This window comes from Aulonocara stuartgranti (genome assembly GCF_965226115.1).
Source record: "Aulonocara stuartgranti genome assembly, chromosome: 20".
Classification (NCBI taxonomy): Eukaryota; Metazoa; Chordata; class Actinopteri; order Cichliformes; family Cichlidae; genus Aulonocara; species Aulonocara stuartgranti.
The window spans coordinates 15,042,797-15,114,885 of NC_138956.1; the positions used below are offsets into that span (position 1 = coordinate 15,042,797).

Sequence of the window (72,089 nt, forward strand, 5' to 3'; positions counted from 1 at the left end):
AGAGTTCTGTATAAAATTAATTATTCAAAGTAAGCTCAGGTATGCCGTTCAGCAGGTTAGTTACAGCGCCGGGAGTAGCTTGGGAGAACAAAATGACACAGAAACTGCTTCAGGTTGCTCTTCCAAAATCAACTCAAAGGTTTATTCAGTATACAACAGTTTATATAGAGGAAAAAAAAGGTTCGTGTGTCAGCAGATTCTCAGTTCAAACCGGTACAGACCAAATAAGGAAACGTCTTCCTGACTTCTGAGCAAAGAAGTATCCTTTGTGTAGTTTATCAGTTCAGCTACAATTTATGATCATTCCAGCAAAATACACTCCTAGACATAGAATACAGAGTTCTTTCATTAGTGAATTCTGAAACAAACCACCTGGCCTTTAACAAGCTCTTTTCTAAAAGATAAGGAAGGGAGGATGGGAGTAAGGAAGTGATCTCTGTGGTGTTTTCGACCTTGAGGTACCATCCTGTGATTCTTACACATTAATTCTTGGGTCACAGAGAAAGAGAAAAACAACTAGTAAATGGGCCTTATTGAGTAACAGTTTTCCTATATAATATCACTATAAAACATTATCCTGTAAATGCTACCATGGTATCAAAATATCACAACACTAACATAAGACAAAGACTTTCACAATAAAACAGGAAACATGAATCAAGACTCAGAGACATGGACTCAACACAGAGACAGAAAATGAAACACGGAACTGAACTATACATGAAACCACCATTCCTAAAACATGGATAATAGAAACATGAAACTCTAATAATGATAATAATAATAATAAACATCACAACAAGAGAATGAGAAACAATCCAAAACACCAAGATAACTGAAACACAAAGTACCAGAGAAATAAAGAATAATCCATGATGCAAAAGTGAACCAAAACATAATAAACTCAAAATACTGGGTCCAACGGACCCAGAACCGTGACAGTACTCAAAGGGCTGGCTCCCGACAGCCCCAAACAAAAAAAGCACAAAGCACCAGGCCAGGGCGGGCGGAGGGGGTCCAGGACGGAGGGACAGAGACCAAACAAAAAAACAAGGAGCTCTAGAGTCCACGACGAGTTCAGGGGGCCGACCGTGCACACAGCAACGGTGGCGACGGACGAACAGTTCCGGAGGCCGACCGTGCACACGGCAACGGTGGCGACGGGCGAACAGGTCCGGAGGCCGACCGTGCACACGGCAACGGCGGCGACGGGCGAACAGGTCCGGAGGCCGACCACTTGGAAGGCAGTGGTCCGGAGGGCGGCCGCGATGCCAGCGGCGGCGACCAACCCTTTCCGGAGGCCGTCCTCGATAACTGAAACACAAAGTACCAGAGAAACAAAGAATAATCCATGATGCAAAAGTGAACCAAAACATAATAAACTCAAAATACTGGGTCCAACGGACCCAGAACCGTGACATTCACGGTCATACTTCACATGAAGACCAAGATAGTTCCAAAGGCCAGATCTGAATGAGTGTGGGGGAGGTTCAATTTGCCATGTTGCAACGAGCTGAGCTTCTGTCTCACTAGCTTGCCCTGCTGTCAGTGAATCTGCGTTTGACTACTCCGCCTAGGCTGCACTGTCGAGCGCAGATCCACTGAGCGCTCAACACAGACAGAATCGTCAGAAGAAAAGTTGATAAAATTAATTAAAAATTTTGTATTGTTCGATACATATGTGTACCGAACCAAAAGCACTGTATCGAACGGTTCAATATCGATACGAGTATCGTTCCACCCCTAGTGCTGAACCTGGCACCACTGATGTTTCTAGAGGTCTGATGCTGTGAATTTTTCAGCTGGAGCCTGAAGGGGTGCTACCTTTTGAGTCAGGAGAACAGCTGGAGTCAAGATAAAGGGGTCCCTCGGGTCTGATGAAACCGGGACAAGGGGTCTAGAGTTTATGATAGCAGCCACCTCTGCCATGAAGGTGACGAGAACCTCATGAGTGAGTTTAGTGGTCTTAAGCTGAAAAAACATAGAGTCCAATATTCTCCGTGCTAAACCTTTCATTCTCTCCCATGATCCGCCGAAATGGGAGGCATGAGGTGGGTTAAAAGTCCATTTACATCCATGTTCTTTTAAGAAGGTGTGCACAACTGTGTTGTCCAAGTTTGAAGGGATTTTCAGTTCTTTACATGCACTTACAAAATTGGTGCCTCGATCAGAGCGAACAGTTTTCACTGGTCCCCTCACGGCCAGGAATCGTCGGAATGCATTAATGAAGCTAGATGTATCAAGTGACTCTACCACTTCAATGTGAACTGCTCTAATACTCAAACAAGTGAATATGACAGCCCACCTTTTTTTCTGATTGACGCTTCCTCTTGTGCGTCGTGAAGACACAAACCATGGACCAAACACATCTAAGCCCACATTCGTGAACGGGGGATCTGTTGTGAGACGGTCTGGAGGGAGGTTTGACATTTTTTGTGTGCTCAAAGGGGCACGAAGTCTTGCAGGTAACGCAATGATGGATGATTGTGCTCACTTTTCTTTTACTGCCCACTATCCACCATCCTGCGGAGCGAACGGCTCCTTCTGTGAAAACTAATGCTGCGTCTGCTCGTGGTAGTGCGTTATGAGAAGAGCTGCAACATGGTGGTGGCCAGGAACTATGAGAGGGTTTTTCTCACCTTGGCTAATGTTTGAGTCTCTGATGCGACCACCTACTCTAAGGAGTCCTTCTTTATCCAGACAGGGGTCTAAGGTTTTGAGAGGACTGGTTTTGGGTAGTTTTTCATGTTTTTGCACACACTTGATTTCTTCAGCGTACACGCCTTGCTGTACTGCTCGAATGATAAGGTTCTGAGCTTGGTTTAACTCATCCACAGTAAGTCCTGTTTCACAGTAATGCCAGCCATTACAGTGATTGGCTTTGCTTGGTGGGGATTTGAAGTTGTGGATGACATGTATTAGTCTAGAAAGAGCACGTGCGAGGGATGTCCAGGTGGAAAACTTTGTGAATCTGCCCAGTTCTTTAGTTGAGGCTGTTGTTTTGAGTGCAGTTACCTGAGGTCTTACATCTGAGTCCATGCTGGGCTCTAGAAGGTCATAGGAGTCATTTAGAGAACTCTGAATCTGATGCAAAAGGTCAGGGCCAGTGAGCCAGTTACTAAGCGGCAGCTGGTATGCAGGTACTAGTGATGGGATTTCCGGCTCTTTTTAGAGAACCGGCTCTTTCGGCTCCGAACTGGCTCTTCAGGTTGTTTTGTTGCGTTAATTAATTTATTATTACCAATAATATAAAATTATGCACAAAAGGAATTACTAATGTAAAAAAAAGTGGTTTTATTTATATATGTTTATTAGGGGTGCAACAATATTCGTATCGATATTGAACCGTTCGATACAGTGCTTTCGGTTCGGTACGCATATGTATCAAACAATACAAAATTTGTAATTTATTTTATCAACTTTCCTTCTGACGATGCTGTCTGTGTTGAGCGCTCAGTGAATCTGCGTTCGCAGAAGGAAGAGCGCAGGGCAAGCTAGCGAGACAGAAGTTAAGCTCTCCTTGCAACATGGACCTCCCCCACCCTCATTCAGATCTGGCGTTTGGAATTATTTTGGTTTTCATGTGACGTATGACCCTGAAGGTAAGCGAGTCATGGACTAAAGTAAAACAGTATGTTGGATGTGCCATGCAATGCTCAATTACATGGGTGGGAACTAGTGTGTTAGCGCAGTTAGCTCGTTAACGTGTTGGCCGTCTAGCCCCATGCACGGGGCGATCGGCGGTAGCTCGTTAACGGAGATTTGCCGTGTTGTGGCTTTAAGGTCATTTCAACGAGATTAACCTGAAAGCACTAGTGGGAACACAGCGAATATGACTGCACATTTACGCCGACATCATCCTAGTGCAAAGACAAGTGGAAGCAGAAAAAAAACAAGCAAGCATGCTACTAACTTTAGCCGAGTCATTTAGACAGCTGTTAGCACATGATTCTCCTTATATGTTTAATATGCTGCTGAGAATATAGCCCAGAAGAAGCGGATAGTATAGCTTTTATTTTGGAAAGAGACATTTCTCTGTAATAAACTCTCTTTTCCAAAGATGAGTGATTCCTCAATCAGATACAGGGCTCGCAATATCGCTAGCCCGACGTTTTTCAGTCGGGCTACCAAAATCTATCTCTGCCCTGCCCGTCGGGCTATTGTAGGAAGGAAAAATATATGTCAATGCTTTTGCATTCTTTCAGAAATGTAGCTGGGTAATTATGTCATTGGCATCGGTGAGCCACTGTCAATATGTGACATATTGAAATCGCGTTTGAATTTGCGCTTGTTTTTTTGCTTTCACTTTGCAATCGCGCGAACTGTGTATAGAGAGCGACAGCACTGATCTGTGAGTGATGATAATTTGTGCACCAATTCCTGTGACATCGTCTTATTAATTGTTAGCTTACTATGCAAACATGACAAGTGAAATCTCCCGCAGCAAGCTTAAACATGTGAGAGGTTGATCGCGCAGAGAATCGCTGAGCTTATGTGAGTGCGTGTGTAAAAGCAGCAGGATATATATTTGACTACGATGACCTGGATGACTGAGAACCTTCACAGACAGATATATATTTTAGTTCTGCTGAGCCAAATAAGACAGGTCAGGGTGAAGAAGTGACAGCCAAAGAAAAGCTTACCACAGTTATGACAAATCAGACTATAAGGCAAAAAGAAAGTGCAGCTTTATGGTTTCAAATCAAATCAAATCAAATCACTTTTATTGTCACATCACATGTGCAGGTACATTGGTACAGCACATGTGGGTGAAATTCTTGTGTGCGAGCTTCACAAGCAACAGAGTTGTGCAAAATACAATAATGTAAACAAGCAAAATACAAGAATGGCTACATCTGAAACTAATAAATATATGTACAATATATAATAGTATATGCATTTCTGGATGTGTATACTAAATATTTTTCTACGTGTGTGTGTGTGTGTGTGTGTGTGTACACATATTTTACAAATTAAATAGAGTAAACAATAAATAAAATATATAAAATAAAATATACAGAGTGAGACATGTGCAAAACAGTGGCGTTACTGTACAGTATGGAGTGCATAATGTTAAAGTTCCAGTAGTGAAGGTGAGGTGTCTATGACGTGTTCAGCAGTCTGATGGCCTGATGGAAAAAGCTGTCTCTCAGTCTGCTGGTACGGGACCGGATGCTGCAGAACCTCCTTCCTGATGGAAGCAGTCTGAACAGTTTATGGCTGGGGTGACTGGAGTCCTTGATGATCCTCCCCGCTTTCCTCAGGCACCGCTTCCTGTAGATGTCTTGGAGGGAGGGAAGCTCACCTCCAATTATCCGTTCAGAGCACCGCACTACTCGCTGGAGAGCTTTGCAGTTGTAGGCGGTGCTGTTGCCATACCAGGTGGTGATGCATCCAGTGAGGATGCTCTCAATGGCACAGTGATAGAAGGTCCTGAGGATGCGGGGGCTCATGCCGAATCTTTTCAGTCTCCTGAGAAAGAAGAGGCGTTGCTGCGCCTTCTTCACTGTTTTGTTTGTGTGTACTGACCACGTAAGATCCTCAGCCAGATGTACACCAAGGAACCGGAAGCTGCTCACTCTCTCCACAGCAGCGCCGTTGATGGTGATGGGGGTGTGTACTTCTCTGCACCTCCGGAAGTCCACTATCAACTCCTTTGTCTTTGCGACGTTGAGGGTGAGATGGTTGTCTTGACACCAGTGGGTCAGGGCGCTGACCTCCTCCCTGTAAGCTGTCTCATCACTGTTGGTGATAAGACCCACCACTGTAGTGTCGTCCGCAAACTTCACAATGATGTTGGAGTTGTTAGTGGCCGTGCAGTCGTAGGTGTAGAGTGAGTACAGGAGAGGGCTCAGTACACACCCCTGTGGAGCACCAGTGTTCAGTGTGACGGGGGATGAGGTGATGCTGCCCAGTCTGACCACTTGGCGTCTGTCAGACAGGAAGCTAAGGATCCAGCTGCAGAGGGAGCTGCTCAGTCCTAGATCCTGCAGTTTCCTGTCCAGCTTCGAGGGAACGATGGTATTGAATGCTGAGCTGTAATCTACAAACAGCATTCTCACATACGTGTCTCTCTTCTCCAGGTGTGACAGGGCAGTATGTAGTGTCAGGGCTATGGCATCATCAGTGGACCTGTTGTGGCGGTATGCGAACTGTAGAGGGTCCAGTGAGTCGGGTAGTGCAGAGCAGATGAAGTCCCTGACCAGCTTCTCGAAGCATTTGCTTACGATGGGGGTCAGGGCTACAGGTCGCCAGTCGTTCAATGAGGAGATGGTGGAGGATTTGGGTACAGGGACGATGGTGGCCATTTTGAAGCAGGCTGGGACTACAGACAGAGAGAGGGAAAGGTTGAAGATGTGCGTGAACACTCCAGCCAGCTGAGCCGCGCATGACTTGAGGACGCGGCCGGGAATCCCGTCCGGACCAGTAGCTTTGCGTGCGTTCACCTTCCTGAAGCACCTCCGCACATCCTCCTCAGACACAGTGTGCGCACTGACGTCATCCGCGGTGCGCACACTGTCCGGTCTCATGGTGTTCGCTGTGTCGAATCTAGCGTAGAATACGTTTAGATCCTCACACAGAGAGGCCGTGGTCTGCGGTGTGCTGGTTTTCCCTCTAAAGTCTGTGATCGTGTTTAGTCCCTGCCACATACTCCGAGGGTTGTCAAACTGTTGTTCCACCCTGTCCCTGTACTCACGTTTGGCTGCTTTGATCGTCTTCCGGAGTTGGTAATGTGCGTGTTTGTAGTCCGATGTGTTCGCGGAGGCAAAGGCGGTGCTCCGTGCCGCGCGAACATCTCCGTTAATCCAGGGTTTTTGATTTGGGAAGGATTTAACTGTTCTGGATGGGACGACATCTTCCACGCATTTCCTGATAAAGCCGCAGACTGAGTCTGTGTATTCATCAATGTCCCTAGCAGCCACGTGAAACATTTCCCAGTCCGCGTGATCAAAACAGTCCCGCAGCGCAGACTCCGATTGGTCCGTCCAACAGTGCACCGCCCTCCGGGTTGGAGCTTCCTGTTTCAGCTTCTGCCTGTAGGCGGGCAGGAGCAGGATGGAGCGGTGATCTGATTGGCCAAATGGGGCGTGGGGGAGGGCTTTGTACGCATCCCGGAAAGAGGTGTAGCAGTGGTCGAGTAGCCGATCTCCACGAGTGTTAAAATGGATGTGTTAGTGGAGTTTGGGTGAGACTTTCTTCAGGTTTCCCTTATTAAAGTCTCCGGCTGTGATAAACGCTGCCTCTGGGTGTGCGGTTTCCTCGCTGCTGATCGCGCTGTACAGTTCCCTGAGTGCTCGGTCAGTGTCGGCTTGTGGGGGAATGTAAACAGCCGTAATAATCACTGCTGTAAATTCCCTCGGTAGCCAGAATGGCCGGCACTTAATCATCAGGTACTCCAGGTCCGGTGAGCAGAAGGATTTTACCGGGTGCACGTTCGCATAATCACACCAGCTGTTGTTGATCATGAAACATACACCACCGCCTCTGCTTTTCCCAGTAAGATCCTGTGACCTGTCCGCGCGATGCACGGAGAACCCCGATAGTTGTATTGCGGAGTCCGGTACCTTGTCCGATAGCCAGGTTTCTGTGAGGCAGATCACGCAGCAGTCCCGCATCTCTTCCGTGCCCGAAGCTCGCACAGCTTGTTCTCCAGAGACTGCACATTAGCCAGTAATAAACTGGGTAACGGTGGTCTGTTAGTGCGCCGTCTCAGTCGAACCAGAACGCCAGATCTTCTCCCTCTGCGTCGGCGTTTGCGGCCTCCAGGGCCAGAGAACAAAGGCGTCTCAGGTGAGATGAATGGGGGGTCTGCAAACGGAGCGTCCGTGTTGCAAAATTTGAACTCCGGAAAGTTATAAGAAAGACCGTCTTTTATGTCCAGTAAGGTTTGTCGGTCGTACACAAGGAGACATGTGCTACTCGCGAAAAAATGAAGGAAAAGTAAAATTAAACACAGAAAAAAGCTGTTGCTTGGGGGAGCTCGCGACAAGGCTGCCATACTCGGCGCCATCTTTGGCGTTTCATGGCCAAAATAATTTCTGTGGCTGCAATATGACGAGCTAAATAACCAGGGCTGCACATAAGTGGTCCGCAGGTGCGCATTCGCTGTCAAAATAAAAAACACGCACAAGGGTTAGGGTTAAATTTAAAAACTGTACTTTTGAGTTAAAATATATATTTATAATTTTAATAAATGACAAATTAAAAAGGCATGAACATTTTTTTTGTATCGAAAAAATATCGAACCGTGACACCAAAGTATCGAACCGAACCGTGAATTTTGTGTATCGTTGCACCCCTAATGTTTATATATAAATATATAGGGTGGCCCCTAGAGACAAAACACGTACAAACTCCAAAACACATTTCTAGCGTTAACTGAACTTCAAAACAGAGCTACCTACATCACTTAAATTACACAATTGAAAGCATATGTGTATTATTTGTGTATTTATACACAAGCACTCATATATATTCAAAAATTTTTAAAAAAAAGTTCATTTACCTGTTACTACCACACACCAAATCCGGTCGTTGGTACTTGCTGGCTAGGTAACAAACGCTTAACACTGCGCCTAGCATCCTGGAGCACTTCTGTTGCGTTTTGTACGTGTTTTGGAGTTTTTACGTGCTTCAGGGTTCATACGTGTTTTGAAGTTTGTACGTGCTGCTTTGTCTCTAGGGGCCACCGTAAATACAGTTTTATTTATTCACTCCACATAAAATGTAATAAATAAATCATATAATACTGTCATGCACCGCGGCGCGCGTACACAAAAGGATCAGGACCATGGGAGGCTGCAATAGAAAGGGGAGATGATTACTAGGGAGCCGGGAAGCGGGGAAAACACATCAGGACTGAGTTAGAGTAGGGGGCTTACGATAGAACGGGACCGTGGGAGCTCGGGAGGGAAGTGTGGCAGTCCGTGAGCAGGAAGTCTGAAGGGGATAGCGAATGGGCCAGATGATGCACCGAGTGATCCAGTTGAGCCGGAGGACAGGCAGGTGGCAGACGCCGAGTCGAAACCTGGACACAAGTAGGCGGATTAAACACAGTTCCAACCAGAAGTGAATGCACGCTTTCGTGGAAGTCTAGTTACCACTGTGAGGTGACTAACGGACTGGCGTGGAGCATCCGTCAGCGCCGGGTTAAGTAGATCTTCATGTAATCACCGCGATGGAGAGCAGGTGTGCCGGTGATGGCCCAGCCCGGGGGTGTGGCTACCCGAGCATCACGCATTCCACAGACACAGGACCACGGACCATGACAAATACAAAAACCAACTAGTCACATTTCAACTTTTAACTATTTAAATTTTCAGCTTTTTCCTTTTAAACAAATTTAAAATGAAGCAACACAAAACACTGCAAGCCACTACACAATTAAATATAAATTAAAATATGAAAACAAAAAGAACATGCATATTCTCTGTCATATAGATCTGCATGAATAAACCTGAATCCTTTATCATCCGCAACTGAAAATAGTTGTGGATTATTACTATACCTTTCTAATGTGATGTTGTTGTCCCTGGCTCTCTTTCTCTCTCTCTCCGTCCTGCTCTGTTCCTGTGCTAATGCAAGTGTAACTACCGACTCTCCCCCCTCTGCCCAGCGCAAAGCACAAGGCTTGCATGCGGAGTGAAGCGGAAAAAAAGAGCGAGAGAGAGGGTGAGAGAAAGAAAAAAAAAAAACCCCACGGCTCACAATAAGGAGCCGGCTCACGTCGTTCACGTCAAAGCTCCGGCTCTAAGAGCCATTTTGTTCGCGACCGACACATCACTAGCAGGAACAGAACGAGTGGTGTGATCTGCAGGGTTCTGACTGCTAGCTACATAGTGCCACTGGCATGGCTGAGAAGATCTGCGGATCCTAGTCACACGATTACTGACATAGACATAAAATCTTCTAGACTCGTTGTAGATGTAACCTAGGACTACTTTACTGTCTGTGTAGAAGGTAGTGTGAGCTAGTTTATAGTCAAGTTCATCTGAGATAAGATCTGCGAGCTCAACCGCTAAAACGGCAGCACTAAGCTCTAATCTTGGAATAGTCTGATCTGGGCGTTGTGCTAGCTAGCCTTACCCATTACGAAGCCTACTTGACTGTGTCCTTCTGCATCTGCCACTTTTAAGTAGGCCACTGCAGCTATGGCTTTGGTAGATGCGTCTGAAAAAACACAACTCTTTTTTCACGGCTGTTGAAGGGGAAATGTCTGTGTATGCTCTGGGAATGGTCATGTTAGGCAGGTCTTTGAGTGAGTCTTTCCACTGTGTCCAGGACTCTTCCATTTCGGGAGGCAGTGGAGCATCCCAGTCCCCATTTTCAGCTGTAAGTTCACGTAGAATTGATTTTCCCTGTATGGTGACTGGTGCTACAAAGCCCAGCGGATCATAGAGGCTGTTTATTGTTGATAGAACACCTTGTCTAATAAAGGGCTTTGACTCAGACCTAGGCTACGCTGCATGGGCACTGAATCAGCTTCAAAGTCTAGGTTTTTTAGATTTTTGGCATGATCTTGAGTCGGGAATGCCTCTAGTACTTCCTTTCTGTTTGCTGCTACTTTATGCAGTCTTAAATTTGAGTTTGCAAGTGCATCTCGGGTTCTTTGGAGTAGAGATATGGCCTTTTTAAGGTAGAGATTTTAGTCCGTCATCAACGTAGAAGTCGCGCATGACAAACTGCTTCACATCTGCATCGCAGTCTGGTTCGACGCGTAGGCCAGACTGGTGCAGGCCATATATGGCCACTGCTGGCGATGGGCTGTTTCCAAAGACGTGGACCGTCATTCTATACTCCACAATTTCTTTGGAAATGTCATTGTCGCGGAATCACAAGAAGCGTAAGTAATTCCTGTCTTGCTCTCGCACGTTGAAACAGTAGAACATCTGTTCGATGTCTGCTGTGAAGGCAACGGCTTCTTTTCTGAAGCGTATTAGGACCCCAAGCAATGAGTTATTAAAATCTGGTCCTGTTAACAGAACATCATTCAGGGATACGCCTTCATACTTGGCGCTGCTGTCGAAGACGACCCTGATCTGCGTGGGTTTACGGGGATGGTAGACACCAAATAGTGGCAGATACCAACATTCCTCGTCCTCTTTTCAATCTTTTCAATCTCTGCATGTTTGAATGAATATTTTGTCCATGAAAGTGATGAAATGTTCCTTCATCTCTTTTTTCTTTTCAAAGGTGCGAAGAAGAGACATTAGGCAATTCAGGGCCTGTGGTTATCTGTATCTTTTGTTAGTCCTTCCTCCATTATTTTTAAGAAGGCATTGTCCTGGATGGAAGGTGAGATGTAGTTGTCGTTTCTGGTTTGTTTGAACACATTACATCCTAAATGATCAGGTTCACAAGCATTGTCTGCCAGCTGGGAGCTGAAGTTGAGTGGAACTTGTATCCCACAATGTTTCTCTTTTACGTTGAAAACATGAGGACATGGCTCGAACGCTGTGGGACGTCCCCTTTCAGTTGCATTTGTGAACAGAGTCCTTACTGCAGGAGTTTTGTGGACGTCACCTAAACACACGTTTCCTACTATGACCCATCCTAGGTCCAATTTTTGAGCATAGGGTGCGTTGTTAGGGCCACTTATCTGTTTGCGGACTTTGTGAACTCTAATGATATCCCGTCCAAGAAGCATTAGTATGGGGGCGTTAGAGTCCAAGGCAGGAATGAGGTGAGCCACTGACTTTAGATGGCTGTGGTGTCTAGCTGCACTGGGTGTGGGGATCTCGTCTCTGTCATTTGGGATATTTTTGCACTCAATTAGGCTAGGCAGTGGGATGTGGACTGAACCATCTAAAGCTGCCACTACATAACCTGTAGCTCTTCTACCCATTGTCTCTTTGGTACCTGCATATGTCTTAAGCGAGTAAGGGGAACTAGGGCCGCAGTCATTAAACAACTCGAAGAACTCAGGACGTACTAGTGATCTATTACTTACTTTGTTCATCATGGATGGCATAAAGCCTTACTACTTGATGTGGGTGGCCTGCTGGGTAGACATTAACGAGACAGATTTTAGAACATGAACTGCCTGCTTCATTCACACCACAAACCTGAGTGCATTTAGAAGTTATCTCCTCTGATTCAATGGTGTCAGGCTCCCTGCCACCATTGAATCTGCTGCCGGTTCGGTTTCTTTTAGCCAGGGAGCTGGTCCTGGGTGGACAGCCATGAAGTGCTTCTCATCGTTGCACTCAGAACACTGTACCTTGGCTTTACAGTTCTTTGCTATGTGTGAAGATGAGGTACAGCATCTGAAGCAAAAGTCGTTTTCTTTTAAGAACGTTTTCCTATCTAACAGTGTTTTCATGCGAAATGCTCTGGACACTGAGAGAGGATGGGCTTTCTTGTGAATTGGACAAAGCTTTTCACCATCTACAGTTTTGTTTGGGGACCTGTGTGTCTGAACTAGTGCGAGAGATGACATCAGTTTTGGGCACAGAAATCTGTTTTTGTCTGTTTGCCTTTTAGTGATAACTTTTAGTGATAATAGAACACAGATATTAGCAGTGGCTCATTGGTCAAAGTAGCCATTCATTTTAGTTTAATCCTTGCATCTCTTCCTTCATTCTTATGTTCCTGCATCTATTTTCCTACCACGTTAATTTCAGCTTCCTCCATCTCTTTCTCACTTCTCCACAGTTGGTACTAGCAGCAGCATCCTGTGACTGTGACCTGGTTACTAGTTGTTGCAGGTACTACTGTTCATGGTGCAACAGCCCCGACAGCTAACATGTCGGTTAATTTGACACATTTTGCTGTATATATTTTTAGTTTCTTTCTATTGTTTTGTCTCAGCTTCTCAGCTCTATCTTTTCGCCACTTCTTCCACACCAAACGTTTCCTACACAGTGCACAAGTGCACAGTAAAGGTAGGGGAGGGGCTGGTAGCATTAGCAGATTTGATTGGACAATCCAGTGTCAATAATGAAAATTACTGAATGGGCTGCTGGTGCACAGCGGCCATTCAAGCTGGCCTGTCGGCCCAAAAGTGCATCAGCCCACTGGGAAAATTCCCAGTATGCCAGATTACCAATCGAGACCTGTTAATGAGGCATGTACAATTTTGGTAAAATTTCCTTTTTAACACTATACTTCAAAGAGTTAGACAGACAGTTAACCATCCAATTACACAATAAATAGAATGTATGAACAAAGCACTACCACTCCCACCCACTATAAAAGCCAAAGCACTGTGGATATGACTGGTGCTATCTTGGGCTGCTGATTTGCAGCCACCATTTGTGCAATGAGGACAAATTTGTTTCAATTTCCATTGACATCCATCCATGAAATAAAATGGATGGATGGATGAAGCCTATCCTAGGTGTTTAGGGCGAGAAGTAGGGCACACCAGTTTCCCATCTATTATAGACTGGAGACTGAATTGCCAGTTAACCTACCAATACATGTTGTTGAACTGTGGGATGAAGCTGGAGTGTCTGGAGAGAACTGAGGCAAGCATGGGGAGACCATGCAAGCTCCACACAGAAACATTGCACCACTGCTCTGTGCTGCTTGTTATATAATTTGTATGTTTTGAAAAACAGTATAAGTAGTATTTCTTGAATGATCATTCTGGCAGGTGTAATGTTCAGGACTTAAAAGCAGCAGCTGGAAATGTTAAAGCTGCATTTAAAAACGTGTTTGTGGATGTTCTTAATGTCTTGTGTAGTTGTGTGTCTCTGTGTGTGGGTGTATGTGCATGTTTGTGATCTAAAGAGAGCGATAAACAACTGTGATACAACACGAACCATCTGTCACCAAGAGTTGGACTGCAGAGTTGCAGTTTCTCACGCCTAAAAGTCCTACGCCCAAAGTCATTGCTGTTTATTAGTGAATCTCTTCTTCCACAGCAGGTGCTTACCAAACATGTCTGTACTTTAATGTATGTTATATGCAGTGTGTGTGAAACCACCATGCATGCACAGAAAGGCTAAGCCACAAAAGAAAGTCTAAACTAGCCAAATGACGAAAACATCATGTACGCACGCAAAGTCGTGCATGCAGGAAGATTGTAGTCACAGCCACACATTACTGGCCAAGCCACAGTTGAGAACAGCTGTGAGATTTGGTCTGCGATAAGAGTGACACATTTGGGAGTGATGACACATTAATGTAATTTTACACAGGGATAAATTTCTAGATTGTAACACTGAGGCCTTGTACTAAATGTCACTGGTAGTCTGTTTGGCTATTGTTCAGAACAGCTATGTAGGATATGCAAAACACCTGACATTTATTTATATACCAGAGGACCAACTCTGACCTAAAAGTGACAATAGATTTAAGGAAGAAATTTATTTTTATTCAATTCAGTTCAACTTTATTTATATAGCGCCAAATCACAACAAAAGTTGCCTCAAGGCGCTTCATAGATACAGAGAAAAACCCAACAATCATATGACCCTCTGTGAGCAAGCACTTTGGCGACAGTGGGAAGGAAAAACTCCCTTTTAACAGGAAGAAACCTCCGGCAGAACCAGGCTCAGGGAGGGGCGGGGCCATCTGCTGCGACCGGTTGGGGTGAGAGAAGGAAGACAGGATAAAAGACATGCTGTGGAAGAGAGACAGAGATTAATAACAGATATGATTCAATGCAGAGAGGTCTATTAATACATAGTGAGTGAGAAAGGTGACTGGAAAGGAAAAACTCAATGCATCATGGGAATCCCCGGCAGCCTACGTCTATTGCAGCATAACTAAGGGAGGATTCAGGGTCACCTGGTCCAGCCCTAACTATATGCTTTAGCAAAAAGGAAAGTTTTAAGCCTAATCTTGAAAGTAGAGATAGTGTCTGTCTCCTGAATCCAAACTGGAAGTTGGTTCCACAGAAAAGAGGCCTGAAAACTGAAGGCTCTCCCTCCCATTCTACTTTTAAATACTCTAGGAACAACAAGTAGGCCTGCAGAGCGAGAGCGAAGTGCTCTAATAGGGTGATATGGTACTACAAGGTCATTAAGATAAGATGGGGCCTGATTATTTAAGACCTTGTATGTGAGGAGCAGGATTTTGAATTCAATTCTGGATTTAACAGGAAGCCAATGAAGGGAAGCCAAAACAGGAGAAATATGCTCTCTCTTTCTAGTCCCTGTCAGTACTCTTGCTGCAGCATTTTGGATTAGCTGAAGGCTTTTCAGTGAGTTTTTTGGACATCCTGATAATAATGAATTACAGTAGTCCAGCCTGGAAGTAATAAATGCATGAACTAGTTTTTCAGTGTCACTCTGAGACATTTTAAAAAATGTCACTCATTTAAAAAACACAGTTTTTGCAGGGTTTTCAAAGTTACAATATAGATCAAATTACTGATTCATTAAAGCTTCTCTAAATTATATTTGCCTCAGAATATTTGGAAGCTCTTGAACCCACAGAGAGTTATCAGAAATATCCATTTCTGTAGCTACCTTCAGGTTTATGATGATATTATTACTGCATTGGTTCTGGCAAGGTAGAGAAGTGAAATGTCACTCATGATACTGATGAGCCCTTTATTGTGTGTCTTTCTGTCTATCTTCACTGCTCCACTATCCAATAAAGGAAATAATGCTCAAAAAGTAATGAAAAAAAATAACAAATGTTCTAATAACACTGATTTGGGTTTAACATCTTCAACTTCAACAAGTTTTCAACTTAGGTCCATATATGTTTAGACTCTGACAGTTTTTTGTTTTTTTACCTGTTAACTGATACATATTCCAGTTATAGTTATATAATGGAATGAAGCAAATAAAAGACCTGAAATTGATTTGAGGTGTGGTGTCTGCAATATGCAATTTGCAGTTTAGAAGATTTTGCCGTGAACAGACAAAATGCTGTCAAATTGCTGGTGAAATTAGCCATACTTAAGCTGTGAAAACCCATTGCTACAATAAATAAATTGCTACAATATTGGATGTCCATGAGAGACAAAAAAGCCTGCACACTGCTGGAAAAAACATTCTTTGAACAGAGACCCAGATCAACCTCTACCAGAATGATAGAAAGAAAAATGTATGGCGATGGTGTGGAACAGCTAATGATCCAAAGAATATCACATCATCTGTAAAATATGGCAGAGACAGTGTGATGGCTTCGACACGCATGACTTAGTAATGATGTGTTTATTGATGATGTGACACAAGGCAGAAGCAGCCGAATGAATCCTCAGGTGTTCAGAGACATACTGTCTGGCAATCAAAATACAGTCAGATGGGGTACCGCTTCATAATACAGATAGACAATGACCCAAAACATAAAGCCAAAGCAACCCAGGAATTTATTAAAGCAAAGCAGTGGAATATAAAGCATGCATTTCACTTGTTTAAGACTAAACTTCAGACAGAAAGTCCCACAAACAAACAGCAGAGCATTAAGAAGAAGGAAACCCAGCATCTGGTGATGTCCATGAGTTCAAGAATTAAGGCTGTCATTGCCAACAAAGAGATTTTAACTAAGTATTAGAAATGAATTTTTTTTCCAGTTAATTTCTCCAATTACTTCTGACCCCCTGAAATGAAGGGGTTGTGTTAAAATTCTTTAGTTCCTCACATTTTTATGCATTCTAATTGTTCAACCCACTGAATTAAAGCTGAAAGTCTGCACCTCAACTGCATCTGAGTTGTTTCATTTAAAATTCATTGTGGTAATGTACAGAACAAACATTTTTAAAAAAAGTTGTCTCTGTCCAAATATTTATGGAGCTAATTGTATTTATATCACAAAAACAGTCAACTCAACATACTTTATACTGTAAGGTAAAGATCATACAATGATAACCAACATCAGGAACCTTCACTGCCAATGATGTCTGGGAGCTCACAGGATTAAATAAGGGTACTTTCAGGCCTACAGTCTTTCGTCCCTTTAAATCAAACTCTGGTTTGTTTTCCCTATTGGTGTAGTTTGTTTGTGCAGATGTATACACAGTAATCACACTCGGAAGCAATTTGGTTCACTTGGAGTTTACTTGGATTTTTCCTATGTGTGAAATGAAACCTTTCAAAGGGAGAAGCTGATGAGTTTAAAAGTTTATAAACTTATCGGCTGATTTGGACAGACTTGCTGCTGCAAGCTGTTCTTCACTGTTAATGGAGTGAAAGAGTTCACCCACTTCAAGGCTGGGTTGTTAAGCAAAAGCCAGTCATATCCCAGACCTGCTCTCAGTTCTGGAATCACAAGGCTGAAAGTGATCTTGTATGAAGTCATGTGTGACTGTGCAACATGGCAAATAAACAGAATTCTCCAAATGTCCATGTGTTCCTAAAAGATTTTCACTGACTTTAGAGAACTGTGGGCTATATGAATTTTTCCTGCAGTTTATTTGGTAATGATAGTGGTGGCATAATTTTTACCTGCTGGTAAAACATATATTTTGTTGAAAGTCTCTGTAATATTACTGGCATCTGTGCTACTGGCATCCATGTGATGATTGCTAAAGGCTACATCTTTATTAGAAATAATTACAAACTGTGAAAGGAATATTGAGAAGTGAGACTCCTCTGCTCTGTAATTTAATTCTTGTGAGTACACGAGGGCATCAAAGACGGGATAGGAAGCTGTAATATGGATTCAGTCTGGCGCCGTGAAGACTACTGCGCACCATCCTGGGATGAAAAAGATCCCAGAAATGACATGACTCCATGTCAGTGGTGACAGCGTAACATGATGATCATAAACTTCAAACATGCTCCACTACATAACTTTAATCACTGATGGCAGCGTGACTGAGGACGTTGCTATGATGTTCGCTGACTACTGCCAAACATAGCAGGATATTTTTGGAATCCACAGAAGTGAAAAAATAGATACACTATATATAGTTTCATCAGGTCCACATACTTACAAAAACAACAAAACAAAAAAACCCTGTAAAACTTTGTGTGACAGGGTAAATGACACAAGCTTGCACAAGTACTTTGTAAAACAAGTAAGATGGAAAAGTGCTAAATACTACGTTCAGTTACCATTCCTCCTGTCCTGGTGTGAACCGCTTGAATCGGTTAGTAGTGAGTGACACCTCATTATCCCACCATAGCCCTGCAGAGACCAACACGCCAATGTATCTGTTTCTTTGTGTTGTTAGTTCTGTTTGCATGGATGCTCTGTGCCCTCAGATTAAGTGTTCATGACACGGGGCAACAAACACATACACACACAGTCACAGAGACACAGGTGCAGCAAAACCACCACAGACACATCACTGGGTTGTAGATGACAGCCTGGAGGATTTGTTTGTTCAAGTGCCACAGCTTGAGTGCATTCATGGCTCACAATGGTAAACCTCCCACCGGGCTGGTGCTGTCTTCCCCTTAAAGACCCACTTCCACGTGAAAGTTTCAACAACATGCATCCAAGGCTACGCTTATTTCAAACATATATCAACGCATTTATTATTAAAATAAAAATCCTTTATAATCATAATTATCAGCTCTGCTTTGACGAGTAGGCTCTGCACACAGAACAGATGATTAACAGGCTATTTTATGCCCATATAAAATTTAATAAACATGAAAAACCTGTCAGTTATTGTAAACTGATTAAATTTAAGAAAACAAACAAAAACAAAAGAAAAGAAAGAAAAGCTGCATATTTGCACACCAAATCAAGGAATCGCGTAGACAAACAGGTAGTTCTTTGGGGTTGTATTAGTGTGTAATGCCCAGAATAGCACACTAACAATGTTTGTTTGTTTTTTTTAAAAAGAAAGAAAAGAAAAGAAACAACTGAGAGGTTTCCTCAATTTTGACCGTTCAACTATTGTAGATGTTTGCAAATAAGCAGAGTCTACACCAAATATTCACAATTTGGTCAGCTAAGTCTAAAAATGGAGGATTAAAAAAAATGCATACCAACCCTGGCACATTGAGCACAGACAGGTAAAATGTGAGGCATGCCGGTTATGAGCCGGCCTTTTCTACCAGAAAGTATTCACTGTTTAATACCAAAGCAATGCATAAATAAAAATTTTATCCTTTTGATGACGATAGATGGAAAATTAGAGGATCACTAAAATCCAAATCATCTGATAGCTTTACAGGTGCTTGACACGATCACACTAGATGAAGGCATGTGTTGACCAAAATTAGTACTTTCTAAAAACCATCAATGTGTTCATTACATTTCAGGTGCAAATTCATCTAGCAAGAAAAATTGTGGAGCAGACAGCCAACAAAATAAAAACATAGGCCATTCCACCAGAACTGTCCAGGACAGGAGTGTTTTATTTGACATTAGGAACACACGTGATGACTTTGCAAAGTATTAGTTTGAATTCACATGTCTGACTTCATATCATGGCAGCCAGTTACCCCCTATTGCAGGACACAATGTTTATATCCCTAAAAATATAGAGTTACAATACAGTTAAAGCAACATTCAGCTCTAGTCAAAGGAGCTTGCAAAGAAAAGCGTCTGGACTTCTTTAAGACTTCTTTAAGTTAAAGAAGTCTTAAAGAAGTCCAGACGCTTTTCTTTGCAAGCTCCTTTGACTACGATGACCTGGATGACTGAGAACCTTCACAGACAACATTCAGCTCTAGTTATTTCCTGTAGTACAGAAGGAAAAATCTCATTATAGTTATGCTACTGTAAAAACAAACCCTGTATGGCAACATTCATTAGACATGCACAGTAAAATAACATGCAACTCGAGAGCGAACTGCTTTCTCTCTTCCAAATACAGATCACTGAGTCCAATCTGCAATGTAATCAGAGTATCATAACCATGTGTCATATGATATATTTACTTGGACACCTCAGCCTCATTTGTAAAGTGGTAACAAATCCCAGTCAAAAGGTCAGTGTAGCAATACCACACTAAAAATACTTAAATAAAAGTCCATTCATTTCAGTTTCCTCGATACAGTTACAGTCAGTGAAGATAAACTTTAGATATTGTTATCATTCTTGTATAGTTCAACCTGTAATAAGTTACTTTCTAAAGCACTTACAACTGTCAGTGAGTTTAATATGTTTAAGAAGAATATTTTCATCTAAACTACACTGGTGAAGTATGAAGCAGGCAAAAACTGGTAGATATAAAAGTACTAGTATCCACAACTTGCTACATTCCTCCATTAAAACTAGATTTGGGTGAAATGTTTTATGTGCTTCAGAGTAACTGGGAAAGAATAAAAAATAATATTATTTCCAGGTTATTTCCATACTTATATTTATGATGATTTTAATTCAACCACAAAGAAACATGTTTCTGCATGGGGTTTGTCAAAAGGCTAAAGTCACTGTTTGTGTGTGTGTGTTTGGGGCGAGGATGTGTGTGTGTGTATGTGTGTGTGTGTGACAGAGCCACAAATATTGAAACTGTAATTTCATTTGCTTTTTCCATTAAAAGAAGGATTGAGTAAGGTTTATGAAAATGTGTTTAAATTTGTGTTTTTCATAGATTTATACTACATGCACATGTGCAGTTGGTTTTAGTGTGATCGTGTATGTGTGTTTACGTGGGCGTGCCCTCCCCAGTGGCAGTTTGTAATCAGCTGTCAAAGTGGGCACTGACCCCATCGCAGCATTTGAAAGCTGCATGCTGGGAAACGAAAAGCTTTCAAGTCCACTCGTGCAGCAGCAGCAGTGAAAGTGAAGGACAGGCAGCACAGACATTTAACCTGCACTTGTTCAGGATATTGATTAGCTGCATTTTGTCAGTTGTAAGAATGGTGGTTTAAGCCTATGCATTTTTTGTGTCTGTTTGGATTGCCATTTTTTAAACTCCAGTGACTTTATCAAGAACAGTAAAGAGCAAAGGTAAGATTTTATTATGGTTAATATGATAATCATGGCTAAAGATGGCAAACCACTGACAAAACAGGTACTAAAAAAATCTGCAATCCCATTTTTTGTTTTCGGCGAAAAATGTAAATGTCATTCAAAAGTTTTACTCATGCATAGCAAGTATAACAATGTGTGTGATTTAAAAAATAAATAAATAACAACCATCTGACTGGATTGGTAGATGTTCTTGATCAAAAAATACCCTAATAGTATGAATGATAGTATAAATTTTATTTGACACTGGAAATTAAAGTTTTTCAGAAACAAAAGAGCCATTTCTTGAAAAAACTGCACTCTTACTTCACCTGAAATCGTAGATTTGGTTTTTCTTGCAGAATATTGTGCTGGCGTCTCAAACCTCAGGTTAAAAATTTCAGCTCTGGCTTTTGATTTAACCATGGATAAAGATTCAGAGTCAAACTTTTGTTTAATATGCTCATTTATGTTCTTAACTTGGGATTTAAATCAGTATTTTTATCTTTTCAAACTTTAACAAAATCTTAACATAGTTAATATTTTTAAAGTATTTAATGGCTGTGCACACACCCTATGTGGCTCTATCACATCAGCTCTGACCAAAATTTCGATGGCATGCAACAAGCTGCTTGCACAAACAAGGGATTGAGTTTTTTTGATTGTTTGTTTTTTCGTGGGAGAGCAATTTTAAATTTGAAAAAGCACTTGCTTTGTTTTTGCTTTATGTTTGGCTAAAGATGATTGAGCTGGGCCTCCCTGATGGCAACCTGATTGATGAGTTGATGGAGCTGACAGCACAGAGCCTCAGTCACCTGGAAATCCAAGAACACTTCAACGTCATCAAAGAGATCGGACGAGGGAAATATGGGAAAGTGCTCCTGGTTACACATCGCTTTAGAGGTATGACTGCACTTATTCTTCTTAAAGAAGAGTATAACCGGTTTCCTTCTATGTGTTATAAAAATCTTTTGTTTCCCAGGAGAAATCAGTTACAGAATTTACCTTCTTTAATGTTAGGAGTTTTAAAATTTCTTAATACATGGCAGAAAATTGTTTTTTATTTGCACTTAGCTGTTGTATTATCACAAAAGGATGCAATATATGATGACATATAATGTTTCTGAAAAGTATATATTCAACAGACTTAAGACCAAAAACACGTAGTCATTTATAGTCTACCAAAAGTCACCAAAGTTGTTCTTTTTGTCATGCCAGACATCTCTGTGGGTTGAAATAAAATAAAAGCTACTGAGAGAGAGAATGCTTTAGTGAAGAAACCTCAGGTTAAAAATTTGGGAAAACTGCTACTTGAAGAAAACATAAGGTGTATGATGTCTTCTGATTCTGTGCAAATCTTGAAACCTGAATGACCCAGTGCAATTGAGTCAAATCAAAGCGGAGCAATAAAGGTGTCAGTGGAGACAAAGTAGACAGCCTGAATGCATAGCATGGGGTTGCAAAGGGTGGCTGGCTTGAGGCCTGGAGGTTCTCAATTTGGAAACAGCTAGCGTGTATGGGGGTGACCCATACACGCTAGCCTACGTTTTGGAAATACTCTGTTGTTGTGTCTTAAATAATTATCATATTCAACTGTCATCAGTTTGATTTATCTGTTTAACAAAGTAACACAAACATGTGTATGAACTGGGATACTAATTACAAAAACATGAATGATCTGCAGGGACTCCCATGGCATTGAAAGTGATGCCCAAAACTTCAACTAAGCTGCAGGGCTTTCTGCGAGAGTACTGCATCTCCTTGCACCTGTCCTGCCACCCCTGCATTGTGGGTCTTTTTGGCATCGCCTTCCAGTCTAATGAGCATTACTGCTTTGCCCAGGAGCTGATCATTGGAAGGGACCTTTTTGCTGTCATTCAACCAAAAGTGAGTCAAACAATTGCAAAATAAGACTACAACTAGAGCCATAATAGTGGGTTTGTAAGATTGTAATGTAATGTAAGCATTTACTTGAATTTACTGTCACATGTGCACCATCTGACTTTAGCGTGTTAAGACGTCAACTGTGAATTGAACTACAGAGTGCAGTTGAATTTGATGGCAATATTATTAGTTTTGCAGGTATTTTGTCGTAAGCCAACATATTGGCTCAGTGGTTAGCAGTGTTGCCTCAGGAGAAAAGGGCCCTGCATTTGACGGGTTTATGTGTGTTTCCTGTGTTTCTGTGTGTTTTCTAAAGATGTTTGAGTCCCTCTGCAGGGACAGAGTTGATACAATAATGTACTTAAGATGTATCTTCTGGCCACCAAAGGAATGTAAAGGAAAATGTATCTCACTGTATCTCAAAAAAAAAAAACCAGTCAATCAAAATGAAAATCAGTAGATTTCTGCTGTTGGCCCTGGAAATCTGGGGACGACCCCTTCAGCGCTGTCCATAAGCCATGGCTGTATTCAAATCTTCCTAAGATAAACTTGGGACATTTTACAACATTAAGAGGCAGACCCATCAAATATACAGAATTAAAAGATTCTAACGGACCGGGTTAATTTGAACTTAGGCTGACTGAATTAAACCTTTCACAACCAATATGAATGGTTTTCCAAATTTCTTGAACTCACGTTCATCAGAAGAAAACATTTAGATGTTTAATGTTTGGTGAAAGAAATGATGAGCACTAGAAATATATTAAAAACGACTGTATCCAGCTTCTATATTAGGGTCACAAGCCCATCTCCAATTTCATTTGTTCTAGGTGGGTATCCCAGAATCCTCAGTAAAACGCTGTGTCCTTCAGATCGCCAGTGCTTTGGAGTTCATCCACACCCATGGCTTGGTCCACCGTGATGTGAAGCCTGAAAATATTCTTCTGCTGGACAATCTCTGCTGCCAGGTGAAGCTGGCGGACTTTGGACTTGCCCAGAAGAGAGGAACCCTGATACGTTTTATCACAGGAATCCTTCCCTATATGGCCCCTGAACTTTGTTCTGTAGCTCTGCCCGAGGGCCAGAAAGAGGTGACTGCTCCACCTCTGAGTGTGGAGCCAAGTCTGGATACCTGGGCATTTGGCGTGGTTATCTTCTGCATCCTCACAGGCTACTTCCCCTGGGAACGCTGTGTGGACTCGGATGACTTCTACGAAGAGTTTGCAGATTGGTGGAGAATGGAAAATCGATCTAACGCTGAGGAGGACATCCCTCCTTTGTGGAAAAGGTTCACTCCAGTAGCCATGGAGATGTTTGGTAAACTCCTGGCTCTGGATGCAGGAAAAAGGTGTTCAGTGGGAGATGTGAGAGCATATGTGGAGAAGGACTGGCTGAAGAAGGTACCGGGTAATGATCAGCAGTAAAAGTCGGGGGAAAAGGGAAAAAAGAAAGCAGCATTTCTCTGGATTTTGTAGCTCCTTATTGCTTAAAAACAATAAAAATATATGATGTAGCTCAAAGCCAGCGTGTGGTTTGCAGTGATCTTTAATATCATTCTGATGCCTTTGTCCTTGTGTAAAAGCATCCTAAGACTAGCAAATGTCTTGTCTTACTGACCATTCAAAATATCCATCTCACATTTGAACTGAAAATCATCAATAAAACTACCAGGAACATCGTTAGACTGTGGAAGGAAACTAAAGAAACCCACCAGATATGGAGGTAAAGGACTCTGTGAATCCAGAACTTTCTTGCTGTGAGGAAGCAGCACCATCTTGCTGCTAGTACGCAAAACAGACAAAAAATAAAACGGGAGTTTTCTGCATGTATTTGTTGCATTTAACTAATAAAAAAATTATATAGTAACAGTAAATTGGTGCGTGGTGATTGGCAGAGGTGCCTCAGGAGAAGATGGCCCTGTGTTTTGAGTTTGCATGTTCTCCCTGTGCTTCTCTGGGCTTTCCTCAAGTCTTTGAGGTTCCTGATTCATGTTGCCTATCTTGGTTCAGGCTACTTTTACTAAAGAAATTTAAGTTAAATAAAAGTTAACAATACAACCTAATTATTTTTAAGGTAATGTCTTTTTTGTATATGGGATGATACAGACTGTATGTTAAAATACGTGTACCTTATGGTACATACTAGTGGTGCAACGGATCAAGGTTGATTCGTAATCTGAACTGATCCCACTCCACAGGTCGGCATGCACGTGATCAGAAGATTCGAAAAAGAAGAAAAAAAAGTATGTGTAGGGTGCGCGTGGTGGATCTGTCAAGCGATAGTTATGGCCAGCTTAGCGGTCCAAGTGGCGGAGCAGAGGAATTTGCGGTATTTAGGTCCAAGTGGCGGAGCAGAGGAGTTTGCGGTATTTAGGTCCAAGTGGCGGAGCAGAGGAGTTTGCGGTATTTAGGCAGCCCTTTGCTGCCCAATCTGACCAGGCTAAAGCTATTACAAAAGCTATTACAAAAGCTATTGGGGTGTTTAAAGTTATGGCTGAACTGTCCCAGGCATCTTCTGTTGCCTTAACTACTACAAATGGGTGTAGCAATGGAAAGCTACGTGACCGTGACAGCTCATTATATCACAGCAGAGTGCGATAGAATGAGTGGTATGTATTATTGTAGGGTCTAACTTACAATATAAAGCACCTTGAGGCAACTGTTGTTGTGATTTGGTGCTTTATAAATACAATTGAATTGAATTGAATTTAGTGGTAGATACAAAGCCCTGTACTGCCCTATATTGTACCATATTTTTTTAAATAATTGAGTGGAATGAGTGTTGAGTTGAATGTTTTTAACAGACAAAAAATAATTCAATAAGTAAATGTTAAATTTATGTCTTTTTTCTTTTTTTGCTGATCCAAAAATCCGATCCGTGACTTAAAACCGTGCACCACTAGTACATACAGTATATTTGAGGTTTTGAGTAGTATAACACATAGACTGTGCCTGCAGGGACAGAGTTGAATTTTATTTGAATTTACGTCCACCAGAAATACAAATGACCTAATAATTGCTCAACAGCTTCATCTATGAAATTTATGTTTGATTCCTGCAAAAACAGCATAAAATGAGAAAACAGATGCAAAACAATAAAAAAAGGAGGGAACAGAGACGGTTGCAGAGAAACCGAAACAATGAGAAACTGACATACAGAAAACAATTAACGCAGTTGCAGCAGAGTGCTTCTAGTTTTTCATACACTGCTTTTGTATTTTCACTTAGTTTCTGTGAAATAAACAATGACATGGTGTAATAATGATGAAGACCAGATGATTTTTCTTTATGTTCTTATATGTAAAAACTAAACATTTAAAAAAAAGTGTGTGTACCTAGCATGCAAAAATATACAATTCATGATTATATGTTCTGTAGTTATATGGTTATTTCTGTCTTATGTACAAAGGGAAACCCCAAGAAGTTGATTCTGTTTATCTGGACGCAGCGTTTTCAGCGGGAGAAACATTCTTCTTCAGTCTCAGCTGAATGCAGGTTTCCCCAAATTTATACACAGTAAATCTGCATAATGAATGAAACTAGCACCACTGACGATCATTAATATGCAAATTGTCATGACCACTGATCAGTGACGATTGGTCATGAGTACCATTCACAGATAGACATCTTTCACCATCTTACAATGCTGTGATTGCAGGTCACGGCTGAAATACACACAGTTACATAAAACAGATCAAATTCATGACCTCACGAGTTATTTTTTGTACCCCATCTGCCATACTTTATTGACCTTTCTTTAACAAGGTTACATGCATAATCTCATGCAGCTTGTTCTCCACTGATAGATGTCTTGCTGTTGCTGTTCACATACAAGGGACACCAGTGTTGCTTTCTGATTGGAATGTTTCAGGATCTGAGGATGGAAGAACCAGACTGACCAGAGTCTTTAATGTGTTTTTCCAACTCTACTCCAACTTTACTATATTTTTAGGACAGTACACAAACTGGGGTCTTCTTTCAATTCACTCTGGGACCCAAGTGCACTTCCAGGCCTGTCATACAAAAACTAATACAGGCAGTGTATTAGTAGCAAAGCCAGTGGAGGAATTTGGCTCACTGACTGTAGAGTGGTGTGTTTTTGCCCCCTTCCTAATTTCCTATTTTTTCAGATCCACATTTTAAATGAAATGTGTTTATTAGTTAATAATTGGTTGGGCCACCGTTAATAGAAACAACTGCAATCAAGCATTTGCAACAACTAGCAATGAGTCTTTTACAGCGCTGTGAAGGAATTTTGGGCCACTCATCTTTGGAGAATTTTCATAATTCAGCCACAATGGGGTCTTTTGTGACCTCCTGAATGAATTTTAGCTCCACTCTTGAGGTAATTTTGGTCGGCTAGTCACTCCTGGGAAGCTCACCACTGTTCCAGGTTTTCCCTATTTGTGTATAATGACCCTGACTGTGGATCGCTGGAGTCCCAAAGCCTTAGAAATGGCTTGTAACCCTTTCCAGACTAACAGATGTCAGTGATTTTGTTTCTCAGGTGTTATTTTAGATCGTGGCATGATGTGTTGATTTTTGAGGTCTTCTAGCCTGTTTCACTTTGTCAGTCAGGTTCTATTTAACTGATTACTTGATTCACCAATTCTACCAGTAATCAGGCCAGAGTGTCAAACTGAACTGAGCTTTCCAAAAAATTTAGTTATTCACAGTTAATTCATCTGTGAATAACTCTTTAACAAGAGGGGCAATAATTTTTTCACACAGGACCAGGGAGGTTTGGATAACCTTTCTGCATTAATCTATGAAATCGTCATTTAAAAACTGCATTTTATATTTACTTTGGTTATGTTTGTCTAATCTTAAATTTTTTTGCTGATCTGAAACATGTGACTGTGATAAATATTCAAAACTTAAGGTAATATGAAAGGAGGCTTACACTTTTTCACATGTATGTGCTGCTTCTCACATACATGAAAAGAAGATTAAAATAATATTTTCATGTGTGTTCTATGTAACAAGGCATCACACCAAGTTCGTGATTCTGCAGACTTCAGAACTTGCAGTAAACTTTTTATTATGTTTATTGTTCTTTCTACATATTAGATTTTTAGAGTGGAAATTTTATGAGAAGTTACATTTGGTTTATCTATTTTTAAAAACATTGATTCCAATAAGTGTGTGTGTGCATGTGTGTGTGTGTGGACAGCATCTACAATAAGCATGATTTGGAGGTAACAAGTGTGTAAACCAAACAACAATAATAAAAACAAACAAACAAACAGGCTGTGGACAGACATGATTTCTATTGTTAAGAAACATGATTTCTCATTTTATATTTCCAAATAAACAACACTGTGTATATGGCTTCTAAGTCCCAACTGGTTCCTTCTCTGGACATATGACACTTGAGACTCTGTACGGTAATTGTCATCAGGATCATTTGAGGACCACTATGTCTCTGCTGTATCTATTTCAGCTTCAGCTACACAGCAGACTTAATCCTACACCATGATCCCTCAGCAAGGCCTCTAACAGCAATGCTGGCTGTGATGTTTACATATGACATGAGGGTCACTGCTTACAAATTAGTCCCTTTGGGTGTATCGTTGGCTCTCTTCTCAGTGGCCCTTGGCTAACTCCTAACCAAGCATCCGAGGCCTTAGTAGGTCTGTCAGTCTTATAAAAGCTGCACTAGCCGGTCTGTCAGTGCCTCAACGATGGCCTGACTCGGGTTAACATTTGTAGTAAGCACCTGCTCTAATTTTGACCATTGGCATAAATTCTTAAGTCATAATAGAGAACGTTGTTTCAGTTTCAGAACTCCAGTGACTCTCAAAACGTCTTGTTGATGAAACAGCTTATCTCTCAGGCATTAGATGTACTCAGAGGAGCAAACCTAAAAATGTCACTCATTTTATGTCAGTGGTATTCATCTATCCAGTTTCCCATGGTAAGAACAAAATGTAATGTCAGCTCAACAGTAATATTGGCTAGTAAGTTTTAGTCAGCAATACACCCATAATTCATCCTGATTTCAAATGGCATGCTAATGCTGACTAGCCTGTTATTCACCAAGTGGCTTTCTGAGCCTGTATTTTTCTGCAATTACAAACTCTGTTTAAACAATCTTGGTATCAAAATAAAGCTAATATTTGTGAGATTTCATCAGAGGTGTAAATATTACAGCAAATGTTACTAGATCAAAGTTACAGAGGCTGGAATAAAGAAAAAGTAAGTATAATTTATTTTTGGATTTTATTGCACATAAACAGTTTGAAAATATGCTTCGGTTCACATTTAACTCCAGAAAAAAAGGAATCAACATATCGACATTATCTGTGAAGAGATTAACGCTCCTGAAGTGAAACAGTCAAAGACTGCAGCACTTTTAATGAATAGAAAGCCAGGCTTTTTGCAGTTTGCTACATTTTGGCAATATATGTCAGTTGAAATTTATTGAACAGCAGAAATGATTTAACTTTATTTACATGCCTAAAATGTTTGTTTTTTGAACAAACTTTTCTGAATCAGTTTCTGAATCAGTGTGTTGATTTTTTTGACAAATGTGCCAGGCTTTGACTAGTTTGCTGCTTTCACTGTGTTTGGAGGTTGTAGAAATGGTTTATATGAGCTCTTAGCTGAGATTCAGAGGTTAACGGGACTTTTATTACCAAGCTCTTGTTACAGCCAAATAAACAAGATCTCACCCCTTTTTGCCCCTGGCACCAGAGGTGCTGGGGCTCAAGAGGCTAGTCTTAAAACAAAATGTACAAAATGTAGCTAAACAGACTGAAAGATCACCCACCTGACACTCACAACAGTCACAACCTTAATTATTCTTAAGTTTAAGAAAAATAAACAAATTGGGTGACTTATAGAAAAATGTGTTCTGTGAACAGTTGTCATGACTGTGAAAATTAGCCCTAAATTAGCTGCAGAAAAAAAAGCTACAACCATGAGAAGAAATAAACACAAAAGATAATAAATGAAATCTAATAGTTTTTTTATTTGTAAAGTTGAGCATCTTTAAGATGAAGACTAAACAGACCAGCTTAGAACTACTACAACTGAGATTCTGGTGTCTCAACGACCATCTATACTGACACATTGAAAATAACAAGACGACAACCGCAAGATATTGAATATTTATGCTTTAAAGACTATATTTTACTCAGAGTAATACCTTATCACTCTTATACATTTTGCATTTTACAGTTTTTGCCATACAGTATCAAAAGAGAGATTGTTATTGTTTTTACAGCAAGTTCTTGCATCAAATATAGTTTTCCTTCACCCATTTCACTAAATGTATATTGCATTTAAAGATTTTAATATCGTTTTTCATTTAGTCCTCATTCCTCCGCAACAATCCTGGGGCTGCTGTGTTTAAGTCATGTATGGCTGTCATGGACCTCTGCTGTAGTCTGTGTGGTTCCAGGGATTGTACTGATGTCGCCAAAACTCTCCACTGGATTTTCCACTTCATAGGTCACCCCATCTGTGACAAAGAAAAACAGATGCCACGTGTTAAACTTTGATTAGTCTTATTTATTTTAATTTATTTGCCATTTACTGTTATTAAAATGGAAACACTGTGATCAAACTAATTTAGAGCTCCAGTGCTTTCATTATGGACACCTTTATGCGTGTTGATGTTTATGGCAGTAGTGCCTGGAAAGGTCAGAGGTCGAGTCTCATCTGCTTGAATATCATCCTTCCCTGAGATTAATTCAGCCTCTGATCTGGCTCCTGAATGAAAAATAGCAAGAGAACACTTACACCATGTTGGCTTTTTAAAAAACAAATATTTCCCAAAAAACTCCCACATGCCAGATCTGTGACTGTTTTTCAAAGATAACTGAACCTCACATCCTGAAAAGGACAGTTTAATAGGAACGATCTGAGATAAATCTAAGATAGGCAAATGGTTTTATAAAAAGAACTCTGGCACAGAAGAACATCTTAATAAATGGGACTTGTATACATTTTCATTTTGTGACAGTGTCAAAGGTGGTAATTCTACTTTAAGATTATTATCACAGACTTAGACTGCATTATGTTAAAAAGTGCTGCTTTGCAATGAGGCACATCTGGCGAGGGAAAGCTGTGTGTTTACAGCTTAAAAATATTTGCATTTTCACTGGACTGTGAGTGGAAACATGGTGGCTGATTGGCTGGCAGATTGTTTTCACTTTTGACATATTTTCAATTAATCAAATAAGCGCTGTTCGTGGTCATGCTCCTGACGATTTCTGGGGTTTTGACACTCTGGACTACAGACAGACACCTAACTCTCCTCACCAATGATACGAGAATTTTGCATTTGCATCTGTTTTATATCTCTGTTCAGCTCTGTTCAAATTTTGGTTAAATTGAAAGTGTATGTCTTCGAACGGTCAGCAGGGAGCAGCAGTAGCAGTGCACAAGGAGACAACATCAGAAGGTGAGGTTTTGTTTTTTATGAGCAGAGAGCCTGAAGTTCTTGATGCAAATCAATTAGGTAGAAATAACTTACAAAAGCAAAAATAATAATAATAATTTGTTCAAATAATATCTCTAATGATAAGTAAAATTATCAGTGTAAAGTAAAAAAGTGTTAAAGGTGTTACTGCTTTTTATATTTCCAAACTAAAATATGATCTTAATGATGTACAGTATGTAAATGACACTAAGCTAAAGATTTGTTTAGGGAAAAATAGACAAGAAAAAACGAATGAAAGACTTAATGACTCACCAGTACAACTGAAGTCTTCCATCTCATTTTCTTTGTCAATGACATCTTCATGTTTCCCACCTTCAAACTCCAGTTCTTTCCCAGGCAGCATTCTTACTGAAAGGTTACAGCATTTCACATTTACTCATACAGTACATAACAACAGCTGTCTCACCAATGCACAGTGCTAATGTACCAGTGAGGTAACAAGGAGCACAAGAGCAGGAAAAACACAGCACAAGAACAGGTGTGCTTAATTTTTCTCTTCTGTATTTACATTTTCAATCAAGCAATGTTTGGTTGAGCTGATGGGCTGCTCGTTCAGTCAGCAGCAGTGATGGTGATATTTGAAATGCCTGTAAAGACTGCCCTCTTGTGGCAGTCTGCAACACCCTTTTTGGTTTTAAACTTGGAATATAAAGTATGATCTCATGTTCAATCGGGATCTTTACACTTTTTAAGGTTTTCAATTAAAAGTGAGACAAGCCATGTGTGTAAGTTGTGTAATAAATACACTCACATGAAGCTCTGGAGCTCCTGGCTCTCTTGACACAAAATCGTACAAATACAAAAGTCAAGATCACTACAAGAAGAAATCTCACACCCATGATAATAGGTGCTATGGATATAGAGGAAAGTGGTGGCAGCGGTGGTGGTGTGGGAGTCCATTTTTCATAGCCTGAAATCACACACAGCCAGTTTATTATTTTTTCTGGATTCAGTCACAGTGAGTTTCAGTCATAATTTATCTGTATCACACTGATCAAAGTAAGTCAGCTCAGATTTACAGAATACAAAAAGTGTCTTTCTGTCAAAAACAAGTAATTGATTGATGGATTCACGGTTTATCTTACCTTCACAAAATATTGTAGCTGAAGAAACTTTTCCACAGGAACGTTGTTTGACGGCGTACTTGACGTCCATGGTAACATCAGTGAACTCCAGTGTTGTTTCTAAGTTGACCTTGAATCAAATTTAAACTTTTTCACATTTAGAGATACAGCCAGAATAAAAGACACTGAAATTTCTCTGGCAGTAAAAAACAGGCCGGACTGAAGCAACACACAGCAGAAGTCACTAGAAGTCCAGACCAAAAGTATTGGGACATTCAATTTCTTTTATATTTCTGCAAACTTTGTGTCAGCAAAGTGTCCAGAAAGTTTTTAACTTCAAACATTTGGTCAATTTGTGTTTATTCAGATACAAGTCTCATGCATTTCTTTCCATTTTATAAACCTAAATATTTAAAATGTGAGATTCCAGTCTTCATTATTAGATTAAGCTGAGACACAGAGCCAGGAAACTGTCCATGATTTTGGTTTGTAGAATATGAGACAAATCAGTGACCGATTCAAGACGTAAAATGGAGAGGTTTACCTGTTTGATTTCCGTAGAGCCGCTATGGGTCTCATTAATTTCTTTACAGAGCTTTGTCTCTAACACTGGGGAACGATTAAATGGACATACTCTTTCCCACTTATCTCGATAATTGACTTCAAGGACACCTCCATGTTTTTCAGTCGTGCGGAACTTTACACTTTCTGTAAAAGCAAAGAAACTGTGTTTAAAGAAGGAAACAAGCTCATCCACTTCTGTCTGACAAATATGATGTTAGAGATGATCACCTTAGCTTTAGCAAAATCACTAGGAGCAAAGCAAGCACCTGTCATCACTCTGCATTTATTAAAGTTGAAGTGTAAAACATGTGTTCAACATATTTTTAAAAGATTTTCAATAAATAACTCAGATTTCTTATATCTTATAATGAGCTTGACAATGTCATTTTTATTTTAAAGAAATAATCTTCTGTTTTATAAAATAAATACCTAAAAATTACCCCAAGATAATAAATTAAAATACTACCAGAATTAAGAGAGGACATACATGTATGTACTGTATATAGGGATGAGTTTATGGAAAGAGAGGTGTATGGACTCACACTTACCACTACAAGTAATGAACACCACATTTGTGTCACACTTTCCTTTAGTCCTCCTGCACTGGCCAATGATGGAATGGTACTTTTCACAGCTGACATGGTAAATGTTACCTGAACCCTTTGATGGAGCTTTGGATTCAATGAAGACAGCATTGCCACAAAGGTTTTCTTGGCAAACTTTGTGTGCATAGGATAGATCCCAGTTACTAGCACACACTGGAACGCCATCTATCCTCACTTCCCCACGACAGCCCTGTGAAAGGCTGACACTGGGCTCCTCTGGGAAGGAAAGCAATAAACACTGCAGTCAAGTATTGATAAAGACATAAAGCACTGAGGTAGAAATGATCAGTTAATCTTCTCTGCACTGCAAAGTCAAAATATGAAGCACAAGTCCATAATCAAATAGTTCATTTAACACTTTTAGCTTTGGTTTGTTACTTTATCCAGTGTATCTGGAATAATTCTCCTTCACACTCCGAGTGTCTTGTTTCACTCTTCAGTGTTTCCAGTGCAAATGTAAAAAGTCTGTGATCATTTAAGATCAGTCCTGCTGATATAAATCTTACTTTTGCATTCAATAAAGACAGGCTCCTTCCTTGAGGGTGTGGATTTATTTTCACATTCCCAAATGCTTCCTGGATTTTCACCACAGCTGAAGCTTTTGTTCCAAAAAGAATCTATTTCAATTGTTTGGGGGTGGATTTTATTTGTTGATTGGTATCCACCACAGTCCATATCCTGGCAAAGCTTTTCCTTCTCAGTTTCATTGAAGTTTTCTCTGGAAACAGCACTGAGTCCCTGTCTCCAGTGAACCAACACTGTTCCACTACAGGCCTTTTTGTCAGGTACCATCGTCCTCCATTCTGAGACAGACAAGAGAAATAAAAAGTTCACAAAACATGATGTAACCAACAGGATCTGAATGATATAAATAACACACTCTGCACACAGAAATGACATTATGATCCTGCATCAACTTAAAGTTTTACACTTTTGAAGTTTAGCTACCCTTCTGACTGCTGTGTAAATAAAATGATTTTATAGAGTGATAACAAAGAGATGACAACTGATGGCAGCGATATTTCTATAACCATCAGACTGCACAGGCCAGCTGTTTCCAGCTGATTCCAGACATTAAGTGAGTCAGACTGTGTGGCAGAGCCGTACTGGTGACATGGACAACAAGCAGAAAAGAAAAGAGTAAAACTGAGTAGAACAAATATCATTAATGGAGGTGAGGATGTTAACATTCTACCCTTTATTGCACTAACAGTAACCTTTGAAGGCGAGCATGTCAAAGTTTGAAAGCAGCATTATTTTTATCTCAACATTTTTCTGAAATACAAACTAGTCTCAGTTTGTTTCAATTTCAATTCAGTTTCAAAGCCTTTATTTTAAAATTAGGCTGAAGGAGCAAAGAATAATTCAGAAACTGCTGATACAAAGATCATTATACACACCAGAGCATCGGAGGCCACTGTGTTTGCAGGCAGCTGTAGAAGCAGTAATACTGCTGCATGCAGATAATGGACTGTTAGCATTTGCAATGCAGTTTAGGTTTGAAATGGCTAATTTATCTGCTGGTGCAGGTCCAAAGTAGGGAAGAGTCTCGACAGCATCACCACATTTAAGCTCCTGACAGATGGTGTTTCCATTGTTAGTGTCTTTGAGAGCATCCTCGCACACAGGGATCCACTTCCCCTCATACTCCACCTCTACGTTTCCAAAGCATTTGTAACTGGGAATGCTAAATCTGGGCTTGACACTACCTGCAAGAAAACAAAACAAAAATAATAATACCATATATTTATAATAGTCTTATTTTATTTTTAATTAGAATTTTAAGCAACAAGAACTATCATCATCTTAGTGTAAAGAATTTCAGTCTGATAGCTTCAGAAAGATTTATATTTGCTTCTTTAACACAAATGAGCTTAATTATGAAAAATAGTATTTAAAAAGATATTTTTAAAACATTTGAAGGAACATTTAAAAACAGACTTATGTCTTTTTGTTTGTTTTTTACATTCTGTTATCCTGTAACTTAGTTACTGAAGAATCAACAAACCAATAAAACTGGCACTTTTTTCCAAAGGGTCCAAATCAGTTGAAAATGAAACTTTTTAAAAAGCAAGTTATGACATTTATTATATTTTTGTAATATAAAATTACTTTTAAAAAAACAATTACCTGAGCAAACAACATAGGCTGGTTTTTGTTTACAGGACTTATCATTGTCCTGGTTTTTGACAAAGATGCTCTGTGTCAGGTCAGTAGTCTGATTTGTCGGGTGTAAACTCTTAAAGAGGATATCACCATCTTTGGGACTGTTGTGGGCTTTTATGGGCGTCCCACAGTTCAGCTTTTCACACAGCTTCACAGACTTGTCTTCTGTCCAGGTGTCTGCACACATATCTCCTTCCTTCTCTTCTACACGAATCCTGACTTTTCCCCAGCAGCTGTTCGTCAACCTCATCTCAATATTTCCTGTTGTGACATGAAAAAGTTAAATTTAAGAGGAAACTAGTATCAGCAGATATTTCACAACTTCTTAGACCAAGCTAGGTTTCAGAAAAAATAGAAAATAGTAGAAATTTGATTGAGAGAAAACAAGGAGGTGAATGTACATCTATGGACATTAAAAGGTAAAGTCTGTTATAAATAAATTGTGTCCTCTGAGTGGATCACATTACAACTAGTGACACAATAAATCAATTCCATATTGACCTTATTCTTAGTTTTATACTTTAACTCCTTCATATTTCACATTACCTGAACATTTCACATAAGCAGTAGAATTATGGTGGTCAGGAGGCAGAGGTGTAGTTTGGTTACACTCAAAAAGAGACTTTTTTCTGGATGAGCAGCTAAAAGAGTTTTTCCAAACTTTATTAATCATATCAGCCCTAGAATTGAAAGAAAACCTGGAAGCGTTCCCACAATGCATCTGCTGACACACTGTGTCTGCAGACTCTTGGTTCCATGTCTCTTTAGACCCAGAGAGCCAGTAGATTTCTCTGCCATGCTCTATCCCCACGTGACCAGAACAGGTTCCACTTAAAAACACCACCTTGTGACCTGATGGACACAAAGAGAGAAACATGATATACAGTAAGTGGCTGTGCAGGTCGTCTACCTGTTGAAAGGTCATTCGTTCATGTGTGAATGTTAGACAAAGCCCTTAGACACAGGATTAAAGCACTGCATGAATGTGTGCTTGTGACTGGGTTAATTGGGCTTGTAGTAAAAAGCGCTTTGACTTTAAAATGCTGAATGTGTTTGCTGATAGCTGAGCAGAATAATGATTCTCTACTACTTTCAGCAAAACACACTCTGGGTGCTCTAAAGGAGTAGAAAAGCATTATATATATGTATGAGCACCAGCTAGTTTTTGTTTGCAGTGTAGGTGCTGCATTCTGGACCAGCTAAACACGAGCTAAAGAGGACCGAGAGGTGCATGTGACAAGTGAGTCACAGTACTCAAGACAACAGAAAATTAAAGCGTGCAATAAAAGTTCCACAAAGCTAAGTGTCAGTAAGGGTCTGAAATTTGTGATGTTTCCTAATTAAATGAGAGAAATAGACTGGGTGAGCGTTGAGATGTGAGATTCAAATTTCAAATCAGTACCAAAAATGATACGAAGGCTCTTAAATGATGATTCGGTTTTACTGTAACAACTGACAACCTCAGATTTTTTAGAATTAAGGTGAAGGAAATTTAAAGACATTAAAAGCAATGAAGAATGCTTGTTATTTATTCCTGTTGTCTTACTATTTATATTTTATTTCTGCACACTTGACAAGGAGCCCCCACAATTTTGTGGTAAATTTACAATGACAATAAAAGACTATTCTATTCTATTCTATTGGCCAAGGTGTGAGTGGCTGGTAAACACTCCACTATTGGGAAAACATTGTTTTGTCTGTAATTAGTCTGCTAATCTACTGACAAAGACATTTGGCACCCAAAAAAGCCTAATGACTTTTTCACAAAAGACCAGTGATGGGAATAAAGGCGTTACAAGTAACGGCGTTACTAACGGCATTACTTTTTTCAGTAACGAGTAATCTAACTAATTACTATTCCAATCGTTACAACGCCGTTACAGTTACTAAGAAGAAAACGCGGTCCGTTACTATTTTTCAACAAACAGACGGTTGAAGCTGTCTTCAGCTTACCGCATCTTATATCAGTTGCATGGAAGTAGCTGTAAGTAATCTGGACGCTACAGCTTTAAGCAGCTGCGCGCGCTCCCGCGGACGGTAATCACGATCGCTGTCTAGCACAACACCTGGAGCTAAGGGGGCAAAACAATCACATGAGTGCTGCTGTTTGACTGAGGAAGAATAAAGTAGTCGTGGTAAGCCAATCACATGACCACTTAAAGACAAAGCAACAAGGTGATATATACCAGTTTTTAAATTGTGTTGATAGGCCACGTAAAACCAGAGTCATGATAAACAATATATACGTGGCGTTTTTTCCTGAATAGTTTTGTCACGTTTACTGTCTAAGGACAGCGTTAGCAAGCACTCTCTGCTTATGAGCAAAAACAAAAACAAAAAAACAAAAACAGAGGTTTTAGGAGTGACGGCGAGAGAGAGAGATTTGTGACATTTAGTGTGTTTGGAGTGTGTAGTTAATGTGTTGTCTTGTGTAGTTAGTGTGTAGTGTTGTGGATAGTTTTGTGTTGTGTGTCAGAACAATGAGGCGACTGCTGTCTCCAGGTAGAAACAGGAGTGATACACCTGCTGCTGTCAGACCTGCAGGTATCAGGCTGTGATGTTCTCCTTTATAGTGGACAGAAATATTTGGAGTGGCACAAATAATTTGTGTGGCATCTTATTGAAGGCAGAACAGCTGATTGTTATGTAAATAGTTTGAAATTGTTATTTAAAAAGTCAAGGTAAATGGATGCAAATAACTTTGTTGTTTGCAAAACTTGTGCATAGAATTTTAAAATTGACAATTTATATTTGCATTTAAAGTTATGAAATATGATTCATTAAACATGTTTGTGGTTGTTACAGTAAAAAATATAACTTTTTCTACTCTGATTTTATGTTTTTTTGTCTGATTTTAGATCAATTGTGTTAATACAGCATGTCAAAATGAAAACATAACTGTAAATTCAGACACGTGAGGCTGTGCTGAAAACAATGATACCAAACAAGGCAAAGTAAATAGTTTTTAAGGTGAAATGTAGAGGAAACATCAAAAGTAGTCAAAAATGGCCAATTATACCGTGGACCAACACTGCAAAAAGACAAATTGTTTATTTGGGTTTCTAGTTGGATTTTCACAGGTAAGTGTATTTAGACCTTAGACTTGATGATTTAATAAATAGAAGCATGTAACTAAGCAGAGGGAAAAAACACTTTTTTCTTCTGACTGACATCGATGAATGAAAATGTCTTTTTCCTGGTTCTAGCATTTTATTATATTTCAGTATGTTTACTTTGGGAAAGCACTATCATTTGTGACACATGTGTAATTACTTATAACAGTTATACACAGCAACAAGGTCAAAGGGCACGTGACACTCACCCTCACAGGTGATTCCAGCTGCTTCCGCTTCCCGATCCGAAAATTGGTTGTTTGAGTTTTCTGTTAAACACTCAGATATCTTTGATATCTTCTTATTTCTCGGACACGTTATTGACAGGAAGCTACCAGAACCCTGACTGAATTTTTCAGTTTTGCCTTTTTCCCCACATTGCAGTTGTTTGCAGACAGCTGCTGATTGAGCCTCTGTCCATTCTTTTGCAAGAACTTTCTTCCACTGGCCCTCATGCTTTATCTCCAATCTTCCAGCACATCTTCCAGGACCATCTGCCAGTTTCACCTCCACACTGTCTGTACCACGACAATAAGAGATTTATCAGCCACGAAACACAAAAATAATAAATACATTAAATTAAACTCTTACTGAACACATTTTGGGAAAAATATAATCAGAATTTAACAATGTCACAATTTCACTGAATGAAGTAACTCATTTTCTCTCTCGACATAGAATTTATTGCAGGATTTAAAATCCCATTATAAAAGTAGACAAAGGCCATCAGCAGCCACTCTGTACATTTCCACTGCTGTATCTCACCTGAACACACCACATAAGGTTGTTTTGAACACTGGATGTTCTTGCCATGCTGAGACTGACAGTGCCACAGTGAGGACTCACTGCCTTTGCAGCTCACATGGTCCATTATCCCTCCTGAATTCTGATGTTCTTCAGTATAAATCAGCTAGAACAAAGCATTTATGAGTTTATGTTATTTCATTGATAATCATCCAGTATTAATGGTGCACGTTAGTACACTTATCACAATAAATCCAGTAGCACTGCTGTATGGACAGTTTCTGATACATGAACGCTCAGTATCCATGTATCAGAACAACAGGTAACTTATGGTGACTAAACTTGAAAACTCACTTCCCCACATCCAAGCTCCTTGCAGACCAATTCAGCTTCAGTTTTAGTCCAGGAGGAGGCACACACAGGATTAACTGAATCATTCACTTCAATATTAACTGTACCATAGCACTTGCTGTCTTTGCCAGAGTGCTTCAGAACTACTTTAACTTTATCTGAGAGAGAGAGAGAGAGAGAGAGAGAGAGAGAGAGAGAGAGCAGTTTCACAGTGTGAAGTGTTTGCTTGGAAGTTGTTTGTGTTGGAATATAGATGTGTTGAATTACCTGTGCATGTTTTTGTTTGGGCTGAGAGAGTTACCGCAGTGCATTTGCTGGCACACATCAAAATCAAAGTTGTCCTGTTGAACAGGTACCCAGTTGTTATTTTCTTCTTTTTCCAGCTGCCCAGAACACACATTTGACTGGTTTCCTTTGAGCTGCAGTCTCGTATAACCTGTTCATAAAAACACTTTCTGAATTCACCACCATATTTAATATTTAACAGTTTTTATCACTGCTGTAACTCACCTGAACACACACACACACACACACACACACACACACACACACACACACACACACACAGGGAGATTTCACTTTAAACATTTTAAAGATTTCAAAGATATTTTAAAGATTTTTAATTTAAAATAATGCTATTAATTAATAATATTACTACTATTCAAAGTTAAAGAAACTAAATTAACTTGCCTTGTGAGATCACCAGCTCAATGTGAGTGAGGCGGAGAAGGGGGAGCAGGAACCACATCATCACCACAGCTTATGACTTGAGAGTGAGGCAGACAAATGATATGTTCAACCTTATATTCCCGTGGCTTCACCCACAAAAAAGGAAATGAGCAGAATATGCGCCAAAGTTAGACTCACAAATGTTAACTTAGATTGAAAGAAAACACAAGTGCTCTAATTTCTTATACAGCACCTTTTTATGTTAAACTTAAACTCACTCTGATGCTGTAACACTGAGAAAATGTGTAAACATATCAACAGTAAATCACACTACTGATTTTATGAGAATGTGAAATTTAATTTACTGATAAACTGTAAATTCAACCTTTAATAGCTGATTCAATAGCTGTTTTTTTAAATTAATAATTTTAAAAGAAATGCTAACAGACTGATTTAACTCCAGTTCAACTGCTGATAGGATGCCTGACCCAGCACTGTTCCAAGCAGTCATTTCCTGCATTCATAATTCCGTTATTTGTGACAATTCTGCAACACCACAAGCTGAAATGCAGCCCCAAGCTACGACAGAGCATCCACTATTTTTATAAATGGCTTTGGACACTCACTGCTGTTCCCTCTTGATCTCGTCTGTACATACTAATTACAATTTGTCACTGATATTTGCGCTGTGCTGCATTTTTTCCTATTTCTTGGGAACACAGTAAATCATTTTTAGGCCTGCATCATCATCATCAGAATCTCTTTGTTGCTGCAAAAATAAAAATTTTTTCCCCTGTGTCATTTTCCTACTTTATTTTACATGCAGATAAAGAAATGGGAACAGAACACATGTTTTTGCCACATGCTGCTACTAACATCCTGTCTAAAGGTACCAACCTTTCTGTTATATGTTGATCCGACAGTCGTTCATTCTTTGAGTTAGGTGCATTGGTTATGTTTGAATGATTTATACGTCAAGGTTAAGTGGTTTAATACAGCAAAGGAGCATTGTCAAGCTTACATATTATAACTCACTCTAAATTATTTTACATGTGTCTGTGGCCTCTCTTAATTCCTGTCACTAAGACACACTAACCAAACTTAAAAGAAAATGTAATAAAAATCTGAATATAAATAAACTAATGGTAAAGTAATAAAATGTTGGACCTCAGTTGGTGACTTTTTCAATGCATGGTCCCTGAAAAAAAGTTGTTTTGTAATAGTTTTTGTGAAAATCTGATTATTACATGAGAACATTCTGAGAATTTATTCTCACATCTAGAGATGGCACGATACCACTTTTTTATGTCCGATACCGATTCCGATATCATAAATTTGGATATCTGCCGATACCGATATGAATCCGATATAGTGTTTTTTAATCAACAAAACTGTTTTTTTTTTAAATATCTTGCTGCATTTTGTATAAGTTCATACTCAAGTTTAAAACAACAACTACACTAAAGCTATTCTGTTATACCTGTATGCAAAAAAAAAAAAAATTCATAGTTCAGCAATACTGATCAATCTAATAAACTTAAACCTACACCATCCTCCCTATTCTGGTATTTTAAAGAGTACTTAGCGTAAATATTAAGCAACCTAACTAATAGGGTTCCAACTCCCAGGAACAACAAAAATAAATAAATAAAAAATAGGGAACCACCCCTCACGCTCCACCTCATGATGCTTAATCGACGTAATCAACCTTAATTTGATGCAGTGTGAAAAAAAAAATGCACAGAAATCAATTATTTTTCAAGAAATATTAAATAGATTCAACATCTTTCTTCAACAAAATTGCAGACTGCACAGATGGTACCTTCCCAAAGGAAAAAGTACTATATTAGACTTAATAGTTACTATATACAGTAATTGACTTCTATTCGTTTTACATCAAATTAAAACTTTGGGTGTCAGATAATTATTTACTAAAAGCTAGACATTTTAAATGAGAATAAGAAAGAAAAGTATGTCTTTGTGCCCTCTTTTCCCTGTTAATGCCCTATCGGCCCCCCTGGCTAAACTTTGCTAGATCCGCCCCTGCACAGTTACCAGCCGTCAGCTACAAAAGATCCTCGAGTAGAAAGTAATAATAAATACATTCTAACAACAGCTTATCAAGCGCTGCTGTTGTTCAGCCGCTGGTTTCCTCTTTCTGGTGCAAAGTGGGCCAAAAACAAACCAGAGAGACGGAGTCGCGACAGAAAAGCCGATCAGCTGATCATTAAGCAGTTTCATGATTGAAGTAGCAGCAAGAAGAGGCAGTCGCTTGTTAAGCTTTACGCAGGAATGCTTTACAAACATTCAGAGATGGACTTACACACTTGCTTTACTTCTCTCGGGGATAACTTTGTCGGAGATGAAATGCCGGGTTGCTAGCGAAGCTCCACATGCTATCCAGACCACCGACAGGTCACAAATGCCACAGCCGCTCTATCACGTGATGCATACTGCTCCGACGTGCTAACGTTCTGAGGTGAGTTACGCGTGTTGCAAGTTTTATGAGGTGCTTTCGTGATATTTAATGGATCGGATTACAATTTTTATTTTTCTCCGATATCCGATCCAGTAATTTAGGTCAGTATCGGACCGATACCGATACGTAATATCGGATCGGTCCATCTCTACTCACATCTAAGTATAAGATTCACACAGAGGCAACTTGACCACATTTATCAGGGACCTGATCAGAAATGAAGCATAAGTATCACCATCAACTCCAGACTAGCTTAAAAGAAATAAAGCCACAAACCTCTGGGTTGCATTTCTGAAACCAGATCGTTTATCTAGGCAGGAAACAGTGATCACATATGCTTCTGCTTCAGATATATTCTCAGGAGAAAATCAGCTCCCAACTGTGTTTAAAGGTGTGTATTTAAAAAAAAAATAGATGTATGCTTTCATGTGTTTTAAATATTTACTTAAACAGTAAATTCATGAATTTTACTGTATCAAACTGAATACAAAATTAAAGGGCATGCTACCCACCAAACAAGACTCTCGGGGTGCACAAACAAACCCTGTTGTAGGTCAATGCACACTATGGAAACACACACTGTTCCACAAGACTGTGCGACTTTTTCAAGAACTCAGAAGAAGACAAATGCAATGGGTTATGCATCGGGGCATGTGAAACACACCAGCGAGTCAACTTATGGGTGGCTCAAAAAATGTTATATTATTATTCAGTAATGTGTCAGATTTCATAGCAATTCTATATGTAATTAACACATGAGCATGCCCTGCAGCCAGGATAGCAGACAATGATTTTTTTTTTTTGGTTTGTTTTTGTTTTTTGCTAAATAATGATGGCAGCAAAACTGTGTGCAAAATCGTGTTAAACAGCATTACAGACACCAGGACTCTTCAACCACATCCAGAAAAGACAGCCAAGATCTTAAACTAGATGCAAAAACATGACAACATATTTGCAAAAAAAATTAAGATATATATATGAAAAAAAAGAAACACATTTCATAAGATGAAGTTTGGAAAATATTAAATGATAACGCCCATGATGTAATTTAACCTTTACAAAAACATTTGGAATTTGGCCAGGAAACCAGTAGTGGAGGCAAGACAAATTAGAAGGACATGGGACAGCTCAGCTTTACTTAGCTGGAGGTCAACATCAGTGGTGGAGATCCTCTGGTGCCTTGTGAAAAACAACAACAAAAACCGAGCTTTATTTGTCACCTAGACAATCATACACAGCTGCAGGTATAGTCACGCCATTCCAAGGATTGATTTTTAGCATGGGAGGTCTAGCCAGGACACTGTGCTGGAAATTGAACTTGCGATTTCCACTCCAAAGGTGTGTAGTGTGTTTGTACACACTACGCACCTTTGGTGTAGTGTTACCACTACACTGAGGTCAGCATGTCTGGAGGACATTCTATGGAGGCTTGTGTTGGCAGAGGTGCCAGGACACCCCTGTAGCTTGGCTGGGGAGTGACATTGGCCGGGGGACCCTCTGAAGGCCAGTGACAAAGAAGACAGGACCCCTTTGGAGCCTCAGCAAGTGATCAGCAATGTAGGCAGAGAACTTGTAATTGGATATAGATGGAGTCACATGCCCTCAGATTCAGGTTGTTTGGTATACCTATCTAAGTAGTATATCTGAAAGTTTTATGTTTGTGCATCTACAGATGGGAACTTGTCTGTGTGTAAAAAAGATTTGTTTTTGCAAAAAACCATTTACACGAGTTTCAATTTTTTTTTGTTAAAGTCTGGTTACAGATACAAAGCAAAAAACTACGTGTAAAACTTTGCGCTCAGGTTTCCTCACTGCACGTGGATTTCAACTTACAAGTACAAATTTTGACCCGATTTTTCTTCCTTTAAGCTGATTGGTCAATGTAATGTCAATCACAAATTTAACAATCCAATCAGAGAACAGATGGGTTTGGCTGTTGGAGGGGTCCTCTACGGAGCTTCAGGTCCTGGAAGGGTAATACAGTTTGAAGCTGGAAGATCTCTATATAAATCTCTATATAAATATCCCATAGAAGCTAGGTCCACTAACTTTCAGTAGCTGCTGAAAGGATAAAGTTTTGGTATATCAGTGGTTAGAAATAGCATTATTACTTTAGGATTAGGGAACCTGAGTGCACATAGTTTTTTGCTTTGTATCTGCAACCAGACCTTAATAAAAAAAAATTGTAACTCGTGTAAATATTTTTTACAAACACATAACTTTTTTTACACACACAAATTCTCATCTGTAGATGCACAAACATAAAACATAAACATAAAACTTTCAGAAATTTTGGTTTACAAGGTTACAAAACTCAGTACACAAATTCAACATTTGATTTACAAGTACAAAAAATTTATGACCACAATTTCAGACTAAGGTTATGTGTGCATGGCGTGCATTGCAACTTAAATGAACTACTATAAACACTTGAAACTGTCTGTAAAGAGATTTCATGCACACTTAGTCAATGACGGCTAAATAATATTGGGTTTACAAAAACGTATATATTTGAAACATTCCTGGTTGTGTTGATGAAGGAGAATATCTGGCAGGGTTGGATGTGGGTTTACACTTGATGAAAAGGTTTGAGAAACACAGTTAAAACAAGAGGTTTATTTGGTCTTTTTTATGTAACAAATTTTACCTCAAGTCATCTGAGCATGCTTTGGATTCCACTAAATGCATGTGAAAATGTTTACTCAGAACCCACATCCACCCCAAACACGTAAACCACAGACACATAATGTCTTCCCCTCCTCCAGTGCACAAAATGTACCCAACTTACGCACACAGGAACACACGTACACACAGAGTAACCAATGAGAAGGCTGAGAAATATTTTGGTTTTTTATGTGGTTTTGAATGTGGATGCAGATGTTTAAGATCTCAGTTAATATAGGAACTCATGAGATTACAACAAGAAAAACAAAACAAGTTTGAAAAAAAAACCTAAATATATATTGGTCCAGTGGCACCATAGTGTAGTAGCTTACACATTTGTTTAACAAGTAATACATCTGTCATTTGGTTACATTAATATTAACTTACTAAATGTTGGTTTAAAATTGAAGTGTCATGGTCTGCGGTGGGTGGCTGGAATTTCCATAAGGCTCCTGAACTGACCTGGGATCCGCCCCTGGGCAGGGCCAACTCCAGCTCCTGCACACCTGGAGCCTATTGCAGGCAATCAAGCCAGAGGGATTTAAACCACACGTTGATGTTCATTCACTGCCAGTTCGTCATCAACACATGTTGGTAACAGGCCTTATACCTCAAGTTCTTGCTGTGATCTACTTGTTAACTCTCTTGTGCTGCAGTTGCTGGATTCATCTTGGCTCATGCTCCACCTCCGGACTCAGGATACCAAGCAATCATTCTGAAAATCTCTCTATGCCTCACCTGCCTGCCCTCCTGCCATTAGTGATGGGCAGATGAAGCTTCATGAAGCACTGAAGCTTTTCATCCAATTGGTTCACCCCAACGCGAAGCTTCATGAAGCTTCATTTGCTCTAGCAGGACACCTACTGGACGTAAAAATAATAGCTGGCATGAATTTGAAGAGTGTGGCATTTTGCACACAGCCTGTAAATGTCAACAACAAAAGGAGTGTGTAAAACATGTATATTGTAGTGATGGCAGTATACTGTGTATATTTATAGTGGCAGTATGGGAAATGATTATTTGGAAATGCTTGAAATGGAAATGATCATTTACTGTGAGGTGAGGTGTGGTTGGGGTGTGGACAGTAGTTGTGCTTTTGTAACGTTGAGGTATGGACAGCTACACACTGAGGCCTCAGTCCTGCCTGTTCACATTTTATTCTGTAAAAACTAAATTTTCACTGCTTTTACGACCTTTTTAGTGGGGAGAACATAGCTAGGATTTAATGATTTAACAAATCTTTTGAATCCTTTGTCCTCCACAATGCTAAATGGCTGGGAGTCCTCAATCACCATGCTGACCAGGTCTTCATCTATTTGAGATTGTTCTCCTGAGGAAAGACAATAAAGATAAAGCACAAATATAAATATCACACACGTAACTTATAACAGTTGTATAATATTGTTATATCATTTAGTAACATTACTGCATCCTATATTATCATTGCATTTGATGGCTCACCTGGTCTTGCTCCACAATCGGTGTCCCCCTTATTCTCATGCAAAGCTCTGTAGTGCCTAAGCATGGATGAGGTGTTGTTGTTATATCCCAGCTCCCTGGCACATAGCAAACACTTCACCTTGTACAAAAGTCAAGACAGCTCAACATAAATTGTATTGCACCATCAGTATCATGGAAATACATCTTCTGTAGAAATTTACCTTGTTGGGAGGAATAAGATCAAAATGTTCCCACACAGGGGAGGACATCCTCCTCTTCTTAGCTGGCTCCATTCTCTCCTGACTTTCCTCACTCTCATAAACCTCCAAACGGTCTCCAAACTCTCACTAACCGCAACTCTCCATCAAACACCCACATTTTTGAATGTAGTCTGAGGGGTTTATATCGCTGTCATATCTCGCGGCAAAGTTCGAACCACTTCATGAACCAGTCACGTGGTACAGCCGGGCAGCGAGGCTTCGGACGTCATCATTTTCAGCTCCTCCCATAAATGAAGCAAGCCTCGATACGCGCTTCGCGGAAACGCCCCCTCCATTACTCGACACACGCTCCGAAGCCTCGATACAGAACGTCCCATCACTACCTGCCATCACACTCCATCTGAAGCCCCGGATCTCAGGCCAGCCTTTCCACGCCACTCAGCCTCCCCTGGATTCTCATCACCCCCCCTCTCAACACTCCCTGTCCCCTACTGCAAGTAAGAATTGCTACTCTTACAACTGGCCACTTCAGAGCTGCCTCCACTACCTCGCTAACTCCTCTATCTTCTCTCTTCAGTGTGACTGTTCCCTGCTCAGCTCCACTCCGCATCTCAGGCCTCATTCCCTCGCCCTAGCCACGTTCCCCGGGCCACACCTCGTCAAACTCCACGTCTTATTGTTTTTTTTGTCTTTGCTACGTTTTCTTTTTTGCACTTTAGCCTAATAAATTGTTACATCATCTGCTGTCTCTGCTCTGGGTTTCTGCACCTGAGTCCTGTTCAGTACAGGCCACTTGGCCCCGTGACATGAAGAAGACATCAGTCCATCGTTTGAATGTCGCTCAGCATATTTCACATTAATATTGAAAGATAAGGACCCAACAATTACACAGAGAAAACCCCAACAATCAAACGATCCCCTAAAAGCAAGCACTTTGGTTACGGTGGGAAGGAAAAATTCTTTTTTAACAGAAAGAAACCTCTGGCAGAACCAGGGTCAGCGACATAGCTGGACTGGCCATCGGGCATGGTAATTTTTCGTTTTAAATGGACCAATGTTTTGTTGTTGTCTTTTTTTCCGTAACCGTGTAAACAGTGAAAGGTGGCGGATTGGATAGATGCTGGCAGACGTGTAAAAATAACTCAATTGTTTGGTAGTGGCTATGGTGGAGCTTTCACAGATTCAGTAAACTTAGCAAGTGGTGGAGGCCAGCAGGTGGATGGGGGAAAGGGGAGGCGGAGGTGGAGAGACCCAAGGCGGCCGCAGGTCCGACTGTCAGGTGAAATGAGCTTCAGGTAAGAAGTTATGACCTGCAGTCTATCTGGGTCAGATATAAACCAAGTTTACGTGGAGTTTATTTTCGTTGTGCTGACTTTTTACAGTCAGTTACAATAACTCGTACTGTGTACTCTAGCATGACGGAGTTTCTATACAGTTGGGTGCTATGATGTTACTGGTGAACTTTATTTTATTCATATGGTTAGTTAGTAGAGTTGCCTACCGTCCAGCAAAAAACGGAATCCTCTGGTATTCAGAGTTAATATTATGCGTTTCGTATTGAGCTGAAAATAAACGGGATTAGTCCCGTACTTCAGCTACAATAAAAAAAAAGACAAAAAGCTGGAGTTATTCTGTCTTTTACGCTGTCAGCTGCCTCTTCTTCTCTCATTCTCAAACCTCCCTCTCCTGCTGCTACTTCAATCATGAAACTGATCAATGATCGGCTGATTGGCGTTTCTGCCACAAGTCCCGTCTCTCTTGCTTGTTTATCTCCCGCTTTGCGCTAGAAAGAGGAAACTAGCAGAGGTCGCGTTAAACAGCAGCAGCGCCTTTAAACTTAATAAGCTGTTGTTAGAATTTATTTAATATTACTTTCTAGTATCAGCTGATGTTTGTTTGGTTATCTGGTGAGAGGGAAACATGAAGATGAAACCAGGAGATGTTCTTACTGAATCATCAGAGCTGAACAGGTGATGGAGAAACAGGTTTACCTTTTAGGTGACATGAATGGGTTGAAGGAAAGCTATGAACTGTTTCTGAGAGACAACTTACACCAGGATCCTTTTCTATGTAGCTGACAGCTGGTAACTGTGCAGGGGCGGGTCTAGCAAAGTTTTGCCAGGGGGCCAGGTAGAGCATTAACAGGGAAAGGGGGCACAAAGAAATACTTTTCTTTCTTATTCTCATTTAAAATTTCTAGCTTTTAACAAATAATTATCTGAATCTTACAACCAAAGTTTTCATCTGATGTCAAATTTATAGAAATCCATTATTGTACATAGTAAGTTTTTTTCAGGGTCCCAACATAATTTCTTCAGAAGAAAGTACTGTACATGATGCCAGTATTTTCCCACATTTTCTAGATACTGTATTAGTACTTTGTGTAAAATGCCATCAAAAAGTCAGTTAAGTTTTATTCTTTCTCACCTGTCTTTCTGTCTCCTTTCACTTTTAAAAGGTTGCCATGTTAGAAAAAATATTTTGCCCTGCCATGCTGTTTATTGATGTGGTAAATAAATAGTTTATGAAAATATCACTAAATCTGTCATTTATTATTTTTAATATTCAGTAATGATCATGTCTCACCTCTAGTCTTCTCTGTCTTAATTTCAGGTTTCCACCATATGTTGTAGATAGTTCAGGAAGTTAACTCAACCAAGCAGTCTTTGGGTTTCGGCTAAGTACTGTTTAGAATACCAGAATAGGGAGGATGGTGTAGGTTTAAGTTTATTAGATTGATACATATGTACCAACAAGACAGTGTACATCACTGTCACAACAACGTTTGTTTTCATTCAAAGGCTTTATGGTTTTTCCTATAATACCTGGTGGGCCGGTCTCTAGTCAAAATGCCTGGAATGATTTTTTGTCCCAGTCCAGCCCTGGTCAGGGAGGGGCAGTCCTCTTGGTTGGGGGTGACAGGACAAAAAACATGCTGTGGAAGAGACCCAGAGGTTAACAATAACTGATAATTAGGTTTAGAGTATAAACGTATTGTGGGTGAAAAGAGGTGAGAGAAAGAGAAATGCTAAGTGCATCATGGGAATCATGATTGGGAAGAATGGCCTTACAGATCTGAACCTGAATGGTGTTCTGTTACTTGACTTCTATGCAAACCACAGTTTTTCCAAAATGAACAGCATGTTCGACATAAGGGTGTCCATATGTATACATGGCAACAGGATACTCTAGGCTGCAGGTGGATGATCTATTTTGTAATTATATCATCAAGATCTGCTGCCATATGTTCTGGACACTCGATTGAAGAGAGGTGCTGAGCTGTCAACTGATCACCATCTAGTGTTGAGTAATCAGGTAGGGGAGGATGCTGGACAGACCTGGCACGAGCTCTGGCAGTGGCTCAATTTGGGAGGAGTTCAGAAAGGCCATAGAAAAGACTTTTGGACTGCCTCGAAGAGATTCTGGCAAACTATCAGGTGACTCAGGAGGGGAAAGTGGTGCTATACCTGCACTATGTATAGTACGAAGGGAGCACTGCTGACCTCAACTGAGGAAGGAATACTTTGAGGACCTTCTTAATCCCACTCACGTTTTCCATAGAGAAAGCAGAGTTTGGGGATGAGGAGGAAACTCATCAATCTCTGGGAGGGAGGTTACTGAGGCAGCTAAACAACTCCTTGGTGGCAGGGCCACTTAGGTGGACGAAGTTGGACGATCTGATATCCTCGTGTTGGTGTTGTTTCCTCGTCATCATAAATAATGTTGTTCCAGGTTCAACATTGCAAGTGACCAATCACCTTCTCCTGACATCATCCGCGACCTCGAAAAAAAACAAATCTACTTCACTTGCGAGAAGAGAAACCGCCTCTGTAAGGATGTATAATGCTTACTGTTTATTAAAGAAAAGTATCCTGAAATGCAAAGAATTCAAGTTCCTGGATCTGCGGACAGAAGCGGTTTCTCTTCTCGCAAGTGAATTAGATTTTTTTAAGGCGGTATTTTTCAAAGGCACAAAAGGGGGACGTCACAACAATGTGACTGGTCACTTGCAATGTTGAATCTGGAACAACATTTATTATGATGATGTGGGAACAACACCGATACGAGGATATCAGATCATCCGGACGAAGTTTGCCCTAAATTCCTGAAGACTCTGGATGTGTATGGCTGTCTTGGTTGACATGCCTCTACAATGTTTCCTGGAGATGGGGGGGGGGGGTACCTCTGAATTGGCAGACCACTTCACACTCACCATCGCAGCTGAGTGTGAAGCAGTAGGAATGAGAATCAGCACCTCCAAATCTGAGGCCATGGTCCCCAACCAGAAAAGGGTGGAGTGCCCACGCCGGGTAAGGGAAGAGTTACGGCCCCAAGTGGAGGATCTCAGGGTCTTGTTCACAGATGAGGGGAGAAGCAAGCAGGAGATGGTCAGACAGATTCGTGCTGCGGCTTCAGTGATGCTGACACCACACAGGTCCATCGTGGTGAAGAGAGAGCTGAGCGTAAAGCGAATCTTTCAATATACCGGTCAGTCTACGTACCTACCGTCACCTATGGTCACAAGCTTTGGGTAGTGACTGAAAGAACAAGATTGTGGATACAAGTGGTGGAAATGAGCTTTCTCCAAAGGGTGGAGTGACAATCTGCATAGCAATAAAAATTTATGCTATGCCCTCTAATAAAACTGCCTTGGGGAAGTATGTATAATGTAACCAGAATGGGTCCTAGCATAGAAACTTTTGGAACTTCATAATTAACCACTATGCATGAAGAAGACTCCCCCATTGAAATGAACACATTAAAGTCTATTAGATGGGTATCATTCAAACCACTGCAGTTCACTACTTTTAATACCTACAGCATGATCTAATCTCTGTAATGAAATATTATGATCAACAGTACTGAGGCCAACTAGAACAAGCACAGATAATAGTCAACTATCTGATAATTTGTGACCTTCACTGATGCTTTTTCTGTACTGTGATGACTTTTAAATCTGGCTGAATAAACCATTCCTCTGCAGGTGATCGAGTAGCTGTTTTATAACTACTCTAAACCCTTTATAGACTTTATAGACTCTTTATAGACTGCAGTAAAGGTTTATCATATTATCATATTTCTTCATATTAGACAGATATGCATCACTTTCTGGAGAAGGTCTGGAGAAGGCTGTATCTATTTCAGCTTCAGCTACACCATGATCCCTCAACAAGGCCTCTGACAGGGATGCTAGATGTGATGTTTACACGAGATATGAGGGGCACTGCTTACAAATTAGTCCCCTTGCTTGTATCGCTGTCTCTCTTCTCAGTGGTCTTCTAATAGCTGCGCTAGCTGGTCTGTCAGTGCCTTAGCAATGACCTTATTCATGTTAACATTGGTAGCAAGCAATGACTCTAGCTTTGATCACCAGGAGAAATTATTAAGTTATTACATAGAACATTAAATTGTGTGATAATGAATTTTTATTCAAAACACTCTGAATCAAAGCATTGATTTTAAAAAAGAAAGAAAGAAACAAACAAACAAACAAACAAGTCAACAACCTAAAAGAATGGGACATTTTATTTTCAGTTTTAGAACTTCAGAGACTCTAAAACCGACATCTTATGGATAAAACGGCTTATTGTGCTGTGTATCAAACTATATATAGCATACATAACATACAGTTTGATACTCAACATCTAAACCATTTCCCAAATTCCTGAGTCTCTGAGGCATCACTAGAAGTACTTAAAGGTTCAAACCTAAAAATGTAATAATTATAAAAGATTTAATTATAATAAATGTTACATATGAAACACTGTAAGGATGTTTATAAAAACCTTACATTCAATTATAGGTTTACAAACAAACAAAAAAATAGAAAGATAGAATACTAGTACTTAACATTCTTTTTATATATTATACATTTCAAGTTTTTTGCCAAACTTTATCAAAAGACAGATTTTGCTACTTTTTACACTGAGGTTTTGGGTCAAATTGAATTTTCTTTTAGCCATTTAAAATAATATCATTTAAGGAAGGCAAATTTTACATGATCTGATTTTTTAAGTAGGTGCTAAAGCCATATTTGGCTCACCCATCCACATCTGGCTCTAGGTAGTCCTCATCTCTCTCCACCAATCCTGGGGCTGCTGTGTTTAAGTCATCAATTGTTTGGGAGCTGTTGTGAACCTCTGGTGTAGTCTGTGCAGTTTCAGTAATCATACCAATGTCGTCATAACTTTCCTGTGAATCTTCCTCTTCGTAAGTCACCCCATCTGTCACAAAGAAAATCAGATTGCAAATGTTAAACATTGATTAGTCAAAACACTGTGATAGTGCTAGTACTTTCATTATGGACACCTTCATGAACGTTGATGTCTCGGGCAGCAGGAGCAGTCGTGCCTGAGAAGGTCAGGGGTCGAGCCTCATCTGCTTCAATATCCTCATAAGGTAAAGAGGAAACACTTTGCCCATCTTTCTCTGAGATCATTTCCGCCTCTGATCTGACTCCTGAATGAAAAATAACATGAGAACACAAAAAAAGTTTCCCCCAAAACGCCCACATCTCAGATATGTGCATATTTTTAATGAAAACGGAACCTTGACTAGTGCAGTAATTTGAAATCTGTTTTATATCTCTGTTTAGGCCCACGCTGAAAGGGAAATTGTGCACCTTTAAGTGGACATCAGGGAGAAGCAGTAGCTCAAGGCAAGAAGACAACATCAAAAAGTAAAGCCAAATTTAATTCAGGTAAGGTTTTCATTTCTATAGCCAGAACCTCTCAAGTTGATGATATAGTGCAATTAAGTAGACATAACTTCAATTGGTGTATTAATATGTAATAATGATTAATATTATCAGTGTAAAGTATAACAGTGTTTTAGGTATTACTGCTTCTTAAATTACCACATCATTACCACAATACAAATAATGAGTTTTAGTTATGTTTAAATGACACTAAAATCTAGACTTTGATTAGGATTAATAACACGAATATGAAAAAACTGAATGAATGAACAAAATAATCAATCAATCAATAAACAAATGAATGAATAAATGACACACTACCATGACTGAGGTCTTCCATCTCATTTTCTTTGTCTATGACATCCTCATATTCCCCACTTTCAAACTCCAGTTCTTTCCCAGGCAGCATTTTTGCTGAAAGATTAATGTATTACACATTTACTGATAGAGTACATAACTACAGCTGTCTAACCAATGCACTGTGCTATTGAACCAGTGATGTACCAGTGTACCAGGGTACAACACAAGACAAGGAAAATCGCAACACACGCACAGGTTTGGGTAATTCTACACGTTTTGTATGTACATTTTCAATCAAGTAAGCAATCTTCGACTTTGCTAATGTGCTGCTTGTTCAGTCAGCAACAGTGACTGTGTTATTTAAAATGCTGTCTGAAGTCAGAATTCAGTCAGTATGCTGAAAGACTGCCCTCTTGTGGCAAAAAGCCTCCAACGCCTTTTTCTTTAAACTTGGATGATGAGGATGGATCTCATGTTCAGTTTAGTTTTTGATACGTTCTAAGGTAATTTGTTAAAAGAGAAACAAGCCATGTAATAAATATACTCACATGAAACTTTGGACTTCCTGGCTCTCTTGACACAAAATCGTATAAATACAGAAATCAAAATTATTACAACAAGAAGAAATCCCACACCCACGATAATAGGTGCTATGGATGTAGAAGGAGGTGGTGAGGTTGGTGAGGGTGGTGGGGGTGGTGAGGGTGATGTTGGCGTGGGAGTCGGTTTCACATAGCCTGAAATAAAGCAAAGCCACTTAGGTGTTTCTGGATCCAGTCACAGTGAGAGCTGTAGTTGGTTCATCATGTTTATCTGCACCACCTCAAGGTAAGTAAGCTCAGAGTTACAGATTTTAAAAAAAGTATCTTCTCTGCAAAACATGTGAAGGAATATTTCTGAAACCAATAGAAGATATTAAGAAAGGATTCATGAATTCTCTTACCGGGACAAATGATTGTAGCTGGAGAAACTTTTTCACAGGAACGTTGTTTGACAGAGCGCTTGATGTCCATGGTAACATCAGTGAACTCCAGTGTTGTTTCTAAGTTTATCTTGAATCAAATTTAAACTTTTTCACATTTAGTGATACAGCCAGAACAAAAAACACTAAAATATCTCTGGCAGTAAAAAGCAGGCCTGACTGAAGCATCAAAGCAACACACAGCAAAAGAAGTCACTAGAAGTCCAAACCAAAGGTAGGACAGTCCATTTCTTTTACGTTTCTGCAACTTTGTGTCAGCAAAGTGTCCAGTAAGTTTTTAACTTAAAAATCTTTGAGCATTTTGTATTTAGTCAGCTAAACCTCCCATACATTTCTTTCCATTTCATAAACCTAAATAATATAAAAATCACATTCCATTCTTCATTATTAGATTTAAATAAACTGAGACACAGAGCCAGGAAACTGTCCATGATATTGGTTTGTAGCATACGAGAAAGATTAGTGACCGGTTTCAAGAAACAGAATGTAAAGATTTACCTGTTTGTCTTCCGTAGAGATGCTATGGTTTTCTTTCTTAATCTCTTCACAGAGCTTTCTCTCTAACACTGCGGAACGATTAAATGGACATACTCTTTCCCACTTATCTCGATAAATGACATAAAGGACACCTCCATGTTTTTCAGCGGTGCGGAACTTTACACTTTCTGTAAAAGCAAAGAAACTGTGTTTAAAGAAGGAAACAAGCTCATCCACTTCTGTCTGGCAAATATGATGTTAGAGATGATCTGCTTGCGTTCATAATGTGTTTAAAAAATGAACAAAAATAATTTGTACATTTTTTAAATTTCTGAGATGACTTTTCTAATGAACAAGCCAAATGGTCATTGTTACAGAAACTGGAATAAGTTCCTTAACAGTGGCATAAGCAATTTGAGAATGTCGTTGTCATGTTTCCTTTTGCAAAAAACAAAAACCTGTAACAATTACCCCAAGATAATGAATTAAAATACTACCATAATTAAGAGAGGACATACATGTATATACTGTATATAGGGATGAGTTTATGGAAAGAGAGGTGTATGGACTCACACTTACCACTACAAGTAATGAACACCACATTTGTGTCACACTTTCCTTTAGTCCTCCTGCACTGGCCAATGATGGAATGGTACTTTTCACAGCTGACATGGTAAATGTTACCTGAACCCTTTGATGGAGCTTTGGATTCAATGAAGACAGCATTGCCACAAAGCTTTTCTTGGCAAACTTTGTGTGCGTAGGATAGATCCCAGTTACTAGCACACACTGGAACGCCATCTATCCTCACTTCCCCACGGCAGCCCTGTGAAATGCTGACACTGGGCTCCTCTGGGAAGGAAAGCAATAAACACTGCAGTCAAGTATTGATAAAGACATAAAGCACTGAGGTAGAAATGATCAGTTAATCTTCTCTGCACTGCAAAGTCAAAATATGAAGCACAAGTCCATAATCAAATAGTTCATTTAACACTTTTAGCTTTGGTTTGTTACTTTATCCAGTGTATCTGGAATAATTCTCCTTCACACTCCGAGTGTCTTGTTTCACTCTTCAGTGTTTCCAGTGCAAATGTAAAAAGTCTGTGATCATTTAAGATCAGTCCTGCTGATATAAATCTTACTTTTGCATTCAATAAAGACAGGCTCCTTCCTTGAGGGTGTGGATTTATTTTCACATTCCCAAATGCTTCCTGGATTTTCACCACAGCTGAAGCTTTTGTTCCAAAAAGAATCTATTTCAATTGTTTGGGGGTGGATTTCATTTGTTGATTTGTATCCACCACAGTCCATATCCTGGCAAAGCTTTTCCTTCTCAGTTTCATTGAAGTTTTCTCTGGAAACAGCACTGAGTCCCTGTCTCCAGTGAACCAACACTGTTCCACTACAGGCCTTTTTGTCAGGTACCATCGTCCTCCATTCTGAGACAGACAAGAGAAATAAAAAGTTCACAAAACATGATGTAACCAACAGGATCTGAATGATATAAATAACACACTCTGCACACAGAAATGACATTATGATCCTGCATCAACTTAAAGTTTTACACTTTTGAAGTTTAGCTACCCTTCTGACTGCTGTGTAAATAAAATGATTTTATAGAGTGATAACAAAGAGATGACAACTGATGGCAGCGATATTTCTATAACCATCAGACTGCACAGGCCAGCTGTTTCCAGCTGATTCCAGACATTAAGTGAGTCAGACTGTGTGGCAGAGCCGTACTGGTGACATGGACAACAAGCAGAAAAGAAAAGAGTAAAACTGAGTAGAACAAATATCATTAATGGAGGTGAGGATGTTAACATTCTACCCTTTATTTCACTAAAAGTAACCTTTGAAGGCGAGCATGTCAAAGTTTGAAAGCAGCATTATTTTTATCTCAACATTTTTCTGAAATACAAACTAGTCTCAGTTTGTTTCAATTTCAATTCAGTTTCAAAGCCTTTATTTTAAAATTAGGCTGAAGGAGCAAAGAATAATTCAGAAACTGCTGACACAAAGATCATTATACACACCAGAGCATCGGAGGCCACTGTGTTTGCAGGCAGCTGTAGAAGCAGTAATACTGCTGCATGCAGATAATGGACTGTTAGCATTTGCAATGCAGTTTAGGTTTGAAATGGCTAATTTCTCTGCTGGTGCAGGTCCAAAGTAGGGAAGAGTCTCCACAGCATCACCACATTTAAGCTCCTGACAGATGGTGTTTCCATTGTTAGTGTCTTTGAGAGCATCCTCGCACACAGGGATCCACTTCCCCTCATACTCCACCTCTACGTTTCCAAAGCATTTGTAACTGGGAATGCTAAATCTGGGCTTGACACTACCTGAAACAAATTAGTAATGTTGTCACTTTATTTTTAATTATCCATCATAGTCATAGTGAAAAGATGAAAAGGTAACTTCAGAAAAATTCAAATTTGCTTCTTTAACACAAAAAGGATTTGAAGGAATATTTAAAAACAGATTCATGTTAAAGCAAAAATCAGTCTCTTTTTGTTTTTTAAATTCTGGTATCCTGTAACTTAGTGACAAAAATTCAACAATCCAATAAACTGCAACAATAAAACTGGCACTTTTTTCCAAAGGAGGCAAATTAGTTGAAAATGAAACATTCTGCCAAGGAAAGTCACAACATTTATTATATGTTTGCAATCTAAAAATAGTTTTTAAAAAAAAACAATTAATTACCTGAGCAAACAACATAGGCTGGTTTTTGTTTACAGGACTTATCATTGTCCTGGTTTTTGACAAAGATGCTCTGTGTCAGGTCAGTAGTCTGATTTGTCGGGTGTAAACTCTTAAAGAAGATATCACCATCTTTGGGACTGTTGTGGGCTTTTATGGGTGTCCCACAGTTCAGCTTTTCACACAGCTTCACAGACTTGTCTTCTGTCCAGGTGTCTGCACACATATCTCCTTCTTTCTCTTCTACACGAATCCTGACTTTTCCCCAGCAGCTGTTCGTCAACCTCATCTCAATATTTCCTGTTGTGACATGAAAAAGTTAAATTTAAGAGGAAACTAGTATCAGCAGATATTTCACAACTTCTTAGACCAAGCTAGGTTTCAGAAAAAATAGAAAATAGTAGAAATTTGATTGAGAGAAAACAAGGAGGTGAATGTACATCTATGGACATTAAAAGGTAAAGTCTGTTATAAGTAAATTGTCTCTTCTGTGACACAATAAATCAATTCCATAATGACCTTATTCTTAGTTTTATACTTTAACTCATTCATATTTCACATTACCTGAACATTTCACATAGGCAGTAGAATTATGGTGGTCAGGAGGCAGAGGTGTAGTTCGGCTACACTCAAAAAGAGACTTTTTTCTGGATGAGCAGCTAAAAGAGTTTTTCCAAACTTTATTAATCATATCAGCCCTAGAATTGAAAGAAAAGTTTGCAGCGTTCCCACAATGCATCTGCTGACACACTGTGTCTGCAGACTCTTGGTTCCATGTCTCTTTAGACCCAGAGAGCCAGTAGATTTCTCTGCCATGCTCTATCCCCACGTGACCAGAACAGGTTCCACTTAAAAACACCACCTTGTGACCTGATGGACACAAAGAGAGAAACATGATATACAGTAAGTGGCTGTGCAGGTCGTCTACCTGTTGAAAGGTCAGTGGTTCACAAAGACATAGACACAAAAATAGGAAAGTGGTGCATAAATACATACTTGGTGAAAGAAGCTGAATGGAGATATACCACAGTCTGGGCTTATTCCAGCATAACTAAGTGATTATTCGGGGTCACCTTATTGAGCACTAATTATAAGCTTTATCAAAAAGGAAGGTTTGAAGCCTAATCTTAAATGTAGACAAGGTGCCTGCCTACCAAATCCAAACTGGGAAGTAATTCCAGAGGAAGAGGGGCCTGAAAGCTGAAAGCTCTGCCTTCTATTCCACTTTTAGGAACCATAAGTAGTCTGTAGTCTGAGAGGGAATTTGTTCTAGGGATCCAATGAAGAGAAGCCAATAAATCACAAATCTGCTCTCTACTGTTAGTCCATGTCAGTACTTGTGCTGCAGCATTCTGAATCAACTGTTTTTTACTGGCGAATTTAATTTTTGGCCAATTTAACATTTATAAGGTTAAAATGTGCTTAGTTTTATCTCTATTTATAGGTAAAAATTAGCATTGTCTGTAAGACTTTCATTACTAAGCATGTAACTGTGCCAAAATAATCTTTTAATTAAATATTTGTGTAAACAGTCAAGTATTTTAAAGAAAAAAAATGTTAAAATGGAATGAACAATGAAAATTAAATTGTAGGCATGGAAGGACTTTTGAGCCTGAAGGAGCTGTAGGAATAAAAAGTGAAGTTAACTAAGCTGAGCTTTTCTTCTGACTGACATTGATGAACGAAAATGTTGTTTTCCTGGTTTTAACAATTTATCATATTTTAGTGTGTCTGCAGCTTTTCCTGTCTTGATCCATCTTCACCAATATCATCTGTGACTTGTTCAGCAACTAAAAGACCAAAGATATAGACATAAAGCCTTCCTTTAAGGAAGGAAATTGTTTTTCTGGTTGATGTCACTGAAGGGCAGAGAAATAAAAAAAATAACACTCACCCTCACAGGTGATTCCAGCTGCTTCCGCTTCCCGATCCGAAAATTGGTTGTTTGAGTTTTCTGTTAAACACTCAGATATCTTTGATATCTTCTTATTTCTTGGACAAGTTATTGACAGGAAGCTACCAGAACCCTGACTGAATTTTTCAGTTTTGCCTTTTTCCCCACATTGCAGTTGTTTGCAGACAGCTGCTGATTGAGCGTCTGTCCATCCTTTTACAGGAACTTTCTTCCACTGGCCCTCATGCTTTATCTCCAATCTTCCAGCACATCTTCCAGGACCATCTGCCAGTTTCACCTCCACACTGCCTGTACCACGACAATAAGAGATTTATCAGCCACGAAACACAAAAAGAATAAATACATTAAATTAAACTCTTACTGAACACATTTTGGGAAAATTTAATCAGAATTTAACAATGTCACAATTTCACTGAATGAAGTAACTCATTTTCTCTCTCGACATAGAATTTATTGCAGGATTTAAAATCTCATTATAAAAGCAGACAAAGGCCATCAGCAGCCACTCTGTACATTTCCACTGCTGTATCTCACCTGAACACACCACATAAGGTTGTTTTGAACACTGGATGTTCTTGCCATGCTGAGACTGACAGTGCCACAGTGAGGACTCGCTGCCTTTGCAGCTCACATGGTCCATTATCCCTCCTGAATTCTGATGTTCTTCAGTATAAATCAGCTAGAACAAAGCATTTATGAGTTTATGTTATTTCATTGATAATCATCCAGTATTAATGGTGCACGTTAGTACACTTATCACAATAAATCCAGTAGCACTGCTGTATGGACAGTTTCTGATACATGAACGCTCAGTATCCATGTATCAGAACAACAGGTAACTTATGGTGACTAAACTTGAACACTCACTTCCCCACATCCAAGCTCCTTGCAGACCAATTCAGCTTCAGTTTTAGTCCAGGTGGAGGCACACACAGGATTAACTGAATCATTCACTTCAATATTAACTGTACCATAGCACTTGCTGTCTTTGCCAGAGTGCTTCAGAACTACTTTAACTTCATCTGAGAGAGAGAGAGAGAGAGAGAGAGAGAGAGAGAGAGAGCAGTTTCACAGTGTGAAGTGTTTGCTTGGAAGTTGTTTGTGTTGGAATATAGATGTGTTGAATTACCTGTGCATGTCACATTAAGGTTTTTGTTTGTGCTGTTGTTTGGGCTGAGAGAGTTACCGCAGTGCATTTGCTGGCACACATCAAAATCAAAGTTGTCCTGTTGAACAGGTACCCAGTTGTTATTTTCTTCTTTCTCCAGCTGCCCAGAACACACATTTGACGGATTTCCTTTGAGCTGCAATCTCGTATGACCTGTTCATAAAAACACTTTCTGAATTCACCACCATATTTAATATTTAACAGTTTTTATCACAGCTTTAAAATCGGTTTACTTAATGTGTAAGTGTGTGTGTGTGTCTGTGTGTTACCTTCACATATGACAGAAACAGGTTTGCATGATGCTGAATTGTCCTGTTTGCCATTCACACACTGCCACAGATGATCTGGGTCTGCATTTTGAAAGGCTGAACAATCGAGCTCCATCTTTGATGAGCTTCTTTCACTATCCATCCATTTTAAGGTAAGAATTTCTTTGAATTCACCACACCCGAGATATTTACACAGAAGATCGGCTTCTTTTTTTTCTTTAAGAGAGAGGAATTATATATTCTTTGTTAATCAAAAATAGTGTACAACATTTTAAAATGTGATCGAAGTAGTACACCATTAAATAACAAGAAGAATCTTTCACAGTAGTGGAACTCTTCTTGTCTTTAGTGTGATACTTTAGTATTTCAGGCTTAACAAGACAATGTTGAAGCTTCTAATTCTGCGACTATAGTGTTTGAATATAAAAGTATCAATGGTGAAAAGTAACTTTCCTTAAGTATCTTCATTTTTATTTTCGATTGGGATTATACATTAAATATATCATCATTATTTGTCTTAGTGAAAATCTTCACTGAATGATATTTTAATAAGTAACTTAATTACAACCATTATTGGAAAATATGAGTCAATTAAAATTTAAAACTATCTGACATTAGTTTAGAATTTATTTAACCATAATTGCATTACGCTGATCTTAAACGCTGTCTCTAAGTTGCTGTGTATTGTTTACTGCATTTGCATTTTACTGAGAAAAAGTTATCTTTGTTTCTCCTCTGAAGTTATGTACAGTTAACATTTAGAAAAGAACCTACAAATGTATACATGAATGAATCACACTCTTACCCAATCTGTCTTTACAAAAGTAACCCGATTTGCCATCAATGGAGTACTGGACAGCTCCAGCACATTTGGGTCCATTCAGGCTTATTGTGATATTACCTTGAAGAGCACAATCATAAACCAGCCAAATACAAACACAGACAAAAAACCAACAAACATCACAATCGATCTTATCAAGTCATTTCCAATATAGTTAATGTACCTTAACAACCTTTAGCTAAGAGTCATTGTCACTGAGCTCACTAAAAAAGCCCACCAACAACAACAAAAAAACAACAGAAACAAAAATCTGAAAAACTTACTTGAACATGTAATTTTTTTCACTGTGAGCTTTGGGTAATGGCTGTAGTTCCAACCAGGATGTTTACATTCCCACAGAGCGCTCTCGTGTCCTTCACACTTCAGTTCATTGAGCCAGATCGGTCTGTCTTCAGAAGGCTTAAGAATGTCTATTACTGGGTTCTCCACAGGTTCCCCACAGTGAGTGCTCTTACAAACCACTTTTTCAGTGTTCTTGTCCCAGTGTGTATCCCCAACATAACCCGATATGTTGTTATGGTAGACTTCAAGGTAGCCTTCACATGGGTAGCCTCCTTTGTTTTTTAGAATCAGTTTGTCCTCAGCTAGGAACATACAAGGTTTATACAGCAAAGTATTATTATAAGAATTATGATTTGTTTCATGACTTACTTTTGGGAACTGCAAAGGATAAAATTTTAAACCTTTGTTTGTGCCATAACATCTGAATACAAGTAAAAATAATAATAATAATAATTTTTTGTTTTGTATGCCTTTACGTTTTACTTTATTATTGTAATATATTTAGCAAGATATTTCTAAACACATTGTTTTTGTGTATCATTATTATTATTATTATTATTATTATTATTATTATTATTATTATTATTATTATGAATCCATTAAGTCTTAATCCAAACAATTCTGCTTATAAAATTTCTGGGCGGTCGGAATCCAGCTGTCATGGGGAAAGAGGCAGATAACACCCTGGACAGGTCACCAATCTGTTAACATATGGAGAAACTCGTGTTTACATTACACACACAGTTAATTTAGATTTACCAATTAACCTACTGCATGTATGTGTTTGGACTGTGAGAGGAAGTCAGAGTACCCAGAGATAACCCATGCAGACACAGGTGGCTGTGCCAGCTCCACACAGAAAGGATTATGCAAAAATCACAATAAAAAAAAAAGCTTAAAGTGGACGCCAGACTAGATTGGAACCCGGTATTTTCTTTCACCGCCATGCTTCCCACTATGTTTGTTTATACGTCTTTATAAATAGAAACATACATAGATTTAGCAATGGAAGCTTTTAGCGGTTGTGAATTTTTGCCATTCTGTATTTTATGTTTAGCCCCACAAAAAAGACCAATTTTTACATTAAGCTTTGAAAGATATTGTAGCGAGTGTAAACAAATAACACTGATTGTTTTCTTTGTTTGAAATCTACATTCTAACTCTTTTAAAGTATTAATATTGTATACTAATTATCAGAGGTGTGGACTCGAGTCACATGACTTGGACTCGAGTCAGACTCGAGTCATTAATTTTATGACTTTAGACTTGACTTGAAAAAATGTTCTAAGACTTGTGACTTGACTTGGACTTTTACACCAATGACTTGGGACTTGAATTGGACTTGAACCGGTTTACTTGAAAAGACTTGATATTTTACCCCAAATATAAAATTTAACACGCATATTATATAGAGATTGAAAATGTGACGTCATTCACGGGTAGAACCGCAAAGGATTCTGGGAACTCGTGGCAAGCGGTACTAGCGCACGCAGGCTTTCAATTAAAATCAGTCACACAGCGATAAAAAGAAACACAAAAATGTCAAGAAGCCGTTGTATTATTAACTGCAATAGCCGGTCGCATGACAGCCACGGGAAGCCGACGGGTAAAGAGATCGGTTGTTATCGGATTATGTCGTTGAAGAGAAATTGTTCGAGCCATGTTTCCGAAGTAACAAAGAGGCGACTGGATTGCAGCCATTCAAAGATCAAATATAACGTCCTAGAACACTCCAGCTCACAGGTTAGTCTGCTCCAAGCATTTACACAAAGGTCAGTCTGCTGTTGTAGTTAATGCGTCATTTTTCTTAACATAATTGGTGATATAGGTTACAAGCAAGTCTGGCGCTGAACAGAAATTGTCGCGCTATGCTCCTTTATTTATTGTGCATAAATAGTGAATTGTCCTGACACAATATTGCGTTTCGCTTCTGTTATTATGGTACACTGACAAAAACATATACTTTTATTCACAGGATAAAACAGTTGTTTTGTATCACTAATTGTCCAGTACGATTACAGCATACAATATTATTGTCACTGCTACATTTCTGTGATGGGTACCAGAAATTATTTCCACTACTAATTAATTACCGTTGAGCTCAAAGGTTATATTAATAAACGGTTAACGAATGTGTATTTATGACGACAATTTGTGAGACTGGTAAACTTATGATACGTACGATGGTCTTTCGTTCTACACGGTGCATTTCAAGGTCCTGTACCCATCCGTCGGTAAACTGTACCTGGGCTTGTTGCAGTGACCTGAAGTTACTAAACTTCATGAGTGTGTGCACTCACTCCAAGAACCGTATAATTATAAATATGCATATAAATATGCTAAGATGAGATAGCTGACTTCATCTAACTAGCAAATGTTTTCCAGGCTACGTTGGTGATACAGTTTTTTTTAATGTGTATGATATTTTTGTCATGCGATTTTAAAGCTGGTCCTACAACCGCATCCAAGAATAACATGCAGCGTATCTCAGAACTGTCGGTGAAAATTATTCTTGGAGCTAAGTTTAATTGAGCTGCATTTTAAAGAGGTGCAATTTCACAATTTGTGTATATTTTCTAAGTTCACTATTTTGTATGTGTTGAGAAAAACACAGATTTTAAAATTACATGGTCTAATATTTACATTTAGCATAACTGCAACATTATTTTTTCGTTTGTTTTTTTTAAAGACTCGAAAGGACTTGAAATTCAAAGTTTCAGACTTGTGACTTGACTCGGACTTTTACACCAGTGACTTGAGACTCGACTCTGACTTGCCTGACATTACTTGAGACTTGACTTGAGACTTGAGGATAAAGACTTGAGACTTACTTGAGACTTGCAAAACAATGACTTGGTCCCACCTCTGCTAATTATCAATTAATTAATTTATTAATTATTAATTTCTATAGTTTTTAATTTCTATAGACATTTTAAAGACTCATTCATAATTCAAATTCATAATAATATTTATTACTATTAATAACATCCAGAATTAAAGAAACTAAACTTACCTTGTGAGATCACCAGCTCAACGTGAGCGATGTGAAGAAACAGGAGCAGGAACCACATCATCACCACAGCTCATGACTTGAGAGTGAGACAGACAAACGATGTGCTGGGCTTTATATAGCCGTGGCTTCGCCCACCAAAAAGGAAATGAGCAGCATACGCGCCAAAGTTACAAATATTATCTTAGGCTAAAAGAAAACTAACACAAAAGTGCTCTGATTTCATATACAATACCCTTTTCAATTTAAACTCACTATGATGCTGCGAAATTGAAAAAATGTTTAAACATATCAACGGTAGAACATACCGTCCATAAGAATGTGAAATTGGTCAACTATTGATAAAACATAAATTCAATAAAGTTGAATATCAACCTTTTTCAGTAATTCTGATATGTAAGAGCATTATGTCCTTAAATACAAAGGCTGCTTTAGGGAACAGCAAATACAGTAATCATCAGGAAAACCAAACATCATCTTAGAGAAATATCAGATTTTTTAGAAGCGGGTCATTCCATCTCACATCAGCCAAATTTCTCCTTCAACTTGTCCATTTCACATAAACATTCTATTGCACAAAGTTTGAACATGTAAAACAAGTGCTGTGAAATTTTCCTTTATACATTGAGCCCCTTTCAGGCCATTGTTTGGAACATCGAAATCTGAAACCATGTTTGAAGATGAAAAAGTCTTTTAGAGAAAAGCCTACAATTTTCACTGGTTTTTCTTACACTCAGCATGAATCAGTTTCTGGTACAAATTAGCGTATTTTTTGTTATGGAGACCTGGGTCACTTGTCTCAAATTATGAAATTTTTTAGAACATCTTCTGTTAAACCTTCGACAGTTTTTATGTCAACTGTTGAACATACATAATGATTACTGTTAATTTTTTAGCTTTTATACTTTCCAAGATACATATTTAAAAAAACATAAATACAAAACAAACAAAAAAAAACCCTTTCGGTCCATTTCTTCACACATTGTTACAACTATTCTCGATGTAACTGAGGAAATATTTTGCTAAATATATGAATATTTGCCTCTTAGTCTAAATTATCTTGATGGCAGTAGTAGGCAGTATTGTAGGTAGGCAGAATAGGTTTTGAAAATGAAAAATATACACATAATTAACAGAATATGATTTTGAATATTAACTGGAAAATTCAGGTTAGACTATGTACTAATTTATTTATTCATTTTTTGTTTGCATGTGGTGCAGCCTTTGATATTGTGACTATTAAATGTTAAAAAATATTCTGTTTTAGCATTATCATGAAATATAACTTTATACTGTTCAAAATTGTGTGAAGTTGTATTTTATTCATGTGTTTTCAAATACGAAACTGCTTGAATTATTTCTTTTTTAATATATAAATAATGTTCGTCTTGTAATCGGAAGGTTGCCGGTTCGAGCCCCAGCTCGGACAGTCTCGGTCGTTGTGTCCTTGGGCAAGACACTTCACCTACCACCTACTGGTGTTGGCCAGAGGGGCCGATGGCGCGATATGGCAGCCTCGCCTCTGTCAGTCTGCCCCAGGGCAGCTGTGGCTACAACTGTAGCTGCCTCCACCAGTGTGTGAATGTGAGAGTGAATGAATAGTGGAATTGTAAAGCGCTTTGAGGGGTCCCGAAAGCGCTATATAAATGCAATCATTATTATTATTATTATTATTATTATTATTATTATTATTATATATATGTATAATTTAATTAGCTAATACACAGGCAATACCCAAATACAGATACAGATCTTTGTCTTTAATATTCAGTAAACATTACGTTCGATTTCAATGTGCAAGAAAAATGCCATGAATGAGGGTCAACAGGTCTTTTAAAAAATAGATGTGTAAAAAGGTATTTTATATATGAAGCTAAAATTAACAGTAATTTACACAGACTGTATATTCAAACTTTGAACCATATTTATTTATTTTTTTAAATAATCGGAGGTGGCAGAGAAGAAAATATTAAAATGTAAATTTGCATACATTCAAGTTAGTCAATTATTTTCTGAGTTAAACAAGTGTACCATCTGAAAACTCCAAAATTGGGGGGGGGGGGGGGGGGGGGGGGCGCAGGGTAATCCATTAATATTTTTGTTTTTGTGTTACACGTGTCACATTCATCCTACTAAATGAGACTTAGAATTTAATATTAAAAAGTATTCTAAGTGCTTCATTTTACTGTACTTGGGAAATTCTGCTACATAACTTTTGGAAATTGTCCAAATTTGTCTCTTCTGCACAAAATGCAGAAAATTTGTGTAAAAATGTTGAAAGAAAATGACTTATGTAGCCTTATATATGTAGCCTTAGGAGAAGTAAATAGCTATCCATGCATATCATGATAAGCTGTGAGTACAGTTACTCTAATGATAATATCCATTCTGATGTTTACAAGTTTTACATTTGAATTTGCTTAAACTGTGGTCCCAGGTGTAAACTGAAAGTATGAGAGAACTGCACAGGGCTGTGGGTTTGTGGCTAGAGACTTCTCAGAGCTGTGACTAACTGCAAAAAATATTCTCAAGTGCACTTTAGTAACTTGCTAAACTACATTCACCACCAGGGCAACAAAAATCCAGGTGCTACTGGTGCCATTAGACAGAAAAGAAATAAGTCATTAAAGGAGTTATCTGTTTTTTAAGAATTATCTGCTTGATGCTAGCTGTCTCAAAGGATCAAAACACGTCATACTTTTTATACCGTGCCAAACATACGAAATGTACAGGATTCTGGATAAAGTTGGAAGTTGTAACTAATGTGGCTGCAGTAACCTTCATTATAAACTAGTAAACCTCATCCACTCTGGAGTCCTGGCCACCAAGTAGTTGTTTAACTGCCTTTTGTGTAAAATTGGAGGATAATGTTAGGATTAATTGGAAGATATTAGTGTGGCGGCAGGAGTAATAATAGTAGAACAAGACTTATGCTTGCCCTTAATGCAGCATGTGTATGGATGCAATCACTGTCATTGTGCCATATGCTGCATGTGCTAGAATGGTTACTGCTGTTAGCAACTGCTAACTGATATACTTTTAGCATTAAGATTCATCCATCCATCCATTCGCTTCCGCTTCTCCTTTTCAGAGTCGCGGGGGGCGCTGGAGCCTATCCCAGCTGTCATTAAGATTATTTCTACTTTTTTCAGAAACTGTAGAACACAAGGAGGAACACATTACACACACCTATCAAGTCTGTCTCTAATGTTACTACACTGCTGTGTAAAAGTCTTTATTTTGCTTGGAAAATGGGTGCATGAAACATGACAAGATGGAGATACGGTATAAAGAGGCAAAAAGAGAGCATGTAGAATTCTCAAAAGCTTGAAGGTCAATATTTGATATGTCCACCTTTAGTCTTCAACAAATTATGAACTTGTAGTTTGAATATTTAGTGTAGAGAAATAGTTTTCCAAGCTTTTTGAAGGACATACAAAGTTTTTCTTTGATTCGAACCAAGCTCTTCATATTGGTTTATGGCTCTATAACCCCCTTTTGCCACTGATTTTTACTCTAGTTCTTGTGTACTTTGGCATACCTCAACAGTTTTCTCCCTGTTTCCTTATGGCTTCCTGACAGTCACCCTTCCACTGATTAAACTTTGGTAAACAGTAAAAAGAACAACTGAAGTGGCAGATGCATCAGTCAGGTCACAGATATCAGGTCTTTCCTGGATTTTTTCCTGTCTCTTGATGACATGTGTTTCAGATACTATTCATCTACAATAAATAATTATTTAGGCCTGAAACTTCTTCTCACCAAAAAGTTCTCTGGGACTTAGAGTGTTGCTGCAGAAATATTGCTTGATGTCTAATAAACTGCTATATTTGTCAAATTTAATTAAATGCAGCCAAAGAAATGGAAACACAGTAACATGGTGTCTAAATATGCATTTTTATGCTCACTTGTATGTTACGTGTGGGCACAGTCGTTCATCCTTTGAGTTAGGTGCCTTTTTTGAGCTTAAATGATTTACAGGTAGTTTAACAAATCAAAAAAGTGATGTCAAGGTTCGGAGGAGTTAATACAAATACTATATCTTCCTTTACATTATTTTGCTAGTGTCTAAAAATTAAGACACTAATGTTAATGCAACATAAAGTTTTGACATCAGTGGGTGACTTTTTCAAATATGCATGCCCCCTAAAAGAAAGGTTGCCTTTTTTTATTTATTTATTTCTTTTTTAATAAATTGTTGGTGGGAAAATCTGTTTGATCCTACATCTAAGCGTAAGACTCACACAGAGGTGTCTTGACCACATTTACCAGTGACGTGATCAGAAATGAAGCATAACTGACACAACCATGAGCTCTAGTTTGGAGGTAGCTTAACAGAAATGAAGCCACAAACCTCTGGGTTGTATTTTTGAAACCAGAACGACTATCTAGGCAGGAAACTGTGATCACATACGCTTCTGCTTCAGATATATTCTCAGAAAAATATGAAAGTATCAACTCCTACTGTACCTGTGTTTAAAAGTTGTTGTTTTTTTAAATAGATCCTATATTGGGTTTTAATTTGCTTTAAACATTTACTGTAAATATTCGTTCAATATTCGTATGTTTGTATGACATTGAATACAATATTAAAGGGCACGCTAACCAGCAAACAAGACTCTCTGTGTGCACAGCCCCCAACACACTACAGATACACACAGTGTTAAACAAAACTGTGTGACTTTTACACATACCATACATTACCACAAACTGTAGCAACTGCCAGGGACTAATACATTGCTTGGTTTCAAGTATTTAAAAATGAAAAAAAAAATCACATGAAAAGACAAAAATTAATTAGTGCAGTGATGATGTATATATCTGTGCAAACCTTGATAGAGTCACTTCAGAAGTTACTCAGACATCCTCTTTTACAACATGCACAAAAATCATAATAATGTTTTAAAAATGCATTTTCTCTTGTACCAGCCACACCCTGGCCTGATTACTGCCAAACAAGTTCAGTTAAATAAAACCTGTCTTAAAAAGTGTAGCAAGGTGAACAATCTCAAAAGTCAACACATCATTCCACAATCTAAAGAAACTCAAGATGAACTGAGAAACAAAGATATTACATCTATTGGTCTGGAAAGTTTTACACAAATTCTTTTATGAATTTCAGAAGGCTGAGTAGTATAGCTGAATATCATCAGCAAAAAGATGATAAGAAACATCAGGAAACTGCTGTATCATCTGGCCTCAAGAAAGAACAGAATAAGTCCCAGCATGGAGCCTTGAAGAACTCCACATAGAAGTTCTGTAAATTAAAAGGATAATGGATAACTACATAAGTTACCTCAAATTTCCCAAGACAAGAACAAATCACCATCATCTAAACAAATCAGTCCATGACAAACTTAAAAAAAATGGCATTATCATAAAGATAGTAGAAAATGAATTAATAAGGACACTGTAAATAACAGAAAAGTACAACAATACTTTTCTGTTATTTACTGTAGCATTAAATGACTTTTTAGTAGTTTACAGTGTCATTAATTTAGTAATATCACACTAAATTAATTACTAAAATTAATTAATTTCTGTACTAAATTAATTAAATTCCAGTCACAATTGTGCCGTTACTTGGATTGCAAAGGTTCTTCAGTTATCTGCACACAAGGATAAAAGACACATTTTCTTTCACCTGAAGTGCCAACTACATCCACGAAAGATACAGCTGAATTATACACCTAACACAACTTCGGCTCTTCATGCAAGCATCTGCACAGACAGCATGCTTATACAAAGACAGCCAGGAGCGCAGAATGATGTTAAAGCTGAGTGTGTGCCGACCTACATGTACGTGTTTTAACAGTATAATCACTGTGGTGAGCTAACCATTAAAAATGTTACTGTTAATTACAATTAACTTGTGATTCAGCTTAAATGAGATTTTGTGATTGGTTAAATAATATTAAATTTAAAAAAAAACATGTTTGTTAAGCATTCCTGTTGATGAAGGGGAACATCTGCCAGGTTTGGTTGTGAGTTTACATCTGAAGTTCAGGAACCACTGTTTAAACAACAAGTCAGTTTTGTTATGCAGCACGTTTTATCTCAAGTCATCTTAACGTGCTTTGCATTCAGATAAATGCATTTAAAAACATTTACCCAGAAACCACATCTAACCCAAGCATGAACCCCCCCTCAACACACACACACGCAAACACAGTGTAAGTAACGATAACACTGAGAAATGTTCTAGAATGCAGATGCAGATGTGGAAGCTTTCAGGTCATGTAGGCAGTTTGTTCCACTGAACAGACACCAAACTAA

General features: G+C 39.1%; 3 protein-coding genes and 1 long non-coding RNA gene across 10 annotated transcripts; 1 reads left to right on the forward strand and 3 right to left on the reverse strand.

Moving 5' to 3' along the window:
* The first annotated feature begins 7,629 nt into the window (after positions 1-7,629).
* Positions 7,630-24,158, forward strand: LOC309696713 (serine/threonine-protein kinase SBK1). Of its 7 annotated transcripts, none has more exons than XM_082518064.1 (5): positions 9,026-9,110; positions 10,208-10,332; positions 21,495-21,657; positions 22,439-22,641; positions 23,469-24,158. In XM_082518064.1, exons 2-5 carry the CDS (start codon positions 10,213-10,215, stop codon positions 24,060-24,062), a joined length of 1,080 nt encoding a protein of 359 aa, XP_082374190.1. In that variant the 5' UTR covers positions 9,026-9,110; positions 10,208-10,212; the 3' UTR covers positions 24,063-24,158. The 7 variants fall into 7 exon arrangements, with proteins under 7 accessions (XP_082374194.1, XP_082374190.1, XP_082374191.1 ...); XM_082518065.1 differs by having other exon boundaries at positions 23,511-24,158; XM_082518068.1 differs by lacking the exons at positions 9,026-9,110; positions 10,208-10,332 and adding an exon at positions 7,630-7,791.
* A 5,837-nt stretch (positions 24,159-29,995) lies between these two features.
* On the reverse strand, positions 29,996-39,966 carry LOC309697706 (scavenger receptor cysteine-rich type 1 protein M130-like; the record flags this gene model as incomplete). Its single annotated transcript, XM_082519824.1, has 14 exons — positions 29,996-30,102; positions 30,243-30,353; positions 31,339-31,434; positions 31,838-31,996; positions 32,172-32,280; positions 32,695-32,858; positions 33,263-33,535; positions 33,826-34,122; positions 34,720-35,028; positions 35,450-35,746; positions 36,032-36,337; positions 38,808-39,116; positions 39,364-39,508; positions 39,697-39,966. Coding segments are annotated over 14 exons (2,952 nt in total), but the record flags the coding sequence as incomplete, so codon positions are not given.
* Positions 39,967-40,042: 76 nt separating this feature from the next.
* On the reverse strand, positions 40,043-40,863 carry LOC309696729. The gene is made up of 3 exons (XR_014273637.1): positions 40,851-40,863; positions 40,384-40,459; positions 40,043-40,112 (listed from the first exon to the last, which is right to left on the reverse strand). It is a non-coding gene; the product is annotated as an uncharacterized lncRNA (long non-coding RNA).
* A 12,176-nt stretch (positions 40,864-53,039) lies between these two features.
* LOC309696723 (scavenger receptor cysteine-rich type 1 protein M130-like) lies at positions 53,040-65,874 on the reverse strand (the record flags this gene model as incomplete). The annotated part of the gene is made up of 19 exons (XM_082518081.1): positions 53,040-53,390; positions 53,476-53,625; positions 54,185-54,277; positions 54,712-54,900; positions 55,107-55,215; positions 55,644-55,810; positions 56,202-56,474; positions 56,765-57,061; positions 57,659-57,967; positions 58,332-58,628; positions 58,893-59,198; positions 60,223-60,531; positions 60,778-60,922; positions 61,111-61,265; positions 61,373-61,564; positions 61,681-61,896; positions 62,486-62,581; positions 62,785-63,105; positions 65,817-65,874. The coding sequence occupies 19 exons, from the start codon at positions 65,872-65,874 to the stop codon at positions 53,206-53,208; spliced, it is 3,867 nt and encodes a 1,288-aa protein (XP_082374207.1). The 3' UTR covers positions 53,040-53,205.
* Between the last annotated feature and the right edge of the window lie 6,215 nt (positions 65,875-72,089).

What these genes read in the sequence shown, in the direction of transcription:
- LOC309696713 (XM_082518064.1), top strand. Translation starts at nt 10,213, where the DNA reads ATGTCTGTGTATGCTCTGGGAATGGTCATGTTAGGCAGGTCTTTGAGT. An exon ending in GGTTACACATCGCTTTAGAG is followed by an intron (nt 21,658 to 22,438) that starts GTATGACTGCAC and finishes AATGATCTGCAG; the next exon opens with GGACTCCCATGGCATTGAAA. An exon ending in TTGCTGTCATTCAACCAAAA is followed by an intron (nt 22,642 to 23,468) that starts GTGAGTCAAACA and finishes CATTTGTTCTAG; the next exon opens with GTGGGTATCCCAGAATCCTC.